Consider the following 68,927-nt stretch of genomic DNA (forward strand, 5'->3'; position numbering starts at 1 on the left):
TGCGCATCTCCGCAATAGTGGGCCGGCTAACGACGTAAAGAATGTTACGTCGCGACGAAGGCGCTTCCCCCGCCCCACCCCATGTTCTAGTTCAGGAGGCGCGAGGGCTTTACGTCTACTCCGTATTTTGTTTTTCTTGTATGAGCAGAAAAGTGCACTGGTCTCCGCAACTGACGTAAAACGCTTCCGAGAATATCCGTAATACCCCGCGGAGCCCTCGGGCGATTCCGAAACCCTGTTTACGTATCGTCTCCGCCGTACGTAGCGTTAAGTTGGAGCAGTCTCAGCGGCGGCCGCCATTTTGTGCAGTCTCTGAGAGGGAAGGAGACGCCTAAACCGCGGCACTGCCGGGTTTGAGCGTAGCCAAACCTACCCACCGTTTTTATAACCCCGATTCTCTGTGTTTTGCTCCCGTCTCCGACGAGAGAGGCGGCGACGGTGGCGTCTGCGACGGGAGACAGCGCGTCGGAGCGAGAAAGCGCCGCGCCTGCCGCCGCCCCAACAGCGGAGGCGCCGCCGCCATCGGTCGTCACCAGACCGGAGCCGCAGGCCCTCCCGAGCCCGGCCATCCGTGCCCCGCTCCCAGATCTCTACCCATTTGGGACCATGCGCGGAGGCGGCTTTGGGGACCGGGACAGGGACCGGGACCGTGGCGGGTAAGGGGAGAGGCGGCCGGACGCGAGGCCGCGCGTGTGCGTGGGGCGGGGGAGGGGGCTCGGCGGCACAATGGCGGCCTCGGGGGAGCGGGCTGGGCCCCGGCCGCCGCAAGCCCGGTCACGGGGCCCCGCGCCGCAGTCACCGTCGGTGCCGCCTCGGGAAGTCCAGCGCCAAATGGCCTCCTTTATGTGACGTCCCCGGAGATCCCTGTTGGCGATCCGTCTGCAGGGCCGTTTCTCGTTTTGTTTTTGTTTTCGGGGCTGCGGATCGAGCCCGAGGCTTTGGCTCCCGCTCGGCGGTCGTCCCTCCTCCTTGTGATTTTGCATTGATTTTAAAAATCGCCTTCCGGCATCTTTTGTGTAACTCAGAAGCCCTCAGAAATGTAATGGAGTCCGTTGTAGTCTACAGTGTTGGAGAAAGGAGAGTTTGGGGAGATAGGCTGTAGTGTAGTTTTTATTAACTTTTTTTTTCACTCCTCTTTTACCCAGTGTTAATTCTTGTTCTGGCCTGGAAAGTTTCGATGTTACAGTGCCGCGGTTGCACTATCAGGAGTGGAAAGTTAACAGGCTTAAACCTGAAACCGTCCCGAATACTGAGATTTCAGGGTGTTGTCTGCTGAATGACTTTCTGCTTAACAGATCTCATTGACGTGTGCTGCCGGGTTTTGTTTTGGGGACGGGATCTCGTGTATGTATCCAGGCCGACCTTGAGCTCGCAGGGATTCTCCTGCCTCAGCCTTCCTAGTGGAGTGTTGAGATTACCGGCATGTCTGTGATTTTGGGCATATCCTTAGTTTTTGTGAGCCCATTTTTTTCAGCTGAGGAGAAGAATAAATACTTCGTTGTGTTCTCGGGAATGAAGGGATAATGTGTGCCATTGTCCTGTAGTTCGAGATACTCTTAACAAAACGTCGATGTTTTAAATGAACAAATATTAGACTTGGCGCAAGCATGTCAGCTATCACTTCAAAGTTACAAAATGAGAACTATTTCCACTTGCCAGTTAGGAGGAAAGTCTCTTGACTTTTTGTTACAGATTTTGAGAGGAGGGCTAAAAGTGAAAGGTTCCTTTAGCGTTTTACAGTTGAGTGAAGTTTAGAAATGAATTTCAACACAGATGCCCAGAAAGTACCTAGTAAACTTGAAAGTAACCCAGTAATTGTTTTACACCCTGTTGTAAACGCTAAAGACTTAGAAAAATCTTTGTACATGTGACCTAGGAGCAGTGTATAAAACCATTTACCCCAACATGGTCGGTGAGAGTAGCTTTTTGGAAACTCCGTGTCCTGATAAAATTGTAGGTGTTTGTATATTTAAATACAATACAGCCATGAAAAAGAAAGAAAACTTAGATCATAGATCATTCTCAGACATGTTGAATTTTTAAAATAGGTTGACCTATTTAAGGGTACAGGCAGATAGCACAGAACTATAAAAACCAGAGAAATGGTTACTACAACTCAAGGTAGTTGTTAATGGTGGAGGCTGTAAATTTGAAAGAGGTACAAGGAGGCTCCCAAAGTATTGGTAGTGGTATTCTATTTCTTTATTGTGGGTGACAGTTCATCATAAATATAATTTGAAAAGAGGAGAAACAGTGAAGTTCAGTCCGTATCCCATAATGACTCATTGAGTATCCGATGACCGTAAAAATGGGAAGCTTTTTTAAATCCCAAGACAAAATTGCACTTTGATAAAGTCTGTGCCCTAATTACTTTCACTTGAGTTTTCGTTTGTGCTTTGAATTGCTGCTGTTTTGCTCTTAAAGTTACAAAGGTGAACTTAATTAGTTGGAAATATACTGGGTGTGGTCTATCTATATCTATATATGTCTTAAAAACTGAATGTGTCAGATAGGCAGATTTAACTGCTACTGGATCACAGTAATGAACAGCAGAATCGGGGCTGTGTGTATGCACACATAATAGCAGAGAAAGTCCAAGAATGTTGTATTTTTACTTGAGTAAGAGCACACAGTATTTCTTTTTTCTTCTTTTTTTTTTTTTTTTTTTTTTTTTTTTTTTTACTTTTTACCGGTACCAGGGATCGAACTCGTGACCTGCCTGCTTGCAAGGCAGGTGCATATGCCGCTGAGCTAAATCCCCAGCCCCGAGCACACAGTATTTCTTGAAGACAACCTATTTAGAGTCTTTTTAACTGGCTTACAAATGGGAATGGCCAATCCATGTGGCCTTTGGTCCATGTACTGGAAGCCTGAGAACATGCTGTAGATACAAGTATATGTACTTTAATGCTATGTGCTGCTTCAGTTTTGTTTTTCTCTTACTGGTTCACTAGCAGTATAGATGGTATCTGTTTACTCTGTTTATTGAGTGTAGATACCATAATGCCCAAAAAAATTTCCTGCTGGTCTTTAAGCCCAGGCGTTCTAATGGTTTGAGTTTCAGGAAATGGAACATCTTTAAGATCTTACTGCTGCAGCACTGTGGAACATGCCTGTAATCATGAGCACTTGGGGCTGGCCGAGGGAGGGAGGCAGGAGGATCAGTTGGAGCCTAGCCTTGGCAACTTGGCAAGACCCTGTCTCAGAAACTAAAGGGCTAGAGATGGAACTCTGTGCAAAGGCTTTGGATTTTTGTCCCAAGCACTGGAAAAGTAAACTTTCTGCAAGATGTTAATGAGTTAAGAGTGGGAAGAGCAAATTCAGTATTGTGTTTTACAAGAAGTGAAGGGAATGAGATGAAAAAATAGCCTACAGTTTGTACAGCAAACAAAGCATTGCCCTTGACAGAGTGATTTAAGGAAATGAAGGCCATCCTTAGTGTTAGGATCCATCCAGCAAAGTAACTTGTAAATGTTTACATTTCAGGTTTGTCTAGTATGGCCATGTTTATATTTTCACTTAGCTTGCTTGTTGTAAGGGGTGTATCAAAAAAATCCGAATTTGAGTTTTAAAAACCTTAAATATGGTTTATTGATGGTATCTCCTATAAATTCTTATGATTTTCCTATAAATTGTTTTCTGGCTGTTTTGTTAGCATAGACTACCAATCTTTTATAGGTCCCAGTAGTTTCATGTTTAGACAGTAGAGCAGCAGAAGTGTTCTCTACAGTCTAAAAGGGGAAGGAATCCGAAAAGCTGTTCAGAGTTTGGAGAACTTACTTGAATTTTCCTCCCATCCACACCAGTGCCCTTTAAACTTTTAATTGCCTTCCTCTGTTGCACAAGATACTTATCTGTTTTATTTTTTAGTATCTATAGCACCACCTAAAACAGTATAGTTGTTGAAGGACTAGATGTGCTGCATCAGATACTGTTTAAAGCACATGCCCATAAAATGGGGGTGGGGAGCTGGGTAGTATCCTAGAAGTTCCCTCTTCGTGCATGTATTCTGGGCACATAAGGTAACGTAGCTTTAAAAATACTAATGAGCTAAAAATTCTTGCTGTTTCTAGATTTGGAGCAAGAGGTGGTGGTGGACTTCCTCCGAAGAAATTTGGTAATCCTGGGGAGCGTTTACGTAAAAAGAAATGGGATTTGAGTGAGCTCCCCAAGTTTGAAAAAAATTTTTATGTGGAACATCCAGAAGTGGCAAGGCTGACTCCAGTAAGTATATGTGCGCACATGGGCGTATGACGCTTTTTATACAGATAAATGAAACAAACAGAAGTGTAGTATAGAATTTACTTGTTGCTGTTTTAGACTTTGTTATAGTACAAGGTTCTTAGACCCTTAAGAGTACTTCATACTCGTAAGAGGGACCACCTTAAATATACATACACTATATTGCTCGGTGCTCCCTTAACTGTTTTTTCAACATTCCTCATATGTGGTTTTCACTGTATATTAGGTCATGTCTTCATATATGAGTTAAGTTTTAATGGTAAATTTTTTTTTAACTTCATGATTGTTTTGGACTCTACCTATGAAGTGGTTATTTATTCAGAAAAGTAATTTAAAAGCACACCTGATCTTACCTTCCACATACTGTCGCACTTCCTACTTCTAACCATAAGTGGAAGTTACTTGCTCCTTCTGTGTATTTCCTTGCATAGAAGGGAATCCCAAGCCCCCTGCCTTGTTAACTCGCACAGGAAAATCTTCACAAAATTTGAAGCGGCATATGCTGTATGAAAACGTAGTATATATTTACCATTGTTACTGTGGCTTAGGTGATAATTAGTTGGCTAATAAGAGCTTAGGATGTGGACAATAACTTTTACTAATTTGTCTTCATTTTTTCTGCCAGTATGAGGTTGATGAGCTACGCCGAAAAAAAGAGATTACAGTGCGAGGGGGAGATGTTTGTCCTAAGCCTGTCTTTGCCTTCCATCATGCTAACTTCCCACGTAAGTGTTCTTCAACCCAGAATCTTGCTGGGTCGGGTATGATGGTCCACGCCTGTAGTCCCAGCATTGGGGAGGCTGAGGCAGGAGGATCTTCTGTCAGTTCAAGGCCAGCCTGGACAAGACTTTGACCCAGCCTTTGGATTTTGTCAAAAAGACAAGTAGAAATCTTTTATAAAGGTAGTGTCTTATGTCATGGTTTTGTCTGTCTTGTTGCTGAGACAAAATGCACCCAAAGTTAAGGAGAAAGTATTTGTTTGGCTGACGGTTCATAAAGGTTTCGGTCCATAGTTGGCTGGCTCCAAGGGAGGGTGGCACATGACAGGGCCTTGAGGAGAAAGTTCTTTGCAGGCAGATGATAGCAAAAGCGAGCAAGGGCGATCACAGCTCTTTGTGTCCCTTATCCCAGGCTACTTAGAGGGGGTAGCACACCCTTGATCCTAGCGTTGTACCGAATCAATTCCAGGTTACACACTCCAGATCCAGCCACTTCTGAAAAAGCCCCCCCCTCCCCACCTACAACCTGAGTCATTGGGGAGACAGCTAGACACAAGGCATAACCGGTTTCAAAAAAATTAACTGCTTAAGGGTTGTGGTAAATATGTTGGTGCGTAAGACTTTTGGTGCTCATCTGGTCTGTAGATGAAGGACTCTTTGTTCATTTGTTCACTCTGTAGTTTGCACTCCCCTGAACAAACAGTAGAATGAAACTGCTTTCTAGCTGAATATAAGAAGAATTTGGCAACAGTGTGACTGTTGTAGCCCTGTGCTCTTAGATGCTGTAAGGTAGTGATTTTGAAGTATAATAAACTGGATGTAAATTCCTTTTTTTTTTAAGGCACTAATACATTTATCTTCTCACAGAATATGTGATGGATGTGTTGATGGATCAACACTTTACAGAACCAACTCCGATTCAGTGCCAGGGATTTCCGTTGGCTCTTAGCGGCCGGGATATGGTGGGCATTGCTCAGACAGGCTCTGGGAAGACATTGGCGGTGAGTTCCAGCAAGTAGAGATATTTGGCATTGTGATAACTTAACTTTTGCTATCCTAATTGTCACAAAAGTATAATTCAGTAGTGTAATGTTAGCTATGGACATTTTGCGTTCAAATGTACATTGCGTAAGAGATGGGAGTATTAGATTGTGCTTTTCACATTGCTATTTGGGCATTATTACTATTTTAAGTTAGAATATTAAGATGATGACTTGGTTTTGGCATAAAATTTTGTGTTTATTCCTCCCCAGTATCTACTGCCTGCAATTGTTCACATTAACCACCAGCCATACTTGGAAAGGGGAGATGGCCCAATCGTAAGTGTGTTTTGTTCCATTTATAGTTTTAAGAATACAAATGAATGATCATTATGTATTAGGCACTGCTTTACTCACATTGTCCAATTTCATTCTTAAGTTCATCTACCTTCCATGTCTGCATGGGTTATAACCCTGTTTTGGGAGTAAATGACCTGCCCATTTTGTGAGAGTTGTGTAGTTTCACTAGGTCAGTGATAGTGAACCCTTTAGAGCTTTTAATAATAACAGAACACTGTGGCACATGTGCCATAGGTTCGTTGCCACAGCACTGGGTAATATAGTACACATCCACTTACTTGTATGTTGGTCACTTGTATGTGTGACCAACAAATGATAACGCCTTAAAGTAAGTCAAGGGATGAGGGAGGGTACCAATATCAGCATATTGGGCAGTGAATGTCACCAGTTTTTACCCACACTGCAGTGTAGTTGTACTTAAGTCTCCAGGCATCCCAACACCCCATCCTGGCACGTTCTTTGAAAAGTATTAAGAAGGGAAGCATTAATTACCTTTTTTTTGTACTTTGTTGTTTTGGGGAAGTTGTTGTGTTTACCTTAGGGCTTTTTTGTTTGGCTTGTTTCAGTGTCTAGTTCTGGCTCCTACCAGAGAGCTTGCTCAGCAAGTACAGCAGGTAGCTGACGACTATGGCAAGTGTTCAAGATTGAAGAGTACTTGCATTTATGGAGGTGCTCCTAAAGGCCCCCAGATTCGAGACTTGGAAAGAGGTAATTTGATAAAAATACTTCATTACATAAGACTCGTTTACCTTTTAGCAATCTCTATATATGAGATTGAAGAAAGAATAAAGGATTCTTGTGAAAAAATCACAGAAGCTTAGAAATTCTTGATTTGGTTGTAAGACACTCACTTTAGCTGGGGACTTTTGTAGGACTGATGGTTACAGCTGAATTTTTTTTTTTTCCGTTATGTTTTGAAGCTACTGCTCTGCAGCTTGTGTGCAAGGTCACCAGAGCTGGTGTTTCTCAGTGCGTGTGCTCAGGTTTAGATAGTAGATAAAGACTTCCTGGTGAGTCAGATCTTTATGCTTTACAGGTGTTGAGATCTGCATAGCTACTCCTGGACGCCTGATAGATTTCCTAGAGTCAGGAAAGACAAACCTGCGCCGCTGTACTTACCTGGTTCTGGATGAGGCTGACAGAATGCTTGATATGGGCTTTGAACCTCAGATCCGTAAAATTGTTGACCAAATCAGGGTGTGTACTTCAGGCCTTTATTACTTGTTGTCTTTGTTTGTTTGTTTTGCCTTTAGACCTTTGGGTGGTTATATAGTTCCTTATCCTGAAAGACTTTTCCTTTTCTGATAGCCTGATAGGCAGACATTGATGTGGAGTGCAACTTGGCCGAAAGAAGTAAGGCAGCTTGCAGAGGATTTCTTGCGTGATTACACTCAGATCAATGTGGGCAATCTGGAGTTGAGTGCCAACCACAACATCCTTCAGATTGTGGATGTCTGCATGGAAAGTGAAAAAGATCACAAGTATGTATGAAAGAGTCCACTTGTTCTCATAATGCTAATGCATTGTCTTAACAATCCTCCAGTATTAGGAGAAGCCAGTGTTTTTTGAGGCCTGAAAAAAATTAGAAACATTGGGACTTTGTAATCATCCATTCTTTATCTCACCAATAGCAGTGTCTTGGATCTGAATAGAACAATATATGTAGGAAGCTTTTTCTGTATGATGACTGTGTTGTTGGTCTTATTCAGATTGATCCAACTGATGGAGGAAATAATGGCTGAAAAGGAAAATAAGACCATAATATTTGTAGAGACAAAGAGACGCTGTGATGACCTTACTCGAAGGATGCGCAGAGATGGGTGAGTATAGCACCAGAATAATTAGCTTTGGGTTTCATAGTTAATGGTTATTTCTAAATTGGTATTGCACACTCCAAAATTTTATGATGACTTAGACAGTATTCTGATACCACCCAACATTCCAAAACAAACCTATACTGTAACTTAAACTTGGGGTTCATACTGAGTAATATGAACTATAATCCCATCCCTTCTTTGGTTTTGTACTTTAAGGTAAGCCCTTGCCTTGAAAGTTATCTAGGCTTGACTCAAAACTTGGGATTGCCTAGCCCTGGCTTCCCAAACCTGTGCCACCATGTCTTCCTTAAGCAGATGCAATTGTCTGTTCATATTTACAAACCTTAACAAAACAATTTAATAAACTTCTTTTTAAAAGAAAGAAAACTTAATTTTTCTCTTTAAATTTAAAATTTTTTTTAACATTTGTCCTTTTTTTTTTTTTTTTTGATAGTTGGCCAGCTATGTGTATTCATGGAGATAAGAGTCAGCCAGAAAGAGATTGGGTACTTAATGGTAAGTCCAAAACTAGGCATTTTTCAATGGGTTTTTGCCTAAAAATCTATAGAAGAGACAGATAGTAAATATCTTGATTTTGCAGACTTAATAGTAGTTTTGTTGCTGCTGCTGCTGGCTTTGTAAGGTCATGGGCTGAGTTTAAGCAAAGCCTATTTGCAGAAATAGATGTTAATTGGATTTGGCCTGCTTTAGTTAATTGAATACTGGAAGTACTTTTTTTTTTAAAATCAATACCAGGGATTGAACTCATGACTACGCTTGCAAAAACAGGCACTTATGCCGCTGAGTTAAATCCCCAGCCCCTGGAAGTACTTTTGACAGGTCTCTAGGGTCCTTTAAAGATAATAAAAGTCACCGTTTTTGTTTTTAGTAAGTTTTTGGCTTTGTGGTTCAAGGAGTAATTATCTTTTGGGGAAAGTTTGGCAGATAAATGTTTTAAAGAAAAATAGTCTTTAGTCATAAGTTTGGGGTGTTTTCTCAGTCCTTGCTTTTCATGAGTGCTGTGTTGGGAGAAGGCCCATTGGGCAAAGCGGAATAGGCCATGTTTAGAAGTAACATGAAAGCCTTTTGAAGAAGTGACTTTTCTCCCTTGATTCCACATCCTTTAATGCTGTCACCTGCCTTGCCTTGATTGTGTGTGTAATTTGGCTGTTTTTTTTTTTTTTTTTTTTTTCTCCCCAGAATTCCGTTCTGGAAAGGCTCCCATTCTCATTGCCACGGATGTAGCCTCCCGTGGGCTAGGTTTGTATAGATAGGTGTCTCTGTTAATGGTTTATGTATCTTTTGGTTTAAAGATTTGTTTGTCATTTGAAATTTAAAGGTGTTTATACATCTGTTTAGTAAAAAGAGAAGGGTATAGTGGTGGTTTTTTGTTTTGTTTTGTTTTTTTGTCTCCTCCCCAAAATTTTTTTCGTCCTTGGTTTTTGGGGTTTTTTCCTCCCCCTTTTATTTTCAAAGTCTCTTCCTGCTCCTAACAAACAGGCTTTGGTCTGCAGCAAGGCCTAGGCATGACTCTTCAGTTAGGGAGAAGAGACACTCAGTTGAATGTTCAGTTTTAACTTCTTTCTGGTTAAGTCTTATTTTCTGGCTGGATAGAAGGAACCTAATTGAACCTAGCTATCATGAGCTAGTTTCTTCTGGTTATTCTTTCTCTCTGTCATCTTGTCTGTCGTACATAAACACATACAGAGACCCGGTTCTGTGAATGCTTATTAAATGAAATTTAATCAGCCTATATTTCATTCAGTTAAAATACACATTGCCCAGTGTTACTTGCTGAAATAAATTAATGATGGGCTCTCAGTTACCCCTTCCTCCCACCCATACTTGTATCAGAGATTTGTTAATTCTGAGAGCTTAATCAAAAGGTGTTCTGGAGGTTTTGGGCCCTTTCAATCAATCGTGCAGTACTTTAACCCATCATTCTGGGCTAAACAGGTCTGACTCAGAACTTTTATATTTCAAAAGAGATGATTTGTATCACTTAGGAAACCTTTAGACTATTGACAGGAATTTCTTGTCTAATAAGGTGAGAAGCACCATGTTCCTATATACCATTTAAAGAAAACAACCATTTACACTGGACTAAAACGTGGTGGAGCCTTTTTATCCATTGGACTTATTCCCTCCTTCAGAGGAGGTGACCTGCAGCCATGACGGAGAGTTGTCTCTGCCCTTTGAGGTCATGTCTGGAGCTGTGCCGTTAGAACTTGGGCCTGTTGGGAGAGAAGGCGGAGGCCTGAAAGCAGTTCTCACAAAAGCTTTCAGTGATCGTGGTTTTTAAACAGGCTTGCTATGTGCTGGTAGCTTCTTTGTGCATCTTGCCTAGACAATTAAAAATATTTGCTCCATGTTCCCCTGTATTTCTAAATCAAATCAATTGGCTACCATTAGAATAACTTAGACTCTTCATCCTGCCCCCTCTCATCCAAGTGAGGGGAGAGGGAAGGTACCTGAGTCTGTTTCTTGTTACTCAACATCAGTGTTTACTTTGGGCCCCTTTATTTGCTGCCTTGTAAAAATCAAAGGAGGGAGAAAACCCACCAAAATGGCAGAATTCTGACCAAGGTCCTACAAGATCCTGGAAAGTGAAGGCTTCTACCTCATAGACAGGGGTGCGATTTTCAGCTGAGTCACCAGGCCTTTTTTCACTTCCTGTCAAGCGATGGTCTCTTAAATGTTCCCTTCAGGTAAGTTCTTTGTTTCCCCTAATTTTATAATAGTCACCCTCAAGCGACCACAGTGCCCTTTCCACTGGGATATTTTTAATTTCTCCTTTTTTGTTTAAGCTACACACTGTTAAACTAAAAGTATTGAATTTAATTTGTTTTGTTTTTTAACAGAAGCTTTGCTATCAGCTGCAGATCACCCAATACATGGCCAAGGCAAATCTACATTGGCCCGAAGCAGCTCTAGATGAGCCTGTCTGGCTAGTCTGAGACCCTCCCAAGTTAGCGATTGGACATTTAGGCCATGTTGTAGGGCTTTGCAGACCACAGGTTCTTATTGCTGGCCAGAAAGTTCACTTTTCTATTTCTTACCCTGCTACAGCATCTTCTATAAAGGCAACAAGATACTATTGTGGCAGTGCATAAGTAACAGCAGGGCAGGCTTGCCTGGAGAAAACCCAAGTCTGCTCTTGCCCTCATGTGCCCTCGGGCAGCCATGGGCACGCACAGGACATCTTCATAGTGTGAAGAACTTGCACTATGTCCACCCCTTTGAGCCCTGCCAGAAGTATCCCCAAAACAAATATTAGTATCTGAACTGTTGGCTGCAGCCCCCGTGCTTTCTGCTAGAGAGTTACTGTGCTTCACCTTGCTCTGCTCTCCGCAGTCACACTCCATGTGTGTGACTTGGCAGCACTGTCCTAGCTCAGAAGATGCAGTCATGGCTCATAATCCTCTGTACCCCCTCACCCCACCCGACACCCCTGCCCTGTACGTTCTTTTTTTCATTATAGCATCTACGACCCTAGCCTGAGACTCACGCTGCCCCCTGTGATAAGTGCCTTCTCGTCTTTCTGGTGTGATTCAGGACTTTAGGGGTCAGTAACGACCGAGGAGCCTTTATTGTAATAAGAAACAGACATAATGCCCTTTCTTCACAAGCCCTACAACAGCTGAATTTTTTTTTTTTTTTTTTTTTTTAAATCATCTCCCCCTTCCCCCTGAAATTATTCCAGTCTGGGCAATAGATGCAGTCTGACCCTTTGGATGTAACTTACATTTTTTTATTAATCATTTTTTTCTACAATCACCCCAATTACCTTGGGGGAGGCGTTGGAGGACCTGAAATTTTTACCCGAACCCAGGTTCTCCGGCGCTTGGCAACCAAATGGGGCTACAGAGAAGCATCTAAGCCAGTTCACAGAGCGAGCGTGTGTGGGGACTTCTCACTGCCACGGACCCTTGATGCATGCTCCCCGCGCTCCAGTGGTCCCGTGTCAGAAGGCGGAGTTTTCGAAAGGAGGCCGCCAAAAATAAAAGGCAAAGAGACGGGATCGGCTGCAGCGGTTTCCCAAAGGAGGAGGGAGTGTGCATCGGTCTGGTAACAAACAGAGAATGTTTTTTAATTATTTCTATCACAAAAATCTGTGTTTTATCTAGGATATTTTCTGAATATTCTTTGTAAAATGCAGATTTTTTTTCCACAAAACATTAGGATTCTGTTTATTTGTTTGTTTTAAGTAGGTAAAAAGGCAAAAGTACATTTAGCTGAAAGCATTACACTAACATTTACATGATTTAAGTATTAGGAGATTACTCAGCCCAATTCCCAGCAGTGGACAGAATGTCAGATTGTGCCTCAAGGTTTCATGGTTTTTCCCACGTTCTTTGGCTATTAATGTCCCAGGTGCAGAGACTGTCTTAATCATTGGAACAAGTATTAAGTCTGAAATAACCTTGAGTTGAGCAAAAATTCATTCAGTAGAAGCTGGGCTTGGTAGTATAGTGAAATTTTAGTGTAATGTGCTCTTTTGGTAATCGAAAAGGGAAAGATAATCTGGATGTTTCTGCAGAGAAAAACCGGTGTGTGCTTTGACCAGATTTTTCTTAAGAGCAAGGAAATTAATGTAAAGTTGTGTTAAGTCGCTCTCTGAAAATGTAGTAATAAAGTATATGAAGCTCCTTTCTCATTTTGCTCTGTGACTGGTTTAAAGGTAAGTTTGTATGTTTTCGGTAGATTTTGCCAGGCTTCTCCCAACAGAGTAGAAGTGATTTGGCCCTGTAACTTAGCAGTGAATACTGCTTTTCTTCTGCACTCCAGCTTTGATAAGATGGCACTAGAATTTGCCAGCCTGAAGGCCAGTCTTGGCCCAACTCCTGTGTGTATGATTAAATACGAAGAGGCAGGAGTTCAGATACTTGGATGGGATTCCCTTAGGGTTTTACAGCCAGTGAAGATGCAGTATCCCATACATACCTCAAGAACCACTAATCCTCTTCTACTCTGTTGGGATGAGTCTTTTTTGTTCCCTTGCAGAGTGGTTACTAACTTCATCTTCTTTCCTCTTGCTGTCATCTGCATTCGTGCTTCCCACCTGTTGTTGGCATGTCCTTTACCTTCTCTTTCCCTGCCACGTCAACCTCCACACTGCCTCATCATCGACTGTGAAGATGTGGAAGATGTCAAGTTTGTCATCAACTATGACTACCCAAACAGCTCAGAGGATTACGTGCACCGAATTGGCCGAACAGCCCGAAGCACCAACAAGGGCACTGCTTACACCTTCTTCACCCCAGGGAACCTAAAGCAGGCCAGAGAGCTGATCAAAGTGCTTGAAGAGGCTAATCAGGCCATCAATCCAAAACTGATGCAGCTGGTGGACCACAGAGGAGGCGGCGGAGGAGGGGGTAAGGGTAAGTCCTGGAGTTCTCCAGGTACTGCCAAGGTATCTTCTTTTTTGTGTGTTGATTGTGCACTGTTTTTAAATCTTGTGACGGCTTTAAGTATGTTGCTTAATAACAAAGGCGAGTAGTTTGTAGTTCTCTTGACTTGTAGAAGAAAGTAATCTACTTTTACACCACAGTTTTTGTAGGTTATAATCTAAAGCTGACCTTTCAGTTTTGAAGTACATGCTGCATATTCATAATTAAGGTAGCCTATAGTTGCTTTATACCTTCAAAGTACTTGGTATATTAGATTTTCAGTTTTCCATGTGACATATCTTTAATTGTACTTTAATTTTAGTAGAAACTGAGGTATTACAATTGATTCTACACAGTTAGGAAATATACTAGGATCCGGACTTGCTAATTCCCTGTTTAGTGTGGTGAATGGAGTTTCTAGGTTAACTTTCACAAAAAAGGCCTAGCTAGATGTGGTGTAATCCAGAATCTTAGGAGGCTGGGGAAGATTGCAAGGAGGGTAGCAAGCTTGAGGCCAGCCTTAACTGTGTTGACCCTGTGTTGAAAAATGAGAAAGGCCTAGGAATACTGCTCAGTGGTGGAGTACTTCCATACACACACGCAGCTCTGGGTTCAACCCTTAGTACCACAAAAGAGGAAAGGGTCCAAAAGGGCAGAAAGTTAGGTCAAGTACTGACTTGGGATAGTTCTAGCAAAAATCAAGAAAACCATGTGGAATATGTCCCCTTTTGAGTTTTTATGTTTGGTTTGTGTACCTCAAATTAAAAAATACTTTTTATGTCCTCCCATCAGGAGGTCGCTCTCGATACCGGACCACTTCTTCAGCCAACAATCCCAATCTGATGTATCAGGATGAGTGTGATCGGAGGCTTCGAGGAGTCAAAGATGGAGGCCGGAGAGACTCTACAAGCTATCGGGATCGTAGTGAGACCGATAGAGCCGGTTATGCTAATGGCAGTGGCTATGGAAGTCCAAATTCCGCCTTTGGAGCACAAGCAGGCCAATACACCTATGGTCAAGGCACCTATGGGGCAGCTGCTTATGGCACCAGTGGCTACACAGCCCAGGAGTATGGTGCTGGCACTTACGGAGCTAGCAGCACCACCTCAACTGGGAGAAGTTCACAGAGCTCTAGCCAGCAGTTTAGTGGGATAGGCCGGTCTGGGCAGCAGCCGCAGCCACTGATGTCACAACAGTTTGCACAGCCTCCAGGAGCTACCAATATGATAGGTTACATGGGGCAGACGGCCTACCAGTACCCCCCTCCACCTCCTCCCCCTCCGCCTTCTAGAAAATGAGTCCACTTGAGGTGGGGTGACTTGTGCAGACTTAATTACATTTAAAGGAACACCATCTTTCTTTTTATTTTCCTTCTTCCCTTTATTTTTTTTATTTTTTTCTCCCAACCATTGTGTTTTGCCCTTTCATGCAGATTAGTTAGAATTCACTGCCAGGTTTCTTCTGCCTGCCAAAATGGTCCAGTCTGTAATAACAGATTTTGTAAAAAGTATATAACCAACTGGAAGAAATTTATTTCTTCCCCCAACTTTGCATGTTGAGGATATTTGAGCTATTTTTCATTTTAAAAGAAAAAGTGAGGTATTAGGCCCTTTCATGGGAGCCAGTTTTTCCTTGTCCTGAGTTGGTGGGGAGGGAAGGGGGCTGAATTGTTCTGCAGAAGAAAATGGCATCTATGCTATATATGCTCTCATCCCTGGGTTAGAAAACCAAGAGGGGTTTCCTCAAGTTAGGTCTGGTTCCTCAGTTTTTAAACAGTGCTTTGCTGTGGTCATTTTGGCTCATGATAGCTGAAGTGCATTTGACAGTTAAAATTTCCTAATTGGTTTTGTGTCCCTTACACACTGCTTTCCCTCTCTCCCCTTCAAGTTACTTGAAAAATAGCCAGTTAATGTCAGTTTAGAAATTGAATTGCTGAGTCTACATGTATCTTTTAAATTAACTGCAAGCATTTCTCACACTGGTTAAACTGTAGCATTCGGCATCTGGGTAAAAGCTACCTATTTTTCTTCCCTATATAACCAAGGACCATCTATGAAATTGATTGTCTAGCCAGACAGCTCCTGTGAGCAAATGAACGTAAATGCTCACTGGAAATTTACTTCATTAAAACAGTTAAGTCTGTATTCGCCAGCAGTGTAAAGTTATTTATAATATACTCAAAATGGGCAGATTTTTATTTTAAACTCAGTATTTGTAGAGGTAGAGTGAAGAGCAGCTCTTTGCCAGCATCTCTACCCCTTTGGCCAAATTTTTGAGCGAAGACTAAAGCCCTCTAGTGTCTTTTGTCCTCTGCAGTGCTGTGTGACAGCCTCTGGATGCACATTGTGCCCTGCATCCTCTGCACTCAGCTCTTCACAGGTAGGTAGTGCTTAGGAGACGATCTGGAGGACGAGGGCCTTAGGGTGTTTTTTGTTGTTTTAATACTTTTCCTATGAATGAAGGTAGGTGAATTTGTCCCCTTAGTAAGACTCTTGCTGAGACTTCATAGTAAGTGGACCTGGAAAGGATTGTTCTTGGTTCACTGTAAATAAGACAGGGTAATCAGACAGTCCCAGAATCCCTTTTCAAGATCCAGTGTGATGGGAGTGTTCATTTTTATTCTGGTACTGGTGTCGTGTGCACACAGTGGAATTAAAGGGGGAATGTACCACTGTGTTCTTTGCAGCCTGAGAGTGCTTGCTAGTTTATAAGGTCTAAATATTGAAATACTTCAGATTTTTGCTTTTGTTTTTGTTTTCCCTTTAAAATCCTTCAGGGAGAGAGAAGGGATGGTTTCAGAGGGGTTCTGACAGTATGATTCAGTGTGCACCATACAGGTAGGTCCTCGGCATAAGCTGATGTGTATGCATGTTAAAGCCTTTGACATCCTTATTTGTTTTTCGCCTCCTTTTTCCTTTCCTTTCCTTTCGTTTCCCTGTCTTAAAGAGGTGGAGGCTTCAAGGGAGGATGGTAGGAATAGAAGAAATGTGGCAAAGTGCTCTTTCAGATTGCAAACCAAAGTACTGTTGCTGCCACCACCACCACCCTCATCCCCCCAAAAAGGTGTCTTAGGTTCTGACAAGGCTGTTGTGGACATTTTCTACAAAATTCCTAAACGTTTTTTTTTAAGCCTAGAGCTTCTACCATAGGAGATGTCTTACTCTATGCAGTTCCTACAAACATCCGTTTCAGGGCAAGGTCTCAGTATGCAAGCAGCAGCAGGAGTGCTTGCTTCCCTTTTCCTGCAGGGACTTTGTTATTAAATAACAAAACAGCAAGTTCCAAGTGCTTCTGTGGTCTGAGCACAGCAGAAATCTAGCAAAATTCTTTCTGTTAACCCTAAGGTAACTTGTACTTAACGTGTTATAATACAGGTTCTGCTCTTGAGAACGTGAGCAAACAAGTCTTCATTTGAAACGTAGGCAGAGGGTTTCAGTATTAAGCTATGGGCTGCTTCTCCCCAGTCCCTCCCTTGCAATTCATTGTGCGGACTTCTTTCATCTAAAAGGTTGGTGGCTTTTGCTTGGGATCAGTGCTTTCTACTCATATCCTTGCTGGTCTCTGAACACATTCCTGTTGCGTTAAGACTTGAAAGATTTGTAGATGTGTGATGTTCAGGCACAGGATGCTAAGAGCTATGTTACTATTCTTAGTTTGTAAATTGTCCTTTTGATACCATCTTGTTTTCTTTTGTAGGTATAAATAAAAATACTGTTGACAATAAGGTGTGAATTTTTTATTGCTCAAAACTTGCTTCAAGACAACAGTTGGATATTAGATGGAGAGATCACCTTATTAGCACCTAAAACAGAAAGTGGGGGAGGGTTGGTTTTAACAGGGTAGGAGACTTGACAGGTCAGCACATCAGAAAAGTGGTGGTAGCAGCAGTGGGGCCACCCAAGCTGGCTTCTGGGATGAGAGCACTGAGGAGCAGGCTCACAGGAACCATGATAAAGAGGCAATCCAGTTTGAAAGGTGAGGCACAAATGGCGTCATGTTTGGCCAAAGCTAGTAAATTTCCTTCACTTACAGCTTGAAAGCAGTGTGGAAGTAAAATAACGTTTCATTTTTCCAGGCTACCACCATTGTATTTTTTTTTTTTTTTTGGTCCTCATTTTTATCGGTACCGGGGATTGAACTCACAACTGCCTGCTTGCATGGCAGGTGCTTATGCCGCTGAGCTAAATCTCCAGCCCCCATCCACCACTGTATCTTGATTACCTCAATTTGGTCTACCTGGAAAATGGAAATTAGCATAAACTGGCCCCCGGTGTTCAGCTGATCTGCAGTTGGGGCATTCTTACTGACATGTCTTTCCAGGTGGTTCTATTGCTTGGCATGAGTCTTGTACTGGGGCTTTGAAGGACCAATGGTTTATTGTTCCATTCATAAGTGAAGCACCTCGCAGGTTTCTCCTTCCAGTTGATGTTGAGGCCCCAACGTGTAGTTTGCCCCCATTTTTCATCACCCCTGTTGAGGGTTTAAGAGGTCCTACCAATAAGGTCTGGGTAGAACAACCAGTTACTTGCTGAGGTTCATACCAAGCATTTTTCTAGCTTTACCATGTTCTCATGGGTAAGTTCACCCATGGTTCCTTTAGTGTCCTTTTTAGGGTATAGGTGTTCTTTGAAGGCCCTCAAATTGGCATTGGAAGACTTAACTTCTTTCCTTTAAGGACTGGAAGAAAGTGGAGACAATGTGTTAGAATTTCCCATACTGACCAAAGGACTGCTTGCTTTGTGCATGGTCTTGGTATCATTTAGTCTCCAGCTCAGTGTCAGGAATAGTCGCATCAAGGGCAGAGTGGGTCTCAGGGTAACCAGGGACACACTGACCCCCAGTGTAAACTTGGCAGTTAACCTGAATTCCTTTATTTCATGCTAGACCGCGCAGTCCCATCAGTTCCTCAGTGTTTTCCTACAGCCTTTTGCCTCTGCTGATTTAATCTGCACAGTTGAAGCTGTCTTACAAGTAGCTGGTGTCCCTGGGACTCAAACTCAGGACCTTGCACTTAGCAGGCAGGTACTTAACGATCCCTGGCCCTATGGCTCAGTTTTTGAGAGCATCTCACCAACCTTCAACTCTACACAGTGAGTTGGCTGGCCTTGGACCTGTGGTCTCCTAAATGCCAGGATTACAGGCCTGTGTCACTACACCCGCCAGTGGGTTGGGTGGTGGTTTTATGACCCCCTCTAGTTGTAACTTGGCAAAAAGGAAGTATAAATCCTTTACCCTGGTTGTGAGGGTCCTGTGAGCTGACCTGGGTGACACCAAGTTTGTGGATTTGACCCCCACCGGACTGTCCCTCGGTCACACCAAACTGGCTGCTTTAGAATGTTTTTGTTTTCCCAACTAGTACATCAGATAATCACCTCCCAGCGCCCTCCCTGTACAGTGCATGCAATACCTTCACGGGTTTTCTATGGCATCTTCATTATTCACCTAAGTAGCGTGGAGGGAAAGCTGTGGACAGTTGTTACTCCAGCACAGCAGAGACAAGAGCCCAAGCCATTCCCCATAAAACTGCTGCTGGGCCAGCACCTACCTTTGGTCACATACAAGTAGAAGAAGTCACAGTAGAAGATGGTTTGCACTACCCCAGACACCACTGCAATCTGGTCATAGAAGTTCTCGGTCTGGTAGCGCCTGATCCAGTTAGCCAGGTAGAGCGCCCGATACAGCCCCAAGAAGAACAGGTAGTGTGTGGTGATGGTCTCGGCCTCTCCGGTCTTGCTGATCATGAAGAGCTGGGGCAGGATAGCCACTGACTCTAGGTATATGGAGAAGGTCCAGAGGATCTGAGGCAGACAGAGCCACAAAGAAGGTTGAGCAAGGTCAAGAAGGGCCTGTCTGCAGGGACCCAAACACTAGACAGTTGCTGGAGAGCGTTTAACAGGGATGGGCAAAACAAAAACTTGAGGTTCTCCAGCGTTTCGGGCAGGAGAGGGGATGCTGGGCATGCAATCCAGGTTCTTGTGACTCCCAGCAAGTGCTTCATGGAGCTGTACCCCAGCTGCCAAGAGCTTTAATGTTTGTTTAATTTGCTTTTTTGTGATGCTGGAACCCAGGCCTTGTGCATGCTGAGCAGCCATTTAACCATTAAGCTACACCCCCCAGCTCCAAACTAATATTTTCTCAAGAATACACTCTCACCTCTGCAAATAACACAGCAAAGAACACAGCACGATGTTTCTATGGGACAATTTTAAGGCTGCAGTTTTGTTGAATAAACTTGCATAACTAAAGACAGTCTCAAAATACAGTCCATAAACAGCCCCAGCAGCGTGGACTGTGCTCCAGGGGTCTGCTCACAATACGCTGGACTGAGGTCTCAGCCAGAAGGACTGGTGTGTGTGGCTGGCGTACACCGCGGCTATTAGACATGTGCAGCGACAACCACAGTTATGACACAAGCCCAGACTCCACTTTGGGCCACAGGGAAGGATGCTGGGGGACCCTTCTGTCGTTGGCATCAGCACTCCATCCCTCTCACCTCCAGCGGCGTGAAACTATAGTTCTCCAGGAAGGAAAGGCCGATGACCGGGACTAGAAGAAACTCCAGGCGGAATGTGTCATTCTCAATGTCAAACGTTTTACGGAATTTCCCATAGATCATGTACACTGTGACGTAGGCACAGAGGAGAAAAACCACCTAAAAAGGGCGACAGACATGGAAATCTGTGATGTCAGCTGCCAGGCTTTGAAGCCCGCCAAACCCACTGGCCGAGTCCTATCACCATGCCATAGTGAAGTTTTGCAGCACCTCTTGGGGCCATGGCCTAGAATCCCAACTTAAAGACACTTGTGAAGTAACTCCATGTTTCTAGCAGGGCCTAACAGTGCTAATGCATTGTCAGTGGTACCCTAGTTGTCCCCTCCATCTGCAGTGCATTGGACAAAAAACAGGACCAACTGGGTGCAGTAGTGCACACTTGTAATCCTGTCCCTCAAGAAGCTGAGGCAGGAGGTCACAAATTCAAACCTATCTTGTACTGGAATAAGACCTTGACTTAAAACACCAAAAATAATGGGGAAAAAAGTCTTTCTTGGGATCCAGCGGTGACAGTCAAGCCCCTAAAAGCCCAACTCCTTGGGCCAGGAATTTAGCTCAGTGTTGCAAGGTCATGAGTTTGATCCTTGGTACCAAGAAAATTTAAAAACTCAATTCCCTACATGTGCATGACTGGCTTGTAAGCATTCCACACATGAATTGCTTGGCTACAGTTCCTTTAGAAAATCTCTGCAGTAGCTGTCCTGTGGTGGGTAGTGGTTCCACTGAGCTATGCCTCTCATCCTCTAGACCAGTGCTTCTCCAACAAGATACACCAAAATGGCACAGATGGCCACCCTCATGGTGGCTTGGTGGGCCGCCTCCTACCCTCACCCGACCTGAAGCCTCACCTTCATTACTGTGTTGTAGACGGAAATGAAGTTGCTGAAGAGGTCCAGGTACCTGGTGGTGAAGACAAGGGCGAAAAGGATCTGGCTCTTCCCCGAGATGCCTGTGCCAGAGAGGACAGGAGGTAATGACAAGAGAGCCCGAGGCCACCCTCAGCCCAGGACCGCAGAGCCTGGAGCCAGGATGGCCTGGAGTCACGCTGTCTTGTCCTGAGGGTCAGGCAACTCAGCTTTCCCTTCCCTCCCTGAAGTCCAGCTCCTTTCATTCTGCTCTACTCTGTCTCCCAAATAAGGACTCCAGCACCAAGTTCCCAGAGTTCCCAGTCCCGCACAGGGGAGGGTGTTGAGGGTTAGCTGCAGTGACAATCCCGGAACACTGTCTCTCCCAGGACAAGGAACACTGACTCCACAGCGCAGATCCATTCACCAGTGAGGCCAAAGCCAGCAGCGGAAGGCAATGGCCACAGGTGCATTCCATTTAATTTTCCAAAATGCAAAGATTTTAAAAACTCTTTCGCTAATTCTAAAAATTATGGCTCCTTTTACTCTGTATAAAACAAAAATCAGTCCTGACGGTGTAACTCAGTAGAGTGCGTACCTCACATGTACAAGGCCCTAGGTTTTATTCCTGGCACCAGAAAAACAGAAAGTATAAAAAGATACGAAGAAAAGTCTCTGCGCCTCGCGGATGGCCGTGTGTGGGCATCACACAGCAGCACCCGTGTGTTGAGCTGACTCGGCTTTTCCTCTGCTCGCTCTCTCTCTCTCTTTTTTTCCTTCCACTTGTTATCAAAGAACTTGAGATTTCAGATTGCACACAAAGCCCCGCATCCCTTCACCCAGCCCCACCAATGTGGACTTTGCCTCTGATGACTGTTTGCCACTCATGCCATCAATTCGAAAGCCAGAGCAAGGTTGGGGCTTCCCACTGACTCTGGGCCACACCTGTCCTCCCAGTTTCCCACCCTGTCCTCTCCCCACTCCAGGAGCCAAACCCGGGGAGTCCCCACCGCTCTTGTCCCCATGCTCCTTGGGTTCCTCCGATCACCAGTGACAAGCCACGGAGGCAGTTCCAGGGCCAGGCACGGACATATCCCCATGCCACAGCGAACCCAGCCCGTCACCTCTGCAAACTACTGCCATCCACAACACCCACGTCTCCACACCCCAAAGCCAACTGCCCTGGCTCCCTCAGTGCCCTGAAGACCCCCACGCTGCTAGCTGCTCCCTCCTGTGGCTGTGTCCTCCATGCCACCTAATCCTTGGCTGCCTGGTCCCCTCCACTGCCCCAGCCACGCCTGCACCTGGTCACCCCCACGGCTAGGCGCCTCCAGCTCCAAGCTCTCCTCTGAGTTTGGCCTGTTTCCACCTGACTGCTCTGTTCCATGGGGTGAGCGGCACAAGACCCAAACTCACCACAGTCCAGCCCAAATTTCTCATCTCCCCGACCCCTAAACCTCCTCCTCCTCTCTTCCTCAAATATGTCCCCACCTTGCCCTTGAGTGAGAAAACCCAGGGCTACCCTTGTCTCCCTCCCTTTCCTTCCTCAACCCACTTTTGAAAACAGGTGATTCCCACCGATGGAAACAGATGGGAAACAGAGCCCCTGGTCCTGCAGTGAGCCGGGCACGGGTGAAAAGAAGCCCACGTCTCCAGCCACCGAGGTCCTGCCAGGCCCAATCGGACCTTTGCACACACAGGCTAGTCCCAGCCACCACACTGCAGCACTTAATGCCCCGAAAAAATGGATCATTTAGTCTGTCACTCAGACTGTCCCTGCCTGGTGGTTCCCACTCTGGATCTGCTCTGCCAAGCAAGCACCCTGGTGGGGCCCAGGTGCCCAGCACGGTGCCACGGAGAGCAGACAGGCAACGGCGCCCCTCCAGGTCCAAAAACAAAGCACAGGGATGATTCCACCACCGCCTGTGTCCCCGGCTACTTTCCCAGGTCCACAGCAACGCTCTCTGAAGCCACCAGCATCTGTGCAGCACAGCCTGGAGCCTGGCAGGTAGCAGCTCCACCCCGCCCTCTCTCCATCCCTCTCTGCTCCAGACAGCCCTGCTTCAGGGCCTCTCCTCAGCCTCCCTCAGCCTTCCACGGCTCCCCAGTCCTAACTTCCCGGACTCCTCTCCCTCCGATGGACCCTCCCTGGGACATGCTCGGTCCAGCTCTGTCACAGTGCTGTGACCTCTGTATCTGTATCTCCTTCTTGGACCAGCACACCCTACCCTCCAGGACCAGCATAGAGCTGGACACTCCTCCACGAAGCTTTCTCAGCCTCACCTGCCTTCGGGGAGCCTGGGCTCACAGTGTCCCCTCACTCCAGAGCAAAACACAGGTGGTACCTGGACCCCAGCACCCGGACCACCCGAAGGAACAAAGACGGCTGCTGAAGGCTGGGGTAGCCCCTGACTGCACTGGCTCTCCGTCGGCCCTCTCCTAACCCTGGAACTCCTTACCACCCTGGGCAGACCCGAAGCCCCCTCCACCCCACCCCGGCCTCTGCCTGGCGGCAGCTCCATACCCACCTAATCAGGCTGGCCAGCTGACGCCACATCACAGGCCCGGGAAGGGATGGGGCCCAGTCTGCGGAGAAGGCTGGGCGGGGCAGGGGAGCAGAGGGAGAAGGACCCTGAGTTTGGGGGCCACTGCCTGAGTGTGCACCCTCTCTTCTCCAACTCCCTCTGTGGGCAGAGGTCAGTGAGAGTCACCGCTGGGATCCAGAGGGCGTCACCTCCGCGTGCAGCTCGCCCAACTCGCCATGGTAATAGGGCCAGCGCGGAGGAGGCCAGGCTGGGGTGTGAGTGGAGGGCGAGCCTGCCCTTCGCCCCGTGCTCTCCGTGGCCGGCCCTCCTGTGACACTGCACAACCTAACTGCTTTTTTGATTTTTGGAAGCTGAGCGCCATTTGAGCGGAAGACCCCACCCCACATGGCCACCCTGCATCGCCCCTCCTGCAAGCAAAGGGCCGGGGCAGGGCCCCCCGCATGCCTTCCGGGGCGCCCCTCACCCTTGCAGCTCTTGGACGTCCAGATCTTCCCCAGGAGCAAGATCATGGCCAGGAGGTGGCTCAGGTCGCCGAGGATTCGGAACACGTTCATGGCCCTGCCCGCCGGTCCTGCGCACGCCCAGCAGCGAACTTTCAGCAAACTTTCTGGCGCGGGGTGGCTGCCACGTTCCCGGCTACCGCCTCGCCTCGAAGCGCCCGTGGCCCGCTCAGCGCCTACCGGTTCCGCGCGCTCCCGGCCGCCGGGCGGTGACGTGGCCAGGCCGGGCACTGGGTGGGGAGCCAGGAAGCTGCGCCGCCGGGAGATCCGCCTCCCGCCGTCCTGCCCTGCGCCGGGCGGGGCGCCACAAGGGTCTCCGCCTTCGCTCCTGGGAAACCAGAGTCATCTGAGGGGACCCTGGGCGGGCCACCTACTCCCAGCCTCCCAGTTCCCCTTTCTGTCCAGGCCCCTTCCCCACCCTTCATTTTCTCTGAGACAGGGTCTCGGAGCCCAGGCTGACCTCAGACTCACTTTGTATCCATGCTGGCCTCAAACTCGCTGGCCTCCTGCCTCGACTTCCTGAGTGCTGGGATTTCAGGCCTTTATGGTTTAACCCGCCTGAAGACAGTGGTGCCTGGGTGAAATGGGGTCCTGCATGCCAGTGTGACCCACTGCTATTGTCCTGCCCTGGACTTGGAACTCGTCATGGGGCAGGGGGCTGGGACCGGGTCCCTCCCTTACCTGTGAATTTGGATATCCAAGATGGCACTGCCCAATCTCATGGGGGGTGGGTGACAGTGATGACAATTTCACAGGGGGAGTCTGGCTGACCATTCCAGCCTCCTTGCTGTGGGCTTTGTTTTTCCATCTAAAGAATGGGACTGCTGCTCGAACCAGGTGACACTTGTTGGGGGTATCCAGTGCCATCGTGCATGCCTCACCTTGGTGTGTGGAGATATTAAAGGGGCGCATAGGCCAGGGGAGCCCCAGAGGCTGAGCAGCAGGAAGGTTGGAGGACCCCTCAGCAGGTCGGCCACCTTCTCTGGGCGTCAGTCTCTGCATGCATAAGAGTGGAGTAGATGAGCCAGGGGCTCTCCCTGTCCTCTCCTTGACCCCGGTCACCACTTCCCAATTCAGGATCCTCATGCTCCCCCCTCACTGGCCTTGTCCCACGCACTCTGTCCTCCTCCTGCCACAGCCAACCCCAGCTATGACTCCAGCACCAGGCATCCTCAGAGGCTCAAAGTGTGACCCAAGGACTCTGAGCTGCTACGGCCTCCTGGGGGCAGGTCTGCCCTCCCCAGACCTCCTGCCTGGGGTGATCAGACTCTGCAGTCCCCCCACTCCCCCAGCTGTTGGAAGTGTGTGTACACGAGAGTGAGAGGCACCGTCTGGGCAGCATGCAACAGGAGGCACTGCGATCCCCATTTATACGCAAGGAAACAGGCACAGATTCGCTTAAGGTCACGGTGCCGCCTTCGCTGGAGCCCTGGAGCCCGGAGCCCGGCACTGCCTGACTGCAGGGTGCATGCGGTTGATTGAGTCATCCCATTACACCGTGGGTGCCTTGGCAGGTGACAGCTCCCTGTCAGAGAGGTGGGTTTCAGGGGGTGGGGCCCATTTGTCCGAGAGGGGCACCAGGCCAGGGCTAGGCACATCCAGGTGGGTCGGGTCGTCTCCATCCCACTCACTGCTCTGCTCCACAGGAGATGGGAGCCACAGAGGGGAGCTGCAGGTCCAAGGCGCCAGCCAGCGCCTCCCTGGGCTGTGGAACAGGACGGGCCTCTGGTCCCTGATCCCCGCAGAACTCTCCCCGATGCCCCATCCAGCCGGCGCCTGGAGGAGGCGGTAGCTATTTGCAGTCCTCAGGTGTGGCTGCATCCTCTCTGCCCAGCCAGCTGGCAGCTCCTGCTCAGCGCCCACCTCCTCCCAAAGCAGGGAAGAGCACGTGCATTTGCCATTTGGCAAAACATCTGTCCTCCTGGGAGATGGTCCCCCCACCCCCACCCCCGATTGTTCAGGGAGGGGGCTGGACGAGGCTGGCATCCTCCTCTTCCCTTTTGTCCCAGGGGACCCCCGGGGACCTGGTCAAGGCTGGGAGGCGGCAAAGGAGAGAGCCCAGCTGAGGCTGAGTGAGCCTCGCTCTGGCCTACACTCTGTGCTGAAAGCCTCGACTTTCCTAGCTGTCCAGTGGGGATGTGGAGGACAGAATGGCTGCTTATGCGTGTTCCTTGCACCCCATCTTCCCACCACCTCCCCACCACAAAACAGATACTCAAGCCTCAGTTTACACAGGAGGAAACTGGGCCTCGAATTTCCCTTCCCTCCCCCAGCACTGCGATCCAAAAGCTCTAGCACTTGGTTCCAGTCCTTCGTGCTTGCTGCCTCCTTCCAGCCATCCTGTATCCCACGTAGGGTGTCTCTCAAAGCTCCCCACGAGGGAAGGGGAATCTTCACTTTTTTGTTCGTTTTCAGCTGGGGTTTAAACACAGGGCCTTGATACTGCATGTTATAGATTAAAAACTGGTGGTCAACTGAACACCAATCAGCACGGTGCTGAGCGTGGATGTTCCACCAGAGCAAAGTCGCCAGCATAAATAGAAAGTGGAGAAGACGAGCGAGGCGTTGTGGGTTCTCTAAGCGTTGCTGTCTGAGCTGTTGGTTCTCCTGGAGAAGCTCTGGTCCTCGCACTGAGCATTGCTTCCTGGCTCCGGAGGGGAAGACGTGTGCCGCTTGGTCTCCAGGATGAACTGATCATGCTGCTTCCCGGCATGTACCCGACTGTGGTTGTCGAAGGAGGAGCTCGGGGCCTCCGTGTCGCTGAGGATGGCTGTGGCACCTTCAGATAGCCCTGGTCTTTGTTGTGAGTGTGACTTCTCGGCTCCAGCATAGAACCCTCATCCCACTAGCACAGCTCCTTCACCCCGCTGGCATGGACTTTCTGGCTTCCACCGCTGAGCTGTGGGCCTTCCTGGCACAGATCTGTAAAAGATACTGGCGTGAGTCCTTGTGGGCTCTGGTCCTCCAGTTGGACTCATGGGAGGCACTGCCATGGGCTCTGGGTCTTCATCTGGACTCATGCTGGACATTGCTGTGGGATCCAGGCCCTTGGCTGAATACTCTGTCTTTGCTGTTGTGGACAGATTTCCTGCACTTTCTTGTGTTTCAACTCTGGGTGCCCATCATAGATAATATTATAAATCCTGTGTCCTGATTCTGATTGTTCTCCGCCCACCCTGACCACAGCACTGCACTACACCTGCAGTGCCCTCCCCTTTTTTATTTCTTATTTTGAGTCAGGGTATCACTAAGTCACTAAATTATCCAGGCTAGGTTTGAAGTTGGGATTCTCCTGCCTCAGCTTCTCAGAGAGCTGGGATCACAGGTGTCTCCTGCCATGCCCAGCCGCCTTGCCCACTTGAAACACTTCACCAGCAGTCCATGCCAGCCCTCCAGCCATCTGAGCCACTGGTCATGCTCTGTCCCCAGTGAAAGGAGATTCTCAGCAAGTTCCTCACTTCTCTGAGTCTTGGTATCCTCAATATCCTGACATCCAAAAATGAACCTCTTGTAGGGAGGGGAGCCAAAAGGGTCAGTTCATTCAGTTCAAAAGGCAAGGACTGTTTTTCTTTTAATTAACAAAAATAAAATTGCAGGCTGGGGATTTAGCTCAGCAGCATAAGCGCCTGCCTTGTAAGTGCATGGTTGCGAGTTCAATCCCTGGTACTGATAAAAAAGAAAAAGACAAAAAAAAAGAAAAGAAAAGAAAAGAAAATTGCATGTTCAAGATCAGAGTTGGGGGGTTTATCTATTGAGGAAAAAAATCTGTCTACATAATCTTTTACTGTGTTGGCTTGAGCTGTCACCACCGGGTGGACCGTCCTGGGTGGAAGGAAATGGGTATGGACAATGAAAATCACACACACCCTGGGGTGAACGCAGATGCAGCCTTGGGGAGCCTTTGGGCATTCTGTGCAGACCACACAAGAGGAGAGAGATTACCCTCGCTTAGGGCAGAGAAGATTGTGGTTAAGGAAGGTATCAGGGCAAGCGATGTGCTAAGGGCATTGAAGGATGAGTAGGAGCTTGCAAGGGCAAAATCTGGAGGAAGACAAGAGTCCTAAGGAGCCATAAATGCATAAGGATAATGGCCTGCTCTTCCGGTGCATTGTATTCGTACTGTTCTTTGAAAGAAACCAAGGAAGGAAGGATGAGAAAATCAGAGTAAATTCAAATCTGAACCTCCACTGAGGGGGGCTCCCCAAGTTTATTCAGTCTCTTGGGGTCACAGTTTTTGCCTCAATAATCTAGGACTAAGCAGTGATCGCATATGGTAATACAGGGCCACAGCTGGCTAAGTACTCTGAGGTTTGCAAGGGGTACACTGAGTCCCAGAGAGGAGCTGTAAAAAAAAAGCTAGAGAAAAACAGAGACAGCGCCCTTAAAAGGCCATTCATTGCTCCCCAGCTGCACTCCCTCCCCCCCCCCAGCTGTAACAATTCGGGGCGCTGGAACCCTTCTGCATCTCCATCCAGGTGGTGGTGGTGACACGGGTTTTATACACCGGCAAAAATTCATAAAACTGCACTACTGTTTGTAAGCTACATCTTAAGAGGGAGGAAAAAAGATACAATAACTTGGGCCACGCTGCCCCGCCCTTGCGCTGGCGACAGGTGTCTTTCGGAGACCCGGGCGCTGCCTTGTCTCTGCCGCCGCCGCCGCCAGCCGGGTACCCGGAATCAGCTGCAGCGCCGGGGCCTGGCCAGGTTCCCACGGCAACGGCAAGCCGCGTTCCGCTTCTCCGGAGTGACAAGGCGCGAGCCAAGACCCGGAGCTCGGATTCTGGAACCGGAGCCAAGAGCCAGGCTGGAGGGAGATCGGGGCCAGCCGGTGAGAGAGACAGAGAGGCCGCCCTTGGGCTAGCGCTGGCGTCCCGAGGGCACCCTGCAAGCACCGCTGCCCAGCCCTGACTGTGGCCCCGAGCTGCCGCGCGCACACCGCTGCCGGGATTCCTTCTCAGCTTCGCAGGTGGGGAGACAGGGCTCGGAGCATCCCCAACATCGCTAGAGAAAGAGGGGCAAAGCCGTTCTGTGACCCCTGTGGCCTGCTCCCGCCCAGGCAGCGGACCAAGGGGAAGGCCCAGGGCCTGGGCCCCCGGCAACTCCCTGGGCTGTGCTAGTAACTTTGCCTGTGGTCTCCCACCCACTCCCCTCTCCCTCCCGGAGATGACACACGATCACCAGTGTCTCCGAGGAGCTGTCAGCGAGTGTGTGAAACGACTGAGTGTAAAAAGCAGCTTGTAAACTGTAAAGTGTCTTGCACATGTCAAGGAGCATCGCTGTTGCCTCTATTGCCATATCCTCTTCGTGACCCCCAGGGCAGCCTGGGTGACACCCAGTTGCACAGGGAGCTCGGTCTCAGAACCCTCCATGCCCAGAGATTCACAGCCTGAGGTGAGTCTGCTCCACCTTGCCCTCCTCACGGAGAGGCCCGAGCGAGGCACGGTGGCTCCCAGAGGCCAGGGACCCTCCGGTCCCCCAGACTTGGAGGGGACCACAGAGGCAGCACCCTCTGCTTTCTGCCCTGTGGCTGGGATGTAGGAGCTCCCCACTAATCGAGAATGTCTGGAGCCCCGGACCTGGCCCCTGGGACACAGGCCCTCGGGTAATGAAATGTCCTTTGGAGGCCTCATGCTGGGCATGTGTTCGGACAGTCTCTGTGAATGTGTGCGTCATGATGGTTGTGACTGGTGTGTGTGCTGGGCGTACACCCATCAGTGTCTGTGTGTGTGTGTACTTGAGCGCGTGTCTGTGACTGCGTGGACGGTGCACGCAGGTGCAGGCTGTGCGCCTGTGGCATATGTGTTTACCACGCACCTCCTCACGTCTTTGCGAGCATGTGCAGATCTAAGCGGGCAGGTGTCGGGCTGCACTCCTGGATGCCTGGCACCATGAGCACTGCGGCAGAGGGGATGGCAGTGTGCTGGGGGTCTTAGGGCAGCACTTCCGTCTTCCCCCTCACCTGGATGACCTTCCCCTGAAGACTGCATATGGGAAGCCCACAGGCATGCCCAGGACCAGCTCCTGTCCTGTCCACACAGCTCTGACAGGGCTCCCAGGGGCCAGGGTAGGTGGGTGGCCTGGAGCTGGGCTAATGTGACTCCCCTCTCTGCCGGGCCTCCTCCCCTCCCCACAGCAGGAGCAGCAGCGGGAAAGGTTGGCGGAGGGGGGCTATTTTGGGAGCGTCTCCTTAGCAACAGCTGCCACGGCCGTCTGTGGCGGTTTTTCTATAGGTGCTAAAATATTCCACCCTGGTGACTACTGAGTGCCGGGGTGGGGGGCGCAGAGGGCGGGAGAGACCCCTACGGTCCTCATCACCAGGACACAGCCTGCCAGGATGGGCCCTGGACCTCTAGACCCCCAAGATCCCTTGTCCCACCTCTGGACCTTGCCCTTTGGAGCTGCCAGGATTTTGGAGTCCAGAGGCAGCCAGCTGTGTCCTGATTTGATTTCTCCCCTACGCAGCTGGGTGGCCTCAGTTTGCCTCATCTGCAGACCAGGCTAGGCTGTAAAACTCTGGACTCCAACTCTGGCATTTCCAAGTGACCCTTTCTCTCTTCCACCCATCTCTGTCACCTGCCTGGCTCCAGTCCCGTAGCCTCTCCCTCTCAGCCCTTTGCATAGCCTCTCCGGGGGGCCCCTATGGGACCCAGGACCCCTGAGCAGGCTCCAGGGCTGGCGGGAGAGCGAGGGCTGTGCTGGCCTGGAATGACCTTTCTCCAGATCCTTGGCATTGAATCCGGTTCAAATCCTTCCTCAGACCTCTGCTCACTCCCTGACCAACCCTGGGCAAGGCGCACCGGCTCTCCGTGTGTTGCTTCTATGAAGAGTTGTAGCCTCGTGGAGCTGTGGGGTCAAACAGGAGACAGAAACTGGGCAGGGAGCTTTGGAAAAGTGGATGAATGCAGGGATGGGTAGATGAAGAATTTCCCATCATTCCCTCTCCAACTTCAGCGTGATCATTACCCTTCTCTTCTGGAGAGTTCTCTAGCCACCCAGGTCACAGTCAAAAAACTACCCATAGCTCAGTTTCCCCATTGGTAACAGTGCCTGCATCACAGAGTTCCGGGGACCAGGAGAGACGGTGGCTGCAGTGGTCTGGACTAGTGGGACCTCCCTCTCCTCGCCCACGGAGGCTGTGCAAACTGGGGCTGCTTGTAGCCAGACAGGTCCCACACCAGAGGAGGTCTCTGAGGTCCAGAGAGGACAGGTGACTTGCTCAGGAACACCCAGGTTCTGGTACCCAAGCCATTCTCCTAGCACCTTATTCACACACACGGATTTGCACACACACTGGTCTCTCCACACGCGTCTCACATCATTCCTCCACACTCCCCTCCTCAGACAGGGACAGAAACTACTCAAGCCCTGGGCTGGACCATGGCAGGTGCCTCCTTTCGTCTTTAATCATCCTCGAAAGCAGCGGCCCAGAGCAGGTGCTCACTTGCCCACCTGCCCGTTGAGACCAGGTGCAGCGTGGAGAGGTGAGCAGCCCAGGGTAGGGACCGTCTTTCTGGGCAACCCAAATCTCTGCCCACCTGGAGGTGCCCTTCCTGCTGCTTCTTACCTCCTCCCCAGCTGCCCTGCTTGCAGGGACAGAGCAGCTGTCCCCAGAAAGCAGCTTAGGCCTAGCCAGGTGACCCCATCCCTGCCACAAAGGTGACCTGGCACTGGGGTACCGATCCTGCTGGAGGAGAGGCTCTGCATCTAACGTCCCTGTCCCCATGCCCCTCCTTCTCCCTGACTTGCACCCGCACTCCCAGGAGACTGCTGGCCCCTTGCTGCACCTGCATCCTGCCACTTCCCACCAGGCACACACTGCTGCCACCTGGGTGCTCGGGCTGCTGGTCCCCCGTCCACCCACATGGGGGAGATTCACATCAGGAGACATCAGTCCTGCTAGCCACCTGAGGGCACGGCAGGGCCCCAGGGGAGACGGGCAGTACCCTGTGGTCCTCTGAAGTCCGAATCAAGAAGGAGCACCGGCACATGGGCCACCACTCCAAGCTGTGCCTTTCTTGTGCATTTACCTAATTGAACCTGTCCCCCGGTGCAGGGGTGCATTGGGGTCCCCACCTCACAGACAGGTTAAATAAACTACTCAGTCAAGGTCACGTAGTCCCCCAGTGCTTTAGAGCTGGATTTACCTGACTCCCAGACTTGCTGGGTAGGAACTGAACCCTGCTCATGCCCACCACAGGGGCCACCAGGTTGACTGGCAGAATGAATGGGTCGGGGGTGAATGATCTGTGCTCAAGCCGTGAGAAGGAAGTGGCACCAAGGCCAGGCTTGGAGAACAGCTGGCGATCTCTGGACAGGAAAGGGAGAAGGGCATTTCAGGCAGAAGGTACAGCACGTACAGGGAGAGAGGTGTGGAGGCATCTGGTGTGTTCTGGAATCCGTAGGAATCTGCGTGTACGTGTGGGTATGTGGTGCGCGGGATAAGGTGGGGCTGAGGAGTTGGCACTGGGTCCCTTTGGGTGGGGAGACTTCACAGGGAAGACAGCAGTCACGGTGGCCCTGTCCTTGGGGTTCAGCCCGGAGGAAGAGGGGAGAAACTTCAAATTCACCCAGCCCTCCACCTGCCTCTCTCTGAATCACTGACAGCCAGGCTCCATGAAAGTTCTAGGGCTAAGCTTTTTCTCCTCCCGCCCCTGGGAGAGAGAGGCTCCATCCCTCTTGTCTGTTTAGCGACTGAAGTGGTACAGTGGCCAGGACCACCACATAGCCTGCTTGCCAGCCATGATCGTAGGGTGCAGGGGGCTGCCTGAAGGCATGACCCAGGCCAGGGCCCAGTGGCACTGCCAGGGGACGGAGCCTTAACCTTCCTTGTGAACACAGCTTAGTGAGACTTAGAAATGGGGGCTGGTGGAGGACAAGAGCCCGGGGTTTCCTCTAGCTGGGCCACCTCCAGGTGACCTTGGGCGGACCCTCGCCGCCTGCGGGTCTGTAAAGCGGGGCGAAGCTGACAGGTGAGCAGAAAGTGTCCTTCGGGCGGGGCCACCTACGTCTCCTGCAGCAGGTGCTTAAGGTACCTTGTGCTGGCCCCTCAAGAGGGAAGAAGGACCCCCAAACGGAGAATCAGGCGCCCCGGGACCGCTCGCTCCCACCCACCCCTCCTGGGATCCCAAGAGCCCTCCCCACTCGCCCTCCCTGGGGGGCAGGAAAACCCGGGAGCGGACGCACGGAGCGGGTTCTGGGAGGAGCGCTCGTGGGGCGCAGAGCAAAACCCGGCCGGGATCTCAGGCGCGGGCGGGGCCACGCAGCCCCCAGCCCGGGCCCCCCATCCCGCCCCGCGCCCCAGGGGAGCCGCTGTGACCCCGGGGCGGCGCAGGGGCCCAGACAGGGCCTGGCCTCGCGGGCCGCCGGGGGCTCCCGGCTGGGGGCGCGCGCGGCTCCGCAGTGGGGCGCGGGTCACGTGTGAGGAGGGGCGAAAGTGTCGCCGCGCGGGGCGGCGTTCGGGAGTTGGGAGTTCTCGGCGCGCCGCGGGCGGCGGGAGCTCGGGCTCCGGGGCAAGCCGGGGTCGGGCAGAGGCGGGGGCCGGGGTCCCAGACAGAGGGGCGCCCCGCGAGGGAGCGGGGACAGGGAAGGACTGAGCAGCAGGGAGACAGGCAGGGACTCGCAGGGCACGGAGGCAGCGCAGAGGCCCGGAGAGGCGCCAGGGACCCGGCTGGGCGACAGCGGCAGAGCCGGGGAGCAGGGCAGCGGAGGGGCGCAGCCAGGGCAGCCAGGAGGGGGCGCGGCGAGGGCGCAGGGGCGGGAGCGGGGAGGCGCCCCCAGGCCAGGTGGCCGCGAGGGTATAGCGCAGCGGGGCGCAGGGTGAGGTGACAGGGACAGCGGCGCGGGCGCGAGCGCGGGCGGCGGGGCGCCCTGGGCCCCGGACCCCGCGCTCCGAGCCCGGGCCGGGCCGACGATGCTGACGCCCCGGCTGCGCCCAGGGTTCGCCGCGGGGCGACGCTGAAAGTTGGGCGCGCGGGGAGCGGCGCGGAGACCGCGGACACACGCGGACCGAGCCGCGCGGCGAGGGGCGCCGGCTCCCCGCTCCCGCAGGACGCCGGGGGATGTAGCGCCGCCCGCGCCTCCGGACACTCGTGGGACTTCTCCGCCCCGCGGTAAGCGTCCGTCCCCGCGCGCGTGTCTGTGCGTCCCGGCCGCCCGCTCCGCCCCTGATACTCGACCCGGGACCGGCTATCCCGCGCGCATTTGGTCCCGTGACTCCCGGAGCCGGTGCGTTGTCCTGTCCAGGTGTCGGTCGGCGGTCGGAGGGTTTTGAGGAGAGCAGAGGAGAGGCGGGGAAGATATCTTGACCTCCTGCCCGGGCCATGACCCTGGGCTGCCTCACCCACCCCCGCGGTCATGCACCAGAGCTTCCAGGCAGCTGACTTGTAGCCGAGTGGAGGGGGGTGGGGGAGGTGGCTCTCTCAGCTCCCCACCTGCAGCTTTTTTGCAAATGGCCCTGGGATTTGACTAAAACATGTTTTCTCGTGTTTTGAGCATCTACTTTGTGCCAGGCAGCCCAGCCAGGGTGGTCAGAGATCCAGCAGACACAGCACCTCTCTTTTTTCACAGGGGTGGAAACAGACTGGAGAGGAAGGGAAGGGCTGCTTTTTTTCTCCCCTTGAAGAGCAGTGTGAGGAGCCCCTGCTTGGTGGGGGAGAACTTGCCGTGCCACCTGCAGAATGTCCCCCACCCGCGCTCGGCCCACCCTGTCCAGACTACCAGAAGGGACAGTGTGGCAGAGGCCAGGGAAGGCAGGTGGCTGGGCTCTGGTGAGGGACAGAGGCCTTAGAGGGACTCACAGGGGGCTGGCCAAAGAACAGAGGGAGGTGTCTGACATCTCTGCTCCCCATCCAGCCCCGTGACCTTCCCGGCTGCAGGCTTCAGGGGTCATTAAGGTCCAGTGTCACGCAGTGGCCCTGGCATGGCCTCTGGTGCCAGGAGCAATGAAGGAATAGGGGAGCTAGGATGGTGATGGTGACAGGGGCTGCTGGCCACTGAGCCAACTGGAGCCCGGAGGCCTCAACCTAGAATGTTCGACTATAGCCTCCACTGGAAGGGAGGACTCTTTCTGGGGTTTTCCACACTGGGCAGCCAGCCTCATGCATCCTCCATGCAGGTGCTCAGAAACATTGCTGGGCAGGTCTTGTTCCTCCCTGAGCCTCAACTTGCACATCTGGGGAATGGGGACATTGCTGTCTGCCCCACTGACCTCCAATGGGCTCTGTGAGCAGGAAGCTGTTCCCAGGATGGGAAAAGCACTGGGCAGATGGGGTGAGGACTCATTTACCTTTAAGGAGATGAATAGCTAAATGGGGTTGGGGGGTAAGGGAAACATGGCTGGGAACAGGGGACTGATCAAAGGCAGGAGGGTCCAGGAGCAGTGATCTGGGACTGGGGGACCATTCCTCATGACTCTTTGGGGTCCCTTGACAAGAGATCTCCTTTCCCTGGGGTGGGGGAACCTTTGAGGTGACCGTGATCACACAGAACTGGCCATGGGTTTCTGCCGAGGTGACCTTGGATAGCTGCTTGGCTTTCCTGAACCTCAGTTTCTTCAGCTAGAGAATGGGGCAGTGACACCGACTCTGTCGAGGTGCTGAGCTGTTTACAGGCTCCGTCTCAGTCCCCGTCGGGGGAGCCCAGAGCACGGCAGGAACGAAGTAGCGCGTAGGGTGCTACGGGAATGAAAGATTCCGGGGCTTTGCATCCGAGGGAAGGAGGAGGAACCGGGCGGGCTCACAGGGCAGGCTGGTTCTTAATGTGGATCTGAGGGAGGCGGGGGCGAATGCTGAGGGGGGTGTGAGGAGGAGGGGGGCCCCCTCTGCGGGGACCACTGAGTCACGAGGACAGGGAAGCAGCATGACAACCAGCAGCCTGGTAACCAGGAAACTAGCGGCAGCGAGCTGGAGCGGTGTGTTGGGGTGGGGGTGGGAGGGCAGCACTGGCAGCCGAGCCTCGGGGGGTCGGGGAGCGGCCAGGCTGAGCCTGGGGGTCCAGCAGGGGAGACTCGGGCCAGGCTGCCCGGAAGCAGCTGGGAGTGCGGCTTGGAAGGAGGGTGGCACCCTGGGGTCTGCAGGGCAGGGGGCTTCTCCGGCACCTCCCCAGACTCCTGTCTTCTCCTCCACATCTCCACTTTTCGTGCCTCTCCCCCTAGGATGCCAAATTTGGCTCACGCAATCTGTCGTCTCTCTTCTGAGATTGGCACTGGGACGCAAGCCGAGCACATTACATCACCGCTCCCCCTGGCGAGGGGAGAGGGAGGGAAGAGGACCAAGGTGGCCGCCAGGGCCAGCGGCCAGCCTGCAACTTTCTTTCCTGTCTTCAGCTTGCCCTTCCCACCTCACTCGCTGGCCCAGAGGCTTCTCAGGTGGCCACGAAAGGCCTAGATGCAGGACAGGGCTCAAGTCCGGGGAGATCCCGGGATCCAGATCTGATGTCAGGCATATGACTGTCCTCCGTCCAGGCTACATGAGGCCTGGGAGGCCGAGGGCCTTGACTTGTCATTGCCTTGCTGAGTGACCTTGGGCAGGTCCCTCCTCCCCCATGCAGAGTTCACAGCTGTCTAGAGAACGCTGGCCACTCAAGGTCTGGGTGACTCCTGCAAAAAGAGGCCTTGAGTGTTCCAGCTCGCCTGGGCCCAGCAGGGGACCCCTGCATTTGGAATCACCCCTTGTGACCTTGAGCGGGTGCAGGGCCCCTCCTTGTGCCTCTGTCTTTTTACCTGTCCAATGGGGATGAGGGGACCCACGCGACAGCCTCTAGTGGGCAGAGAGCAGGGCAAAAAGATGATCACTGGCCCTGAAGCCGCAGACACCTGGAGCCCTCGGCCTCCCAGCAGGCTGGCCAGAGGTGGGTGGGGGACACCCCTGCCATCACCGGGGCTGGGAAGATGGCGTGGGAAGGTGGCTTCATTCAGACAGAGAAGGCCTGGAGCTTCCATCACTGTCTGATGCCTTTATCCTATGGAGGTGAAAAATCATGTCGAGGGGCAAGTGGACCCTCCAGGTCACAGGGATGGTTTAGGGGAGGAGAAGGCAGAGCCAAAGTCCACACCCAGGGTGTCCGGCTCCCAGCTCTGCCTGGACACTTTGTGGGACACTGTGTCGAGCCCTGACAGGGCCTGGAGCTCGAGAGACCGGCTCCGGCTTGACTTCTCCCCCGTCCCCCTGCCCACCGAGGTATAGACCATCGGTTCCACCTCCCTGGGTCTGTTTGAGGAATTCTGAGGCTCCTCTGAGAGCCACTTCAGGCAGTCCCAGCCTGGGGCAGGCTGGATTTGGGGTTAAACTCGAAGGTTAACCCATGCTAGAAAACTCCCCGAGCCAGAGGCAGGGCAGGCTGGGGCGCAGCCCAGGACTATTGAAGTAGAACCAGGGAGCCCTAGCTCTAACCCTTGTGACTCCTACTCTATGTGGGGCTCAATGGTACCCCCACATTCAAAATCCCAGGTGCTTGGGGCTGGGGATTTAGCTTAGCGGCATAAGCGCCTGCCTTGCAAGCAGGCAGTCGTGAGTTCAATCCCCGGTACCGATAAAAAGCGAAAAAAAAAAAAAAAAAAAAAAAAATCCCAGGTGCTCTTGATATTTCCCAAGGAGGCCTTGGGAAGTGGTACCCAGCCTTACCTGCCTGCTTCCCATCTAGGGAACTTGCTTTGCTTTAGCAGGCGCTGGGCCGAGAACTTTCACAAATTTTCATTTAATCCTCCCAGCACCTCTGCAATGTTGGATTAAAACAGCGACCGATTTAAAAAAAAAAAAAAAACAAAAAACAGCGACCAATGGAGACACCAGGGCCCAGACAGTCTGTGTGATTTGTCTGGGGTCACACAGCATGGAAAGGTATCGGGGCTTGGGTTTGAGTTTAGATCAGGCTGACTCTCTTGGGGGCTGTCTTTGGGGCTTCCCTGGGAAAAAGGTGGAAAACATCCCTCCCTTGGGATGGGGCTTGGCTGCCCTCACAGCATGACCCCCTTGAGGATTCTCTGGCCAGGGCCAGGGAGGGACCTGTGAGCTGTCAGTGGCATGGGATGTGGCACTGGGATGGTACGGAAAGCAGAGGGAGTCCTGGCTCAGGGTAGGGCTCAGGAGGAAGCCTGGTTCAAAGAACAGGGAGAAACCACCAGGGAGCCCAGTGGTCACCTCTGTCCTTGCCCTGCTTGGGGACCACCCGCCAATGTCAGTGTCACTTGAAAGACAGTGGGAACTGCCTGGCAAGAGGCAGACTTGGCCGTGGCTCTGTGTGACCCCAGGCAGGCAGTCACCCTCTCTGAGCTTGGTCTGCCCATCCAAGTGCCAGAGAATCTGCACCCAAAGATCGGTTTCCACCAAGGAGCTGCCATTGGGCAGTGATGGGAAAAAGCTCCTCCCACCCTCACGGACCGGGCCGTGGCAAGGGGCGGGCAGGAATCCTGGAGGCTGGCACAACCTTTCCGCCTCCTGGCGGCCTCAGCCCTCCTCGGGGTGGGGGGGGATCTCCAGACTCAGCCCTTCTTCTCCTTTTCGGCTTTATTTTTCTCCTGCTCCCTCTTCCCCTCGCTACGTGGGCTGATCGCTGCTCAAACTTTTAATTCAGATGGTAATTGAAATAATAATATGGGCTGAGGCCCCTCTGCTTGTGACGCTGCAGCTGGTGGAGCTCAGCTATGAATAGCGTTTGAGTCACACACGCGCGCTCCTGCGGGCGCACGCGCGCTGGGCGCAGGGGGCGGTGGGTGGGGTGCGGCGTGGGGGGCAGGGGGCTCACGTTCCGTTAAAATCTAGGTCCTGCCCCAACTTCTCCCCAAGGCCTCAGTCCACGCTGCCCTTGTGGGGACCCTGGAAGACGGGGGGGGGGGGGCCTGGGTGGTTCTTAGTTACAGAAGGGGAAACTGAGGCTCAGCAAGGGGGAGTGGCTGTTGAAGACAGGTGAGAACGTGTCTGGGACTAGATGCGAACAGGTGGGTTTTGCCTAAGTTTAGATCATGCTTCTCTCTCCGGACACACAAGACAGGGAAATGGAGGGGTGCTGGGGTTTGGCTACTTCTGGTCCCCATCCTGAGCCTCCTCTAGAAGTGTGGGCACGCATGCTTCCCACAGACCCATAGGGCTGCGGGTACTATTGCTCGGTGCCTTGGGGGCGTGGCCACGGGAGGGGTGACTAGTTCCTCCGACTGGGGCTCAGTGCTGGCTTTTAGATCATGGTTTTACTTAATCCTCTGCACCGCCCCAGGAGAATAGCACCCCCATTTTTCAGATGAGAAGACTGAGGCTCAGTAAGAAACTAGGGTTTTTTCTGAGGTCCCACAGGTGGAAAAGCCACCTTTCCAGCCCCACAGGCACTCTCTGGAGGGAAGGCCCATCTCTCCCACCTGCGCACCCATTTCTCTTCCTGTGACAACTCATCTGCTCCTCCCTGTGGCTACCTGGTCGCTAGCCAGGGCAGGGGAGGTGGCCCTGAAAGGGATCCTCAGGTCATGGAGTAGATCCCTAGGGGCCGCCAGGAAGATGGTCCTTGGTGTTCCTTTCCTGAGCAGGAGCTCTGCAGAGGAGGCAGGTTGCCATGGTGACCCACAGCTGGGAGCTTTGGTCTGGGCACGGAGGGGGCTAGCGGGAGCCTCTAGTAAGGCAGAGCAGAGCCTTACTAGAGTGTAGGGGTGCAGTGGCCCTAGGAGCTGCCTGGCACTGGAATGAGGGAGAAGACTCCCCAGCATTGGTTGGCAGCCCGGTCCACTCCTGCCTCTGTCTTTTCTCTAACACCTCTCGAAAGAGATGAAGAAACTGAGCCCAGAGACCCCAAGGGATTTGGCCAAAGTAACACAGCAGGGGAGACAGGGTTGAAACTGTACCTGAGGTATTCCTGACTCTGCCTCCTGTTGGCCACCAGGATTGCTGACATGGCTCTCTCTTAAGACACCCTTGTATCTTTGGGGCTTGGGGGACAGGAGGATCTAATTCCTCTGCCGTGGGAAATCTCCAGTGTGAAGAGTGGGGAGGAGAGGCAGCCCCTTGTCACAGCAGCAGGGAGAGGGTGTTCTGACCCGTGTGACCTTGACCAGATCGCCGTCCCCCTGGGAAGCTATGTGCAAGGTGAGTGGGACCACCTGCAGGATGCCTGGATGTGACTGGCTCCTTCCCTCAGTTCCACGTCGGCCCCAGCTCGGCCCCACCAGGCTGCAGGGACAGGTGGGGACCTCAGCTAGAACTGAGTGGCGTGGGGAGCTGATCTCGCCTCCCTAACAGGAGATTCAGTTGTAGGACAGGGGTTTGCCCAGGTTCGAAGTTGGTGGCAGAGTTGGCCCCAGGCTGCCTCTGGCCCGTGAGCGTCAAGGTCCCCTCAGTCAGCCCAGGGGACAGAGGAGATGAGGCTCACGGAGTGGCTCACCTCTGCGAACCCCTCCCTGGCTGTTCTGGCCTCTGGAGTCCCAGCTGAGGTCCACGATGGCAAACTGGTCTGGGTTCAAGTCCAGCTGTGTCCCTGAGCAGCTGCTACCCTGGGCAGCCTTCACCTCTCTGAACCTCCATCCCCTGACCCCTCACGCTGGGTGTGTGCTCTGGGACAGGATTACTCCAGAGATCTGGGAGCCCAGGAATCTGTGACTGTGTCCTGGCTGGTTTTCTTTGGGGCTCAGTCACTGAGTAGTGACAGCAGGCTCCTAGGCCCTGCCACCCTCCGCCCAGCAGCCATCCCCTTCAGCATCCACCCGACACCCCCAGCTCGAGCCAGCCTTGCACCCCAGTCGTTCCCCAGCATCCCCCAGACCTGCTGGTTGGGGGTGGGGCTGTCTGAGTGCAGGCCCCGAGCCATGCAGCTGCAGATCTCGAGGCCACCTGACCTTGGAAGAAACTCTGGCTGGGCTCCCAGGACCTTGCCCCGGACACAGGGCAGCGGGAGGAGGGGACACAGCTTCTGAGACCACGGGCCGGGCGCAGAGAAGAAAGGGCAGCCAGCAGGGAATTAGAGCTCCTCAAGCGTGGATAGCACAGAAGAGCTCACCCATGCCGTCACAGGGTTACCTAGGAAGGGGTGAGCCCCTGTCCTGGGGAGGTATGTGAGCGCCTCCTGGGCGGCACCTGCTGGGTACAGAGTTCTAGCACAGGCCTGGGGGAAGGATCTGTATCCAGAACCCACAGTTTCTGGTCTCCATTGCATAAGTGTGGAGGTGCTGGGAGCCTCGGGTGGGACAGACTGTGGTGATGTCCCCCGGCCTCCACCAGCAGCCTCTACCTTTGTGCTCCAGAGCAGCTCCTAACAAGCCCTAGGTCGCCATTTCAACCCGGTCTGTCTCTTGTGGGCTGTGCATGGATCAAACCACTTCTTGGTGATTCTGGGGAACAAACCCAGGGCCTCTTGCATGCAAGGCAAGTGCTCCACTACTGAGCCACAGCGTCAGCTCTGCACCAGTTACTGTTTAGAACAAATAAAAAGAACATTTCAAAACTATGCATGTGGCGAGGTAGGTATTACTTTGGGATAAGACACAGTAGTAAGAAGTGGTAGCGAACAGTTGCTCGCTTTCATTCTTGGTCCTGTCTGAAGAGCAAAGCTGCCATCCTGTGTAGAAATCCTGTGGGTTCCTTTCTCCTGTCATTGGGTTCTAAGAATACAAGAGCCAAAATCCCTAGAAGATGCTGTCTGCCCCCAAAGCTGCCAGTCTTTCTGGTAGTTCAGCCATCCACCCAGCCAGTCCTGCCCCAAGCTCTGCTAAGGCAGCCAGCCCTCCTGGAGCTGGATCAGATTTCCCGCTCTCTACCCAGCCCAGGTTTGTCTTTTTTTTTTTTTTTTTCCTCTGGCTCACCCCACATCTTTTTGGAGACTTTCTTTCTATGTCCCTAGCTTTGTGGACCCTCTGGCTCTGGTCCTTCCAACCAGACATTGAGTTCAGCAAGGCGAGGCTGTGTCCCATTCACTTGTCTTCCCCCAGCACATAATAGGAGCGCAATAAATATTCATTCATTCAACAGTTATTGGCAGAGCTCCCTCCCAGGAACTGTGCAGTGTTGGAGATACATCAGGAAGGGAGGCAGATGTCATTCCAGTTCAGGACACGTTCGGGGTGGTGAGTGGATGCATAGGTGACTGGGCGGATGGATGGATGGATGGATGGATGGATGGATGGATGGATAGCTGAGTAGATGAATGGATGGATGGATGCTGGATGAGGGGATAGACAGGAAGATGGGTAGATGAATGGATGATGGATGGTGAATGGGTGGGTGGATGGATGAGTGAGCAGATGGATGAATGGGTGCATACATGCATGATTGAGTAGGTGGATGGATAGATAGGTGGGTGGTTGGGTGGATGGATGAATGGATTCATGCATGCATGGGTGAGTAGGCAGATGGATGAATGGATTGATGGATGGATAGATGCATGGTAGATGGATAGATGGATGGGTGGGTAGATGGGTGGATAAGTGAATGATGGATGGGTGGGCGAATGGATGAATGGATGACTGAGTGGATGGATGGATGAATGGATAGGTGGATGGGTGCATGGATGGATGGATAGATGACTGAGTGGATGGATGGATGGATGACTGGATGGATGGATGGGTGCATGGATGGATGGATGGATGAGTGGATGGATGGATGGATGGATGGATGGATAGGTGGATGGGTGCATGGATGGATGGATGGATGGATGGATGGATGGATGGGTGAGTGGCTGGATGGATAAAAGTGGGGGCAGGCTGGAGTCAGAGAATCTCTGACCTTAGGACCCAGCAGGGAGACGGTCTAAGATGCTGAGGAAGCACCAAGTGCTTTGCCAGTGCGTAACAGGCATTCTGTGAGTGTCAGCCCCTTGGCCGTGGTGGAGCAGGAGAATTTGGGCCAGAGCAGGAATGGCCACTCCTGTCACCTTTTCTGCAACCTCCAAAGCCTTGGTCCCGTGTCCATTCTCCTAAGCCCCTAACCCCATCCCTGGAGCTTCTCCCAGGATCCAAGACCCTCGGACCGGGAAGCCCGTCTACCTCAGGACATCTGGGGGACACCTGGGAAGAAGCCAGTGTCCATGGGAGATGAGTCAGAGACAGGATGCCCCAGGTGTCCTGTCCACTGTCCCGTCTGCTCATGGCCACCGTGCCGTGTGCAGTGGCACAGAAGGTCTCCTTCTGGTCTCTGCTCAGGGCCACTTCCACTGAGAGGTGCTCCCTGGCTACGGTGTCAAAAATAGCTTCTCCTTGGTCACATTCTGTGACATCGCCCTGCTCAGGCCCTTCACGGGGATTATGACAGGCTGCAAATGTTTCGTGTCCTTGGGAATCGTCAGATGTTGGTGAAGTGTCTACTACCCGCCAGGCTCCAGGATTCAGGGCGAGCAGAGAGTCAAGGTCCTGGGCCCTACACCCCGTGGATGCCATCAGCAGGATCCACACAGCTGTGAGGAAGAACAGGACAGGACAGAGAGGGCCAGGGCCCGGTGGCGAAGGCAGCCGTTTGAGTCCTGACCCCAGTGGGAGGGAAGAGTGAGCCGTGAGATCTTGGTGAAGAAAACCTGGCCGGAAGGAGGAGCCCACGGCGAGCCCACGGGTAGGGATGAACGCGGTGCGGTGGGAGCAGGAGAGAGGCCTGCGGGGCCGTGGGTGGGTCTCAGGGTAGAGAGGAAGGGCTGAGGCCAGGGGGGACCGGACCACTCAAGGACTGGGAGCTCATCCCAAGAGCTGGGCAGCCCCAGGTGCCAGGAGCTGAGGGGCATCATGTCTCGGCCAGGAAAGAGGCCAGGAGGAGGCTGGGGACTTGTCTGGTCAGCTCTGAGGCCCTGCGGCTCTGTGTGGACCTGAGGTCAGCGTCCAGGGTCTGTCCCGAGGTCATGCTGAAGGCCAGCTCCTGTGCCCCTGTGGGGCGGCCCTGTACTTTGCTGGCATGAGTGGCAAGGATCAAAGCCATGACCGTGCTTGGGCTGACCGGCAGCGGACACTAAGTGTGCTCTCCTGGTTGTGTGTGTGTGGGTGGCGGACAGGTCACAGAGCGAGGAGGGAGGATGAGGACATGAGGCTGGGGCATTGTGTTCTTAGCCGTGTGGCCTTTGACATGCCCCTTGGACGGGCAGGAGCTGCAGTGACAGCAGCCCGGGTCTGTCTGGAGAAGCTCACAGACAGGGAGGACTGTGGGGGAGAAGAGGGAGGTCGAGAGCTGATGGCCGGGCATGGGCTCCACCAGCAGTGTGACACCCAGCTGGGGCTTGGGGAGACCACCAATGGGGCCCCGGAGGACTTGGGGAACAAGATAAGGACCAGGCCTGGTCAAGATCAGAGAGGAGACAGAGGTGAGGAAAGGCAGGTGGTAAGTCGGCCCCTTCAAGGAGGGCGCCGCGCTTTGCAGTCTGTAAACCCCCCTCTCCACTCTGGGTCCTGCAGCCCTCTACCCCGCGGTGCCCCTCTCCCCCATTTTATGGGCGTGACTCACAGAGGTTAAGACATTTCCCTGGAGCCGCACAGCCCAAGGTGTTCTCCAACTTCCTGGGGTCCTGGTCCTTGGGGAGGACTTTATGAATGCCGGGCCTCTTCTCTGAGAAGCACACATATGTACCCGCTAATTTTAAAACTTTTCATGTATATTTTTCCCATAGGTAATACATTCATGTGATTCTAAAATTAAAAAGACACAAACGAAAAAGCAGTGCGAATCCTTCCTCCCACCCCATCCCCAGCCACCTGCTTCCCCTCCCTGGAGGCAGCAGCCACTGTCACCCGTTTCCTGGGTCTCCAGCCAGAGACAAGCAAATATGCGTATCTATAAATTTCTCTGCTCTCCCTTTTCACACAAGCAGCGGCTTCACTACTCACTTTGCATCACTGTGGCCTTTTTTTTTTTAACTTAAAAATACACCCAGGAGCCCCACATGGCTGCATCCCTGAAGAGCTCCCTGCTCGTTTCTGAGGGCTGCGCGCTGAGCGCTCGTGCCCGGGCCTCTGGGCCGCTTCCAGGCCGTGCCAGCCCCTCCGGCTGGGGTCCTGCGCTGCGCTGAGACGCTTGGCTCCCCCACCCACACCCTCACCCCGGAGCCCCCCCCCCCCATGGCCCCGGGAGCTGTCGCTCGGGAACCGGGCCTCTCGGTCTCCCTGCCTCACCTGTCCCCTCCTCAACACCGTCCATCCCAATCAGCCGCCGCCGCCGAGCACCAGGACTCTTGGGGAGTCCCCTTCCTCCCCCCAGCTCTGCTCCCCACCACTGCCTGCTTGCCTGCTTCCTGCATCCGCTGTGTCCCACGGCAGCCACAGAGCCCCCGGCCCTGGACGTGGCAGACCTCCAAGGCCGATGTAGTCAGGTGTCTCTGGGACCCCGCTTAGGGATGTCCAACCTCCTCAACACAGTGGCAGATGCACACGGGTTTATGGTGTTGTGCCTATTTGTCTTTTTTTTTTTTTTTTTTGTCTTTTTATCGGTACCGGGGATCGAACTCACGACTGCCTGCTTGCAAGGCAGGCGCTTATGCCGCTGAGCTAAATCCCCAGCTCCCGTGCCTATTTGTCTTAAAGATTTCACATGCAAGCTGGAAGACTAAACCAGGCGGAGCTCAGCCCTCCCGGCCACCTCCCGACTCTGAGGAGGGGGCTCCAAACCCTCGCGGCCTCTGCCTCTAGTTCCTCATCCCAGGCAGGGGACCGGTTCCCTCCTGCCAGCTTCTCTGCTGCGGCAGCGCCTTGTGTGGATTCTCCCACACTGGAATCCTTCTGGAAAGTTCTATCCCCAATTTTCATGTAGAGGCACAGTTTTCCTGACCACTTCCTGCTTACCATGCAGGTCTGGGCTTGCCTGGGGAGAACCCCCAAACTAGACCCCTAACTTCTCTCTCATAAACCTCGTACTTTTCTCTCAAACCACTTAACTCAATTTATCTCTGCCCTCCTATGCAAAGGTTATTATATAGGATCAAAATATACAGTGCATGTGGGGCTGGGGATTTAGCTCAGCGGCATAAGCACCTGCCTTGCAAACAGGCAGTCGTGAGTTCGATCCCCGGTAGTGATAAAAATGAAAAAGACAAAAAAAAAACCATATATATATATATATATATATATATATATATATATATACAGTGCATAGTTAAATTATTTTAAAAATTATAATAAAAGACACATTGCCATGCATCCCCTCAGAATACTCGCTCTCCCTCTGAGCACAGTCACCCCATTGAGCCCACCTCTTCCTGAAGCAGCTCTGGAAGTCCTCTTTCGACAGCATCTTCATGAGGTGCAATTAAAAACAAATACACAAGCCGGGCGTGGTGGCTCATCCCTGTAACCCCAGGAAGGCTGAGGCAGGAGGATCCTTGTGAGTTCAAGACCAGCCTGGGCTACAAAGTGAGCTCAAGGCCAGCCCGAACTGCATAGAGTGAGACCCCGTCTCAAAAAAGACAAAAAAAAAAAAGTAAAAAAACCCCAAACAAACAAATATACAGTGAATGCTGCTGCCAAGTCGTCCAGCAGAAAGGCAGACTCTGCACCCGATTCACTGCGTCTGGCACTGTGTGACCTTCTGCTCTTCTCCTAAGTCAAAACGACCATGAAAGGGAAACGTTTTGAATGGATCCAGGGTTGGCGGGAAGAGTGTAGCTGAAGTCCCTCAGGGAAGAGGATTTCCAGAACTGCTTCAGAAAAGAGCAAGAGCGACGGGATCAGTGTCTTCAAAGTGAGAGGTCCTTAGGGGCTGGGGTTTAGCTCAGTGGCACAGGCACCTGCCTGGCGAGCGTGAGGTCATGGCACTAAAAAAACAAACCCCCAAAAACAGAAGTGTCTGAGGATGGATAAGTGGCAGTGTGTCTTTTGCTGTGATAAACCTTTATTTCTTCTAATAAAATTTTGAATTTAAACATTTGCCACTTCTTCAATCACACCTTGTATGCAGATGCTGTGTCGAGCATCTGCCAGCTGATCTGTGAGTTGAGTGAGTTCAAGGCCCGTGTCCGACCCCTAGCAGATACGCAGTTAACCGTAACTGAGCCCGTGGTGGCGTTTGCCTGTGATCCCAGCTACTGGGGAGGCTGAGGCAGGAAGATCACGAGTTCCAGCCCAACCTGGGTAACGTAGCAACTTATCAAGACCGTGTCTCAAAATAAAAAGTGCTGAGAACGTAGCTTGGTGGCACAGCACCCTTCGGCTCAGTCCCCAGTACTAAAAAAAGTAACTGAACAAGCAAGTGGAGGGCGAGTGTCAGGCAGGACCTGGAGGCCACAGGAGGTGGGGAGAGGTGTTGAAGGCCACCATCACGGAGTGAGCTGAGCTGGTCTGAGAATCCTGGCTCCTGGCCCAGCAGGTCCGGCCTCCTAGAACCAGTCTATCAGAGGGCTGGACAGTGTTATCTGGTGGAAGAAAATGTGTTCATAGTGTGCCTTCGAGGCGGGAGGAATCAGTGCTTCATCAGTGTGCCCCGGGGCCTACTGCCTGGCTCAGGATGCTTGATCTGCCTGGTAGAAGCTGTGTGACCTTGAGCAGGCTGCTGAACCTCTCTGTGCCTGGGGTTTCTTCTAAAATAGGAATGATGGCCGTGTCCTCCTCTGAGGTCGCTGTGATAGGAATTGATCTGTCTGAAGCACTCAGGGCAGCTCCAGCGGCTTCTCTGGTGGGCAGTAAATGTTCAGCACGGCTTCTGCAGCGTCACAGCGCTGGCCGTGGGGGAGGCTGCTATACAGTGAGACCGCAGGAGCAGGGGAAGGTGTGGGGGAGGGACAGCCTGCGCCGAGCACACACTGCAGCATGCGCTCGGGGGACAAGCGCATCAGACCCTCGGCACCACTGCAGGTAGGCGTCGCTTTTGCAATCGGAGAAACTGAGGCCCAGAAGAGTCTGCCAACTTGTTAAACCCAGGCAGGCCGCAGCCCCGTTCTGTGTCATTTTGAGCCTTGTGTTTGCCTGGTTATCCCTTTGTGCAGCATCAGAGACAATAGCAGGACAAGGCGGGTGGCTGCAAGGGGGTCCAGGGAAGAAAGATTTGGGCCCAGAGTGGGGCCCGCCCCATTGATTCCTGTGTATCCTCCGCATGCTGTAATGCGGTGAGCCCTATTTTTAGCTTCACTTAGGGATGAGGCATGCCGGGATCAGAGAGGTGAAGTAACTCCCCGAAGGTCACACAGGAGGGAAGGGGGCGGGAGACTCTGAAGTTGAAGTCATTACACCTGGGACGGGGAGATACGGGTGCCCCAGTTTCCTAGAGAGGGGGGACCCAGGTCTCCGAGGGTGTGAGGAGCAGGGTGGGAGTCTGCAAAAGGCCACGGGCAGGCGGGAGCAGTTTCCCCTGAGGTCAGCTCTGGCCTTGGCTCACCTTTCTCCTAGTGGGCCCATGAGAGAGGGGGAGTAGGGCTGACTGGACTGGGAACACTTTCCCATACACCCCGGCGACAGCCTTCTGTGGTTGGTGCTGTTACCACCGTGTGCAAAGGAGGAAACTGAGGCCCAGGGCAGCCATGCCCAAGCTGAGGCTGGGGCAGAGGTTGCTGTCCCAAGTACATAGCCACACCCAGTACATTCTGCAGAATCCACCAGAAGCCAAGTGGCACGGGACAGCGAGGGGCGAGGGGCTCAGAGGAAGCTGGGCCAGCACCAACATGTGGACGGGAAACCAGAGAACCCAGGGCTCAGGGGTGGAGGGATGGCCAGGGCACAGGGGACCAGGGTGTGCAGCTCACAGGCTGGGGACCATGGTGAGTGGTGCCTGGAGCCAGCCAGACCTGAAGGAGAGGCCTACTTTGCCTCTTTTTTCTTTTGAGTGTAGAACCCAGGGCCTAGACAAGGACTCAGGCCCTGAGCCACACACCTCAAAGTTTTTTGTGAGACGAGCTCTCCATAGCCCAGGCTGACCTTAAACTCAGGATCCTCCTGCCTCAGTGTCCTAAGTAGCTGTCCTTATAGGAGTGTGTCATTGCATGTACCAGTGTTTTGTGCCGTCTGTACACTACACTCACTAGCTACAGCCTGCAAGCCTGAGGCGGGGGAAGTGCGATTACAACCTGCCTGTGACTTTCGCGGGATGCTTAATAAATACCATATTCTGCGTGGCGTGGAGCTGGGCGTCCAGCGAGCAGATGGCTGCGTGCTGAGTTATGTGATCTTGGGCAAATCTTGCCCCCTCCCCTGTTAGCGGTGGCCTCAACGGCTCAGGAGGACCGGTGCGGGCTGACAGTTCCCCAGTGGGCTCCCGCTCTGTCCTCCCGGGGAAGCCGCCGGCTGTGAGGGGTGCGGCTGCACCTGCAGCTGGCAGGTCACCTCCTCGGGCGTCCACGATTGTGATGTGCCAGGTGTGGGCTCTTACAGCCAGAGCTGTGACCAGATGCAACATTGGATATCACAGAGTCCCCAGGGAAGCCCAGGAGGTGACAGGAACCGGGTCCTTCCTCCTCTGGGCCCTTCTCTGTCTCCCTAACTTCAGGTGGGGGCTGGACAGTGATGGTGCCCACATCGACAGCCCTGTGGGTCACCTTCGTGTCCCCTCAGAGGCTGGAGATCCCTTCAGCAGCTGCTGGACCCCTGTGCCACCTCGGACACTGTCTCCTCTGAGCCTCAGTTTCTCTACTTGTCCAGTGAAGTCTTGTCTTGGGGTTCCCAGGTTTCAGATGTTTGCAGCGTAGGAAAAGAAAAAGAAAATTAAGTCTGGCAGCCGGCGTGGCATTGTCATTTCTCTGTCTTGCCAGGGAAGATATTTAGCTGGCACCTCCTGGCCCCCACTTCCTAGAAACACCTTTGCCTCTGAAAGGACCCCGAGATGCAGCCTTAAAATAAGGATGATCACTGGATAGCCAGGCACGGTAGCAACACTGTAATCCCAGCACCCGAGGAGGCTGAAGCAGGAGGACCCAAAGTCGCTAGCCTGGGCAACTGAGCAAGTTCAGGAGACCTTGTCTCAAAACAGATAAAAGGACAGTGACCCAAGCTCCTTGCTGCCCACTGTGCCCTGGCCAAATGCTGCCTTTGGGGACTCGGGGAAGCCGGGGGTCATCTCACCAGGCCCTCTGTTTCTACTGTTTCATGTCACTTCATGACCCTCAGAAAAAATCCACTTGGGACAAGCCTGGGAAGACCAGCAGGCCTAGTCCTGGAGGGGGTCCCGAGGCTAAGAAGGGTAAGGACTTCTTGGGTTCAGGCCACAGGGCAGTGCAGAGGCCCTGGCCATCCAGCCTCCCTGGCCTGCATCTCTCCATTCTGTTCCATGCAATCAAATGAAGCCAGACGCTGCCTCCCAGAAAGCTTAATGATGGGAAAAACACCGCCACCTGCACCGCTGGCCTCCCACACCAGCCCGGTGCTGAGGACGGAACCCAGGGCCTTGTGCACACGGGGCCACTGAGCTACATCCCGGCCCAACATTTTGTTACAATCAAGGGCTAGGTGTATAGCTCAGCGGCACAGCACCTGCCTGCAAGGCAAGGTCCTGAGTTCAATTCCCGGTACTCCACCACCAAAAAATCAAGTCTCTGTGTTCAGAGGACATGGCACTGAGCTAATACCTCAAGTGCCCTCCTCTCCTCTGTGTCCCTCCTTCTGTACCCTCCTCTGGGCCCCTGTGCCTTCTCCGGGAAGCCCTGTACAGCGCTGCCCTAGAGGGTGTCCAGGCACTGTGTCCCCAGCCCACATGCAGGCAGGTGAGCCTTTCCGTAGTGACAGAAGGGTGGGGTGGGAGTGGGTGCCCATGTCAGAGTGAGTGTGCAGGACTGCGGGCTGCCCTCATCACCAGACTGTCCCTAAAAGGGAGCGGTGGCAGTGCTGGGGAGGGGAGGCCCCGGAGAACACAGCCTTGGGGGATGGGCTGCTCCGCCCTCACCCTCATGGCCCCCCTAGAAGCCACGAAGAGCCCTCTCTGCTGTGCCAGGAGGGCTGCCCAGTGCCAGCCGGTGCTTTCGGGTAGAGGGCTGGGGCCCCAGCACGCTGGGCTTGGCTCTGGCCATGGGCAGGGCCTCACCCAGCAAGGCTGGAGCCACCAGACCTGGTCCTCTGGCCCCCTCTGCTGCAGACATGTGGATGGTGGCCCAGGGCCCATGTCCACTCCAGGAAGGAAATGGATGAGCCCCTTCTATCCCCAGACATCCTGAGCCTCTGATGCGGAGAAAGGGCCTTGAGCCTAGCGACCCCCATTTGTGGGTGGGACATGGAAGGGGACTGGTGACACAGGACATCCCTGGACACTCAGGTTTGACTGGAAGGTGCACCAGGTCTCCAGCCTCCTCGGGTCACCACTTGAAGCCGAAGCTGTGGGGCTCAGGGAGGTGGCAGAGAGGGTGTGGCGCCTAAGTCAGGACCTCCAGGAGTCAAGTCAAGTGTGGCTCGGTGGCAGGACACTTGCTCAGGGTGCACGAGGCCCTGGATTTTATCCCCAACACACAAAGCATAAATGGTGACAAGTCAGGACCTGTAAGGAGCCAGTATCACGTTACAGCCATGCACCACTGAGTTCAATGGTCCCATTCTCCAGATGGGGAAACAGAGGCTTTGCGGGGGGTCAATGACATGCCCAAGTTGCTTGGGAGCCCCTAATCCATCAGAGCAGGGAAGGGGTAAGAAGCAGGGGTCGGGTGGGGTGGCAGGGGGCTGGGATGCCGAGTCTCTGGGAGGAGGCAGGCTCCGGAGCTGTTGATCTCTAAATTATAGCGTTGGCGCACACCGGTTGCTGCGGCAACCGAGTTGTCCTGAAGCGGGAAGTGTATAAACATTGCCACAGATGCACAATTAGATCAGGAAGAAGAATAGCACAGAAAATAGAAACTTCCAGCCTTATGTAATTCTGGGCCAAAATGTCATCAGGAGCCCAGGCCCAGCCCTGGCCCTGGTGGCTCTGAGGGCCGAGGTGGCATGAATGTGTCCTGGAGCCTCGCGGGCAGGGAGGGTGGAGGCAGGGCCTGGCTTCCGTGGGCCAGCTGTGTGCCAGCACCCAGTGGGTGACAGGCCTCCTCCGCTCCAACAGCTGGGACTCTGACAGCCCGGGTCTGGGCGGGAAAGGCAAAGGCAGGCGGGTGGGCGACTGCCTTTATCTCTCTGGTTCTCCCAAGGGAGGGAATTTGTATCCCCATTTTACAGATGAGAAACCTGTGGCCCTGAGAGGTGTACTGGATTCTTACTGGAGGCAGGACAAGACTCTAGGGCTCCGGGGCTGCAAGGAACAATGGGACGGGAGGGTCTGAGACAGGAACTCAGACCCTCATGGGACAGCAGGGCCTATAGCTGGGCGGTGGGCTTCTGTCTATGGTGGAAACAGTTACATCTTGTATGTCTTTGCAGTAGCCCTTGGCTGCCAGTGATTCCCAGGCACATGAAATGCTAGTGCAAGTAAGGACCTGAAAAGCCAAGCATGGTGGTACATACCTGTGATTCCAAAACTCAGGAGGCTGAGACAGGAGCATCTTGAGGTGGAGGCCAGTCTGGGCTATATAAGTGAGACTCTGGGGAAAGCAAATAAAAAGAATGCTTTTTGAATTTTTGTTTAATTTTAATTAAATGTAAAAATCCACGGGTGGGGGCTGGGGATTTAGCTCAGTGGCATAAGCGCCTGCCTTGCAAGCAGGCAGTCATGAGTTCGATCCCGGTACTGATAAAAAGGAAAAAGACAAAAAAAAAAAAAAAAAATCCAGGGGTGGTCAGTGGCTACTGCATGGGACAGCACAAGAGGATGTCCTGCCTCTGAGACACCCCAGTGTGCAGAGGCTGAGCCCAGCAAGGTGAGCAGGGACAGCTCAGGGCCGTGGTGGGGAGGCAGCATCTAGACGGGCGTCAGGGAGCTTCCGGAACAGCAGGTAAAGCAGCTCTCAGGGGCCCTGGTCACGTGGACGCCACCCGCACGGGCTTGAGCCCATTCTTCGGAGCCGCACTGCCTGTCCCAGGTCACCTGCCAGCACAGGGGAGGTCTGGGCTTCCGGTCTCCGCCTTCTCCCTTCCCACACACCCGTGTCCCCTCCCTGCCGCCCAGCGCCTGACCTGTCCGGCTTGTCCTCCACAGGCCCTGTGTCTTCCCAGGTGACCACGCCGGCCTCAGGACATGCACGGGCACAGCCGCAACGGGCAGGCCCACGTGCCCCGGCGCAAACGCCGCAACCGCTTCGTCAAGAAGAACGGCCAGTGCAACGTGTACTTCGCCAACCTGAGCAACAAGTCCCAGCGCTACATGGCGGACATCTTCACCACCTGCGTGGACACGCGCTGGCGCTACATGCTCATGATCTTCTCGGCGGCCTTCCTCGTCTCCTGGCTCTTCTTCGGCCTCCTCTTCTGGTGCATCGCCTTCTTCCACGGTGACCTGGAGGCCAGCGCGGCGGTGCCGGCCCCGGGGGGCCCCGGGGGCAATGGCGGGGCGCCCCCGGCGGCCCCCAAGCCCTGCATCATGCACGTGAACGGCTTCCTGGGCGCCTTCCTCTTCTCCGTGGAGACCCAGACGACCATCGGCTACGGCTTCCGCTGCGTGACAGAGGAGTGCCCGCTGGCCGTCATCGCCGTGGTGGTCCAGTCCATCGTGGGCTGCGTCATCGACTCCTTCATGATCGGCACCATCATGGCCAAGATGGCCCGGCCCAAGAAGCGCGCTCAGACGCTGCTGTTCAGCCACCACGCGGTCATCTCGGTGCGCGACGGCAAGCTCTGTCTCATGTGGCGGGTGGGGAACCTGCGCAAGAGCCACATCGTGGAGGCCCACGTGCGCGCACAGCTCATCAAGCCTTACATGACCCAGGAGGGCGAGTACCTGCCGCTGGACCAGCGGGACCTCAACGTGGGCTATGACATCGGCCTGGACCGCATCTTCCTGGTGTCGCCCATCATCATTGTCCATGAGATCGACGAGGACAGTCCGCTCTACGGCATGGGCAAGGAGGAGCTGGAGTCGGAGGACTTCGAGATCGTGGTCATCCTGGAGGGCATGGTGGAGGCCACGGCCATGACCACCCAGGCACGCAGCTCCTACCTAGCCAGCGAGATCCTGTGGGGCCACCGCTTCGAGCCCGTGGTCTTCGAGGAGAAGAGCCACTACAAGGTGGACTACTCACGCTTCCACAAGACCTACGAGGTGGCCGGCACGCCCTGCTGCTCGGCCCGGGAGCTGCAGGAGAGCAAGATCACCGTGCTGCCCGCCCCGCCACCTCCGCCCAGTGCCTTCTGCTATGAGAACGAGCTGGCCCTCATGAGCCAGGAGGAAGAGGAGATGGAGGAGGAGGCGGCTGCGGCTGCGGTGGCCGCTGGCCTGGGCCTGGAGGCGGGCTCCAAGGAGGAGGCGGGCATCATCCGGATGCTGGAGTTTGGCAGCCACCTGGATCTGGAGCGCATGCAGGCCACCCTCCCGCTGGACAATATCTCCTACCGCAGGGAATCTGCCATCTGACCTCCAGGCCCCTGTCCACCTCGCCTCCTGCTGCTGTCCGAGCCCCTGCTGGGGCAGGAAGCCAGGATGCCTCTCCCACACTCAGGACAGAGCTGAGTTAGCTCCATGGACCTCCTGGAGGAAGGTGGGGATGTCCAAGACTGGGGGACACTTCCTGCCGACTGCAGAGCCCAGGCCTGGGGAAGGCCCAGGGACTCACTCGGTCAAAGCTCCAGCCCCTACCCGCCAGTGGCTGTGGCCCCCGCACCTTCTACCCTTTCCCCACTGACCTTTCAAGGCCATGCCCGCCCCATGCCCTCCGAACTTGGGGAAGATGGCTGGACTGCTGGGGAGTGGGCATCTTGGGGTTCCGGGAGGGCAGAGGGTGGGCCCGGGAGGGGGAGGGGCGCGTTTCTCTTGCATGACTACAGCCTAGTGCCCTCACGACTTTCTTTTGTAAATATCTACAAACGGAGTGAGCTAGAGACGCCAGATCCACCTCTGCCAGTATTACCTGCAGGACAAGGGGATGTCGTCCCTCTCTGCCCCCCACCGTCATGCCCAGCCCCTTCCCCTGCCCAGCTGGCTGTCCCCAGAGCCCCTTCAAAGCCAAAGTGTGGCCCCCTGGATGGTGTCCGGTTTGGGTGCAGATGCGGAACCCCGAGAGGCAGGCTGAGGACCTGGCCCCCTCCTCCCTGCGGTCCTCCGGGTCCCGTGCCCAGCTCAGACTGCTAATGGAGTTTGTAATGATCTATTTTTAATAAAGTATATGGTCCGATAGGCCTGAGCTGGCTGAGGGGGAGACGGAGTGCGAGTGCACATGTGTGTCTGTGTGTGTCCCTCTCTAAGACTCTAGACCTTTGGGGGCATCTCAGCACCTGCCACTGTCCTCCCAGAGTCCACGGAGGGGTCCCGAGTGGGCAACAAAGAACCCAGGTCCGAGGCGAAGCTCTGGGGAAGTGGAATGGGATCCCTGACTTGCACACTTACACTCACACCCACACAGACACGCATGCACACACGCACACGTGTGATGAGCCAGGCTGCAGGACTCAGTGCCAGGAAGGGTTCCAGGAACCAGTGGGAAGCTGCCACACTGTGGGGGCCCCCTGAAAATTCAGGTACCCATGAGTCACTCTCCCTGGGCTCCCAGCCCAGCTTCTCCTGTTTGCACTCCAACAGCCGTACCCCGTGCCAGGCCAGCCGGAGTAAAATCCAAGGCGACCTCGCCCACACACCGCCGGGGCCTGGAGGTGAAGCAGAAGCCACCAGGTCTCAGGGGCCTGGACTTGAACTTGTATAATGTCATTTCCAGGGTGTCCCACTGGGCCTTCAGGTCACCCAGCCAACCGAGGTGCACAGGGAAATGAGACTCCACCTCCTGAGAGGGAAGTCAAGCTGCTGTTGCAAGGGGCCCGCACAGGAGGAAGGAAGGGTGGCCACGCCAGGCGACCTATTTCAGGTCCCTCTTGAGCCTTCAGCTGCCTTCACCAGCTGCGTGCACAGCGCTCGGATTGCAGGAAGGCAGGAGGCATCCTCCCCGGGCCGGGGGAATCTTCCATGCCAAGGCGCCAGCTTCCCTGGGATATGCAGGGAACCGGCCACCAGGCTCGCCCACTGTGAAGTGCTGTGGGCAGCCTTGGGAATGGCCACCTCCCACTAGTCCCGGCAGTGAGCTGCTGTAGAGGACACCGCTGGGCATCCGGGTGCTTAACAGTTTAACAAGGGAGCCCAAGGCCTCCTTCCGTGGGGGAGAGAGGCGCCCTGGGATCCAGGATGGAACCTGTCACAGCCTTCAGTTCAGCTTTCTTCCAGCTCTGAGAGCCCCATCTCCTCCTCTCCTGCCTGCTTCGGTCCCCAGTTGCCCTGGGCAACCAGGAGTGACCAGGGACTCATCCCACAGGATACACAGTTGACACACACACTCCCGGGGAGAGGCCAGGCCACAGGACGGAGAGGGTCACACAGAGGGCTGGCGCTAGGAGGAGCAGCCAGGGACACCTGAGATCCCCCTCCCAAACGTCTTGGGTCACCAGTTTGCCTCTTGCTTGGACTCTCGGGGTAACTGCTGCTCTAAGGCGGCCTGCCTCTCTGGTCACAGACAAGTGACCTCCAAAGCCAGGATTTTCTGGCTGGAGTGGCAAAGGGGAGAGACAGTGTGGGATGGGGTGGCGGTGCCAGTGACTGAGAGCGAGAGGGACAGGGAGGCTGCAGGAGGCTCCAGGTGCAGGAGGCCTGGGCCTCTGCAAACCTGCGCTGGCTCCTGCTCCCCAGGGCTCAGCTCTGCTCCATGCTGACTCACCTTCCTCTCCCACCTGCTCTCGTCACAGTCACGGCCTCCCACCTGCCTCCCGCTTGCTCCTGCAGCTCCCGCACCCTCCCTGCAAGCCAGCTCCTGGCTGCCGATGGCTGCCTCCCTCCGGGGGTGGCAGGAGCTCAGGTCCCCTGGCTCCTGACATGCACATGGGTGCACAGACTTTGCAGGGCCTGGAGGTGCCGCCCTGCTCCTCCTCCCCAGCCTCACTGCAGTTCCCTGCAGAGGTGGGAAAGGAGGACCCCACTCTACCTGCCCCATCAGGCCTCCCCCTGCAGCCACAACCCCAGGTAGGCGGCTCCTGAAGGATCAGGAGAAGGAAGGGAGGGGCCCAAAGCCTCCCCTCTGCACCTGGGACCCGGCCTGGCCGTCTGAAGCCCCATCTGGGTACAGTCATCCCAGATTCGCCCCGCACGCTCCCAGTGGTCCTCCATTGTCCTTCTCCTCCTGGCACAGGACCAGCTGCGGACTTAGAGGAGTGCATGGCTGGATGGAAACGCAGGTTCCTTGTCCAAAAACTCAGGAAGATGCTAAAAATCAGCAAAGGTACTAAAATAGAAAACGTTTCCCTTACTTACAATTTCCTCCTCTGCTCGTGCACAGGGGTGGTATCGCTGAAGTTCACTGGCAGAACACAAGTTCAAAGATGAAACTAAGAAGTTCAGCTGGGTGTAGCGGTGCATGCCTGTAATTCCCGCACTCAGGAGGCTGAGGCAGGAGGATCGCTGCAAATTCGAAACTACTCTGGGCTACAAAGTGAGCTCAAGGCCAGCCTGAACCGCATAGCAAGACCCTGTCTGAAAGCAAAAAAAAAAAAAAAAAAAAAAAAAAGGCCAGGAGTTTAGCTCAGCGACATAAATGCATGCTTGGCAAACATGAGGTCATGAGTTCAATCCCTGGCACAAAAAAAAAAAAAAAAAGAAAAGAAAAGAAAAAAGAAAAAGAAAAACACCCCAAAACCAAAAAACCTAAAACATTCAAATCAGCTAGGTGTGGACATGCACACCTAGAATCCCAGCTCCTCAGGGCCGAGGCAGGAGGATGCCGTCAGGGGAACCTAGAGAGATGGCTAGGACTGTGCTCCTCCTGTCTTTCAGAAGATGCCAGGAGGTCTTGGGGACAGGGTGGGGCAGGACAAACAGGCACTTGGCAAAATCAGCTGGATCCCTCCTTGCCTGTTCCCCTGAACACCTGCAGTCCCAGGCCACCCTCTGGCCTGGGTCCCAGTGGGCTCTGGACGTGAGCCCCATCCCCTTGGGTCTGCACTCTGCCCGGAAGTGCCCCTTGGGGGTCCCAAAGAGGTTCTTATTCACCCCACGGGGGTGAATCCCGTGTCACAGGGGTGACAGCAGCCAGGGCTCCCCATCACCGTCGCCATGGCTGTCCACTACGCTGCAGGTGCCATGGCAACAGGACAGGTAGGCCAGGCCCCAGTGGGAGGGAGGCAGTCGGCAGCTTTCTCCCCGTGAGGGAAGCCGAGGGGACCACATAGGCACCCCGGGAGCAGCTGCAGAGCCTTCTCCAGAGCCAGGCCTCTGGCCCCTGGTGTCCTCGCCAGGTCCCCTCCTGCCCTGGCCCCAGCCGAGTCCTGAGGCTCCCTGCCAAGCAGAGGGAGGTCAGCTCCTGCCCCTCGCCCTGCCCCAGGCCCGTCCTTCCCGTTCCTCCCTCTGCTCCATGCCTGCAGAGGGAAGAGATGCAGGGCGTCTGCGGGTGGGGCTGGGCCCAGAGTCTGTGGGAATTCGGGATCCTCCTGATGCCTGGCCAGAACTGGAGCAGGAGGCCACTAAGAAGGAAGCCAGGGACACACACACACACATACACACACACCCCTGGGGTGTGGAAGGGGCCAGGCCCGGGCTGGCTCTGTGACCTGACCCTGTCCCCTCTTCTCTGGGAGATGAGGGTGTGACTGGTGCCCTGCACAGTGGACACAGGCAGCAAATCTGACCTCCCTGGGACCCCACCCCACTGCACCCCGTCCTGGGTCTCTCAGTGGTGTGGAAGGGTTACCCTCCATCCTTCACTGGTGACAATGAAATGCCTGCACCCTCCAGCTACAGAGCTCCTGGGTCTTTTGTTTTTGTTTTTGGTCTTTGTTCAGTTGTCCAGGCTGGCCTGGAACTCACGATGCTCCTGCCTCAGCCTCCTGTGGGCTGGATTCCAGGCATGTGCCGCCTACTGGACTCCGACACTTTGATTTCTCCTCAGGATCTTCAAGCCTAACCACAGCAGAGTCTGGTGATAGGAGAGGGAGGCTAGGGAGCGGGTGCAGGGGGCACTGAGGGGCCAGGCTGTCCTGGGCAGCTGGCCAGATAAGCAGGCCAGCTGCTCATGCTGTCACATGAGGATCGCAAGGCCTTTCCTGCAGGCCAGGGAACAGAGGGCTGAGTGACGGAAGTGGAGTGCATGGGGGCCTGGAGCGGGCAGGGCAGAAGCAGCAGCCTGCATGTGGCCAGGTCTCCTGGACACCTTCGCCCCTGTCCAGGCCTCGGAACCCCAAAGGATCTGGAGGAGCCAGCAGGAACAGGAGGGGCGGCTTCCGGGCTCAGGAGTCAGGTGGTCCCGGAAGTGCCAGGCCAGCCTTGGGGGCACTCAGGGGACATTAGTGCCCAGAGAGCAGAAGGGGCAGAGGGGCTCCACTTTCTGGGGCCCGGACAGGAGTAGGGATCTGGATGTCCCCAGCCCCCAAAGACTTGTGTGTGAGAGGCCCAGGCGCCGCCTGTGGCACCGGTGGGAGACTGCAGTCTTCAGGAGCTGGGGACCAACAGGAAGGTAGTGACCCCACACCCTGAGTGTCCCAGGCCCTGCCACAGTAGTGGCTTCAACTGCATTAGCTGGGGTGTCCCCTCCTGCTGCAACGGTCAGCACGACCCTATTCACCCCTCCTCAGGGAGGCCCACCCCAGAGGGGTGGCTTCTAAGACTTCCCTGGCCTCCACTGGACCCTGGGGGCCCAGGGTCACCATGGTCCTGGGGCCTTGGTACCACAGCGCCACCCCGTGGCCACCTTGGGGGCTGCTGGCTGCCCATTTTACAGACACACAGACAGAGGCTCTGAGGCCAAAACTCCCACCCTGCTCCATACTAAGAATTGAACTCAGCTGCTGAGCTACCTCCCCAGACCTTACTTATTTATTTTTATTTTGAGACTGGGTCTCCCTAAATTGATCAGTTATCCAGGAGAAGCTTGGACTTGCCATCCTCCTGCCTCAGCCTCCCAGAGTGCTGTGATCACAGGTGTGCCGCATCTTGCCGGACTGTGAAAGAGCTTTCCAGGCCTCTCCATGTTGGGATGGAGTTGGGAGCTGGGATTACAACCTGCCTGGGCCTTTGTCCTGTGTGTTGTTTGGGACACAGCCCTGTTTTGTCCTTTTTTGTATCATTCCTACAAAAGGTAAATTGACACAGAAGGCTGATTTCTGCAGCTCACGTGTTCCTACAAAACATTGCTGGACTGGGCTTACCTGGGCCGCCCACATCCTGATGGGGATGTGGCCAAAACCTGGGATTTGGACACTCTTCTGGCCAGGCGTGGTGACACACACCTGTAATCCCAGCACTTAGGAGGCTGAGGCAGGATAACTGCTATGAGTTCAAGGCCAGCCCGCATCATATAGTGAGAATATGTCTCAAAAAAAAAAAAAAAAAAAGCTGGCTGATAGATGTCCAGGGGTCTTCTTTTTTTTCTTCTCTCTTTTTTTTTTTTTGAAACAGAGACCTACTATGTAGCCTAGGTTGGCCTTGAACCCACAGTGAGCCTCCTGCTTCAGCCTCCTGAGTGCTGAGATTACAGGTATGCACCACCACACCTGGCTGAGAGGTTCATTTTATACTATTCCATACTTTTGAGTGTGCTTATAAGTTTCTGTAATAAAAATACTTCTTCAAAATGTATATGCCTATGGCTGCATATTTGTTCGACAAAACACTGGGTTTCCTTTTGGCCTTTTCATATCTGTGTACACCCTATCTTGATCCTGTCTCTTCCTCCCTCTCCCCACACCCCTAAGACAAATATTTTTGAAACAAGAAACTGAGTCACCTCTTACTGAAGCCAACTGATAATCTGGAAGTGATTTGACTCAGACACACTGAGGGGGAGGCAACCAACTGTCCTTCTTGGTCTGGAAACAGATCAAAATCAAAAGATTTGTCATGATATTAATGTCCAACAAACTAGGCTGCAAGGCAAAAGCGTTCTTAGCAACAAAGATGGAGTGCCGGGTTCCGGGAAGACAGAAAGCAATTCCAAACTCGTACACACCTAATAACATCGCCCCGAAATACATAAAGCAAGACAAGGAGAGGAGAACAAGTCCGCTGACACACTCAAGGGCTTCATCACAACCCTCCAGGGCTGACACACTCCAAGGATATGGACGATGTAAACAAACAGGTTCTCGACGCCATTAGTAATCCGGGAAATGCAAATCAGGGCTGTACTGAGGTGGGGATTCTCCTCCCACCAGTTTGGCGGGGATTCCGCACTGTGCCGGATTTGGCGAGCATGTGGATCGGCAGGGGCTCTCATCCATTTCGGGTGGGAGTGCGGACTGGTTCCGGCTCCTCAGAAAATGAAGTCAGATGTGTTGCATGCATGATAATTTAGCAATTCGCATCCTCAAGTTATTATGACCCCACTAGGCAGGAGGCTGAGGCAAGAGAACCCCCCTAAATAGTACGCAGCACTACGTGGAGTTCAGGCCATACTGAACTACACAGTGAGACCCACGAAGGAATGAATGAATAAATAAATAAATAATGTTAGGTCTTTTGTTTAAAAGGTACATTAGTAAATTTGTGCATATCATATCTGTGTCTAAATCCGTAAAGATCTGGAAGGAAATTGTTCCCAGGGCTGTTCCTAAACAGAGTTATTGGGAGAACAGGGTAAAAAAGAAAAAACTCGTATTTTTTCAAATACTTTAGATTGCTGGATTTCTGTGTGTGTGTGTGTGTGTGTGTGTGTGTGTGTGTGTGTGTGAGTGTGTGTGTAAAATGTGTGTGCACTGGGGGTAGAACCCAGGCGTGCTCTATCACTGAGCTACACTCTCAGCCCTATTCATATTTATGTGTTCTGGGTTTATTTGAGACAGGGTCTTGCTCTGTAGTCCAGGGTGGCTTTGACCTTGCAGTGATCCTCCTGCCTCAGCCTCCAAATGCTGGGATTACAAGCATGTGCCACCATGCCTGGCTTATTATTTTATTTTGACACAGGATCTTGCTAAATTGCCACGGCTGGCCTTGAACTTGTAACCCTCATTCTTTAACCTCCTGAGTAGCTGGGGATGGAGGCATGTTCCACCACACCTGGCTGGACTGTTTTTCTATAAGTGTATCTGACTTGGGTAATTTTAAAGACCTAATTAAAGCAAGCGAAGCAAAACAAAACCCAAATAGCACTGGCTTGAAATGAATGGAAATGGCAGAGATATTTTAAGAGCAGACAGCAGGCCAGAAGGGGGGCCACTTGGGGAACCGGGTGACCTCCCTGAAGCTGGCTCTGGGGTGAAGTCTGAGGGGTCTCGGGGTACCCAGCAGGATGAGATAGGCAGGCCTGGTGCACAGGAAGAAGGAGTCTCAGGGGTTTGTGGCTGTGGAGCCCAGGCAAAGGGACCAGAATTTGCCTGAAGCTAGGAAGTGGGCAGGAGGGGTCCGCTAGGACCACCCAGATCTGGGGCTCCCAGGGTGGGGTTGGGGGAGCTTGGCTGAGGATTCTGCAAAAGAAAGGCCAAGAACCAGTGCAGACTTTATATAGAGAACTAAAGGAGTCATGCAAATATATGCAAAAATCATGCAAATGATCCTGGATGGTTGGCCAGCTGGTAATTTTGTTCCCCAAGTGTGGTCCAGGGCCACCTGCGTGTGACAGTCACCTGGGAGCTCATCCTGGTTCCTGCCGCCCCCAGACCTGCTGTTTCCACCGGTAGGCTCCTGTTGAGAGCCGCCCAGGTGACTATTTACTTCCACGTTCGTTCACTGGACACGCACGTGGGCACGCGTGATAATTATAGCGCATCAGAATCCACACACTTCAGAACGCGAGTATAAACAGGCAGACAGGAAGTGAGTCGCCCTGCTCCGCAGCCTCCAGCCCACGTGGAGGTTCTGGGTCCTGCGCCCCTGCCAGAAGTCCCCTGTCCATCCCAGGACTCTAGCTCTGATCTTGCAGACCCCACCATCTTAGTCACAGGTGATGTCCTCAGGTGCCCAAGCTGTCACTTCTTGTTTTTATTCTCTCACTCAGACTTTACTAGGAGCCTGCTGAACGCCAGGACTGTGCCAGGCACAAGGAATGCTGACCTGTCCCCTACCAGCTATGCATTTGCAAAGGGCAGTGCTATTTTCTGGTTAGAGCTGCGCTGGCCAACTCGGTGAGACGCCCCTGTCTCCCTGCCCCTCTATTTCCCGATCTATGTTTGGTGGGGGCTGCTACGCAGGGGCACAGTGCTGTGACCTGAAGTCTCACCCAAGAATGGGGGCTGAGTAGGAATTTCCTTGGTAAATGCTGGTCACTGGCCAGGCTGGTGGCACAAACCAGTACTCAGTGCAAAGGCACTGGGTTCAACCCTCATTAAAGAAATAGGTAAATACCTGTTTCCTTCATCCTTGGATTAACTAACCAGGCACTCGCCTCAAATCTTGCACGTCCATGCTTTGAAAGCAGATTTGAGCCTCTCCAACCCACAGGCGGGAATGCGCTCTGTGGTAGCACAGCTGCCTGGCATGCACGAGGCCTGGGTTCAAGACCCAGCTCGCAAGAAAATACAGCCCGGGGTGGTGGCGCCCACCTGTAATCTCAGCACTGGGGAGGCTGAGGCAAGAAGATCCCTGGGAATTTGAGGCCTGAACTGGCCTTGGAAGACCCTGTCAATAATAATAGTAATAATTATACAAACGGCATAGGAATGAATCCTCACACCGCTCATGCAGGGCACTGAGGGTGAGCGCCAATTTCCTACGGAGAAGAGTGAGGCGGAGGCGAGGGACCCTGCATGCGACCCACGGTTACGGGGCGCCTGGGTCCCTTCCGTTAGCACACGGCGATCGCCCTGGCCCAGGTCCCCAAGGCAGGGCACTCCCGCCTCTGAGGAGCACCTGTCGGAAGTGAGCCGGGCCCCACCCTTGCAGGTGTGCGAGCTCGCCCCCGGCTGGGGGGTGAGCACTCTGCAGCGCACTTGTCCCTGCACCCTGCAGTGCCCGCGGTGACCACACGGGGGCAGCAGGCGAGCGTGCCCGAGGGCCGCGGTCCGCACCCCCAGGCTCAGTTTCTCCATCTGTCACATGGATTAAGCTGCCTGCAAGGTGCCTCTTTCACCTTGTCAGGGAGAGGAGCGGGGCCCCCAAGGCAGATGAAGACGTTGAGGGTCAGAGGGCCAGAGACAGGCCTGGGACTCGAACCTGCCTCTCTCAGGCTGTCTACACTGCTGGGCCTCTTTACCATGCCCCAAGGGAGGCTTGCTGAGTCCAGCTCTGGCCTGGCCCCAGCCTGCACTGCTTACCCTCTGGGGTGCTCCTGCCAGGACCAGGCACACCACTCATGAGGAGGAGCAGTCATGGTCTCTCATGGGCTCCTTCCCTCCCAGAGGGTGGTGGAGAGAGTGGGTTCTGTGCCTCAGTTTCCCAAGCCTTCCCTCCAACAGCACAAAAAACAATAGGTCAAGCATGCAGTTCACATCTGTAATCCCAGTGTTTGGGAGGTTGAGGCAGGAGGATCATCATGAGTTCAAGTCCACCCTGGAATATAGAGCAAGGCCCTGGCTCAAAAATTAAAATAAATAAATAAAATTAAAAAAAAAAAACACAATACAAGAGGGCCCCTGCAGCCCACCTGAAGAGAGATTGCAGGGCTAGTCTTGGGGACGACATGGGGCCTGCGCTTGTAGCCTGTGCAAGACTGAGGCTGAGAAGCCACCCAGTTACCGGAACCTGGGGTCACCTGGGCTGGGAGCTGGGGGCCTCCCAGCCAGCCTTCCAGGAGCCCAGGTTTGGAGAAGAAAGAGGGAGTCAGACTAGATTTGGTGGTGCACATCTGTAATCCCAGCACTGGGGAGGCTGAGGCAGGAGGATTGCCTCAAGTTCCAGGCCAGCCTGGGCTACATGGTGAGTTCAGAGCCAGGTTGTACTACGTAGCAAGATCTTGTCTCCGAAGAAGGAGGAGGAGGAAGACAGAGAGGAAAGAGTGAGACAGGGTCACCAGGGCTGGAGAAGACCATCAAGGGCTGTAGAGGGCCAGAGGACAGGAGCCAGGGCACCACAATGAGCAGCTCACTCCTCGCCTACCACCTTGGCAGAGGTGGGCAGACCTGATCCTGGCCTCTGGGCAGATACAGGCATGAGGCAGAGGGCCAGAGATTCCTCCTGCCCTATATCACCACCCCATCCATCATCATCATCATCACCAAGGGCTTTGGAGAAATCCCAGGAATTTCCTGCTCTGGCCCTGCTCCCTTTGGCCCTGTGCACTCGAGGCGTGGGCCGGGAGAAGCCAGCGTGGCAGCCCGCACCAGGCTGGGCTCTGGGCGAGGGTGGCAGTGGGTGAGGCCAGCGCTGTTCACGACCTGACTCTCAGAGGCACCGCCAAAAGCCACAGGCTGTCTGTGGCTCCACGTATGTGTGACATCGCCGGTGGCCAAAGTCACTGCACAGAACAGAATGGCGGTTGCTGGGATGGGCTAGGGTGTTAGTGGATTTTAGTTTCGGTTTTTCTCCAGCCTTTTTTAATTTTGAGACAGGGCCACTAAGTTATGCAGGCTGAAGCAGGAGGCTTGCCATGAGTTCTAGGTCACAGTGAATTCAAGGTCAGCCTAGCACATATAATGAGGCACTGTCTTGAAGAGCAAAAAATAAAAATTAAAACAAAAACAAAAATATCAAAAAAAAAAATAGATCTGCAGGTCCTGCCAAGCACCAGCTTGGGTCAGGAGCTCTGGGTTCCTACCCTGCCCCTGGCTACGTGCCAGGGTAAATGTTTCCCCTCCTTGAGCTTCAGTGACAACCTTCAAGGAACCGCTGCCTCTGGGGCTGCCATCCCTGGGATGAGCTCAGGCAGGGCGCAGCACAGGTGGGGCAGGGCTCAGGCAGGTGACAGGGCCAGGTCACTGCCTCCTGGCAGAGTGCTGGGACAGCCTCACTCACCGCCCCCACAAGCGCCCCGCCTGCCACATGCCAGGAAGGGACTAGGGCTCTGTCACTCCACTTCTCAGCACCCAGGGTTTCAAGGAATTCCTTCTCCAGAGGGTGCCCCCGCAGGGCCAATCGGTGAGTTGGACAGGAAGAGCTCGGCCCCAATGGACTGTGTGTCCCAAAGGGCTGAGTCCCCGTTACTTCCTACTCCCTGTAGGGCGCCCCTCCCCTCCCGGGGTTGGGGGATGCTCTGCCCTGTCCAGTGCCAGGGGCCTCCCTCTTGCTGTGCACCATCTGGGTGACCTTGACCCTCAGTAAAGAGCAAAGAGGACCCCAGCCTTGAACAGACGCTCCGAGGACCCGGAGGAAGCTGGTGTCACAGGCCCCAGCAGAAGCCAGGTCAGTCCAGCCGGATTTACTCCCAGCCTGGCCGGCACCCCTGCTGGGGCCCCAGGCCTCTGCCGGCACTGGCCTTGGGTGACCCCGTCCCCAAAGATCTGGGAGCCTCACACAGCCGCTAACTTTGCTCCAGAGCTGGCTCAAAGTGTTCTCTCCAATGCAGACAGGGAAAGTGGGTCCCTAACCGCGGCCACCGTCCTGTGACTGCTCTTTCAATCAGCTCAGCTTTTCTCTCCCTCTTAATAAAGCCTAACTTAGGCGAACAATGGCCCCTTTGGGCCAGCAACCGAGAGTTTGGAGCCGAGAAGGCGGCACCAGCGAGATGAGAAATTGGCCGCTCGTGCGGGCTGGGGGTGACCAGGTGGTGCCAGAGCCCCTGCCAGGCAGTGGATGGGAGTGAAGTACTGGTGCCCAGGATGCCATCCTCTCCTGAGCCTCAGTTTCCTCATCTGAAAAATGGGAGACAGCTATGAGAGTTCATCCAAGAAAGCAACTCCTACAGGCTACCAGCAGGCCCCACCCTTGCCCTTTGCCCCCTCCACCACCACGCCTGGCATTGTTTTCTCTCTGTCTCTCTCTGTCTCTCTCTCATCAGTGTCTCACTGTGTAATCCAGGCTGGCCTTCAACACACAAGGTCTCCTCCTGCCTCAGCCTCCCGAATGCTGCCTCCTCTCCAGAGGCCTCCATCGCTCCCAGACCCTCCGCTCTTTCTGCTCTTTTGCTGACACAGGTGACAGTGCCCAGCTGCTTCCCGCCAGCTCTGAGGATTCTGCCACCTGAGAGCTCAGCGGGGACAGGGCAGGAGGGCTGCAGCCATGCAGGGGTTGCGAGTGGGGACAGCTCCTGGTCACAGGTGTCAAGTGCTTGTGGCTCCCAGGGGTTAAGTCAGGGCTTCCCGGTTACAAGGCGAGCAGAACGGAGTCCTGGTCCGTGTCACGAGGCCACACCCGGTGACACTGCGCACATGCGCTGGGAGCCCCGTGTGGCAGGGGCGGGGGCCTCGCCCACAACTACTTGGACCCATGTGGCTTGGTCGTGTGGGTCACAGAAAACAGCAAAAAGGGGACCCTGGGGGGTGCAGCTCCCAGCGGGGTGAGACATGAGGGGCAGAAACCCTGAGCCCCACCCGGGCTTTTTGGCTCAAATCATAGCAAACTCCCCTGGACTGCGGTCCTTCTCCCGTGGCGCAGCGCATTCCCACTGGGGTCACCACCCCTGTTGCTGTCCACTAGGAGGACGCTCTGCTCTCCATGGCCTTTGGCACAGATCGCACCCTCTTGTGGGCAGAATTTTGAGATTTTGGGTCCAAAGAAATGTGCTGTTGTCACTGTGACAGACGTAGCCTGATCCCCCTGGGAACTGCGCAGCTTCAGCACTGAGGAAATATTCAAAGAGCTGGACCCGGTGTCCTGCACCTGTGATCCTGGTATCCTGGGAGGCTGAGGCAGGAGGATTGCAAATTTGAGTCCAGCTTGAGCAACTTAACGACTTACTGTCTCAAAATCAATTTAAAAAAATTAATAGGGGGGGGGAGGAGGACGGGCCAGGAATGAAGCTGGATGAGGTGACACACACCTGTGATCCCCGCACTCAGGAGGCTGAGGCAGGAGGGCCATTGTGAGTTCAAGGTCAGCCTGGGCTACATGGTGAGTTCAAGACCCTGGAGCAGCGGCCTTCAGAATCCTCTTCCAATGTGCTATGCACCTCCCTCTGTAATGGGGTATGTGCATCCTAAAATGTTAAAGCCTGTTGCTTCTTCTCCTGCCTGCCACAGCCCAATCACACCTCTGACCTAACCCACATGGTGGCCTCACCCCCCTGCCTGTTCTCCCAGGGTGAACTCCTACACATACATGGAGGCCTAGCACAGTGCTGCCTCCTCCGGGGAGACCTCCATTACTCCCATGTCCTCTGAGGGCTCTGGGTGCCTTGTCTCTGTCCATATTTACTAAAGGAAGAGTTTTGTCTTCCTGTTTTCCTGTCCCAAAGAACTTCCTGCTTTCAATCACCGAATAAATGACTTGTGAAAGTCCCAGGTCCCCACATTTGGCTTTTTGCTTTATCTGAGACAGGGTCTCACTGTGTAGTCCAGGCTGTCTCAACCTTGAACTCACTATTAGCTCAGGCTGGCCTCAAACTCAAGCAATCCTGCTGCCTCAGCTTCAGGTCTCTTAATATTGGGACTCAGTTTCTTCATTTGCAAACCATGATCAAATGGATAAAAAAGATGTGTTAGTTTTATACAATGGAGTACTACTCAGCCATAAAGAAGGATAAACTGGAGACTTTTGTAGGTAAATGGATGCAACTTGAGGCCATACTCACAAGTGAAATAAATAAGGCCCACGTGTGTAAATTATATTGTCTCACTAGTGTGAGAAGCTGAAAGAAACAACATATGTATATGTGTATATAAAAAAGATAGTTAAGATGGTCATATTACTTATTTCTCTGAGGTCACTGAAGAGAAAGATTTGTGCTGGTAGTGTCCAGGCAATTGAAGGCAGATGTCTTGTGCTCTGGGTGAATAATGCGCGTTGTATATTATATACCCTACTTAACATGTTTTGAAATTTTGTTTTAGTTTTTTTCTTCCTTTTTTCTCCTTGAAATAAAATGGATTAGGGAAAGAAAAGAAAAGAATGATCATATGCCAGGCCAGTGGTGCATGCCTGCAATCCCAGTACTCTGGGAGGCTGAGGCAGGAGGGTCATAAGTTCCAGCCAGACCCGGGTAACTGAGTGATTTAGCAGGCTCTATGTTCAAATTTAAAAGAAAAACTAGAAAGGACTGGAGCTGTGGTTCAGTGAAAAGGGCCTGGATTCAATCCCCAGTGACACACACACACACACACACACACACACACACACACACACAAAACCATAA

At 53.4% G+C, this 68,927-nt stretch overlaps 3 protein-coding genes across 9 annotated transcripts; 2 read left to right on the forward strand and 1 right to left on the reverse strand.

The window, feature by feature from the left end:
* Positions 1-267: 267 nt before the first annotated feature.
* Ddx17 (DEAD-box helicase 17) lies at positions 268-17,232 on the forward strand. Of its 3 annotated transcripts, none has more exons than XM_005003847.4 (13): positions 268-656; positions 4,074-4,224; positions 4,868-4,967; positions 5,829-5,962; positions 6,215-6,280; positions 6,868-7,009; positions 7,338-7,498; positions 7,610-7,782; positions 8,011-8,121; positions 8,573-8,634; positions 9,319-9,378; positions 13,257-13,499; positions 14,301-17,232. In XM_005003847.4, the coding sequence occupies exons 1-13, from the start codon at positions 607-609 to the stop codon at positions 14,804-14,806; spliced, it is 1,959 nt and encodes a 652-aa protein (XP_005003904.1). In that variant the 5' UTR covers positions 268-606; the 3' UTR covers positions 14,807-17,232. The 3 variants fall into 3 exon arrangements, 2 of the variants coding, with proteins under 2 accessions (XP_005003904.1, XP_003470541.2); XM_003470493.5 differs by having other exon boundaries at positions 271-656; positions 13,257-13,493; XR_010045720.1 differs by lacking the exon at positions 14,301-17,232 and having other exon boundaries at positions 9,319-12,186; positions 13,257-13,450.
* On the reverse strand, positions 17,230-24,172 carry Kdelr3 (KDEL endoplasmic reticulum protein retention receptor 3). The gene is made up of 5 exons (XM_003470492.4): positions 23,916-24,172; positions 20,910-21,010; positions 20,002-20,160; positions 19,054-19,306; positions 17,230-18,185 (listed from the first exon to the last, which is right to left on the reverse strand). The coding sequence occupies exons 1-5, from the start codon at positions 24,004-24,006 to the stop codon at positions 18,145-18,147; spliced, it is 645 nt and encodes a 214-aa protein (XP_003470540.1). The 5' UTR covers positions 24,007-24,172; the 3' UTR covers positions 17,230-18,144.
* A 4,610-nt stretch (positions 24,173-28,782) lies between these two features.
* Positions 28,783-54,982, forward strand: Kcnj4 (potassium inwardly rectifying channel subfamily J member 4). 5 transcript variants are annotated; one of them, XM_005003800.4, is made up of 2 exons: positions 28,783-28,920; positions 52,853-54,982. In XM_005003800.4, exon 2 carries the CDS (start codon positions 52,892-52,894, stop codon positions 54,221-54,223), a length of 1,332 nt encoding a protein of 443 aa, XP_005003857.1. In that variant the 5' UTR covers positions 28,783-28,920; positions 52,853-52,891; the 3' UTR covers positions 54,224-54,982.
* The last annotated feature ends 13,945 nt before the right edge of the window (positions 54,983-68,927 follow it).

This window comes from Cavia porcellus, unplaced genomic scaffold (assembly GCF_034190915.1).
Source record: "Cavia porcellus strain 051 isolate PalLab524CR breed Dunkin Hartley unplaced genomic scaffold, mCavPor4.1 scaffold_40, whole genome shotgun sequence".
NCBI classification, from domain to species: Eukaryota; Metazoa; Chordata; class Mammalia; order Rodentia; family Caviidae; genus Cavia; species Cavia porcellus.

Excerpts from the sequence above, each read along its gene's own strand:
- Kcnj4 (XM_005003800.4), top strand. The coding sequence starts at position 52,892 with ATGCACGGGCACAGCCGCAACGGGCAGGCCCACGTGCCCCGGCGCAAA.
- Ddx17 (XM_005003847.4), top strand. The coding sequence starts at position 607 with ATGCGCGGAGGCGGCTTTGGGGACCGGGACAGGGACCGGGACCGTGGC. Across the intron at positions 657-4,073 it reads AGGGACCGGGACCGTGGCGG|ATTTGGAGCAAGAGGTGGTG; the intron begins GTAAGGGGAGAG and ends TGCTGTTTCTAG. Across the intron at positions 8,635-9,318 it reads AAGAGATTGGGTACTTAATG|AATTCCGTTCTGGAAAGGCT; the intron begins GTAAGTCCAAAA and ends TTTTCTCCCCAG.
- Kdelr3 (XM_003470492.4), bottom strand. The coding sequence starts at position 24,006 with ATGAACGTGTTCCGAATCCTCGGCGACCTGAGCCACCTCCTGGCCATG. Across the intron at positions 20,161-20,909 it reads TCTACAACACAGTAATGAAG|GTGGTTTTTCTCCTCTGTGC; the intron begins GTGAGGCTTCAG and ends CGCCCTTTTTAG. Across the intron at positions 19,307-20,001 it reads ATAGTTTCACGCCGCTGGAG|ATCCTCTGGACCTTCTCCAT; the intron begins GTGAGAGGGATG and ends TGTCTGCCTCAG.